This window comes from Amphiura filiformis, chromosome 10 (assembly GCF_039555335.1).
Source record: "Amphiura filiformis chromosome 10, Afil_fr2py, whole genome shotgun sequence".
NCBI classification, from domain to species: domain Eukaryota; kingdom Metazoa; phylum Echinodermata; class Ophiuroidea; order Amphilepidida; family Amphiuridae; genus Amphiura; species Amphiura filiformis.
In genome coordinates, this window is record NC_092637.1 from 56,484,289 (window position 1) to 56,556,377 (window position 72,089).

Genomic DNA, 72,089 nt, shown 5'->3' on the forward strand with positions numbered 1-72,089 from the left:
GGATAGAATGCTTTATAATCCCCAGATCCGGGTTCAATTCCCGAAGAAGGTAAGTGGTCATAAATCTGCTGTCATCATGATTACCTGGTAAGAGGATTTTTTCAAGTAAATATATTCAGTTTCATAACGCAAAAACTATGATAATAAATCCCGCCAGACAATGTAAACTGTCACATTTGTCTCTTTTTTCCAATTTTTTTAACGTGATTTGCAGCACACTAGTCATGCAAGCTAGTCAAAATACTGCCTGACTAGCTTAGAACTGCTTGACTAACGTTATGTTAGATCATGTTAGTCAAGCCTGCATGACTAGCTTAGAATTGCATTACTAATGTTACGTTAGTCAAAATAGGCACCATCCTGACTAACTTAATGTTAGTCGTTTACTAGTTATGCATGCATGACTACTTGTTTACGTTCGTCAAGCAAGTTAGTCCTGCGTGCACGACTAGGCAAACCTAGTCACACATGGTAGCAAGCCTGCATGACTAACATTGTGTTAGTCAAAATGGGCACCATCTGGACTAACGTAAAGTTAGCCATACTGCGGGCCATACTGACCAATTTATGTTTTCAGTGTATATCACTTGAAGAAAATCCTCTTGCCTGGTAGGCCTACCGGTAATCACGATAACAGCAGAAATATGACCACTTACCATGCGCGTATTTTGGGGGGGGGGGCTTTGGTTGCGCCAGCCCCCCGGGGTCAAAGTAGGGGGCGGCAAAAATGAAGGGGCGGCGGAAGAAGAAGGGGCGGCAAAAACAGGGGCGGCAAAAACGAATGGGGCGGCAAAACGAATTAGCAAAGAAAAAGGGCGCAAAAATTGAAAAAGCATAAAAAGTTTTAAAAAGGTTGCTTTTATGGCGCTAGCACCTAAAATCCTTTTTTTTTTTTTTTTTTTTTTGCTCTTCACTTTTCAAACGACCGTGAAAAAATTGGGTCAACCTTTTCGGGCTGTTAATGAAGGGGCGGCAAAATTGTTTCTTCTTCAGCCCCCCGGGGTTGGGGCGGCCACGGTACGCCACTGCTTACCTTCTTGGGGAATTGAACCCGGATCTGAAGATTATAATCGTTCTATCCTCGCCACTAGACCATGGAGGCACTTACAAAAGGTGAATCTTACTATCAGTACTTATCATGTTTACTATGCTTACCTTAGATTCTAAACTCTGCAATCGTATGTGTAAATCCAAAATATCCCAATATACATTAAAAATCACCAAAAAGTTCTTACAAATATAAACAGTAATGTTGCTAACAATGATGCTGGTGCCAGGTTGTCAACCATGAACTTTACATTCCGATCATTATCTAACTAACAGACAACTATGTATGGCAGTCATTTCAAAGCAATTTCCATTGTGATGCGTGTTTAAAGCGGTTGCGCAATTCAGTATTATGAGATGAAATTTACGAACGTCCTCGACTTGACTAACCTAAAGCAGGTCAAGCCGGCTTGGCTATCCTAAAACTAGTCAAGCCAAGCCCGCCTTGACTAACCTAAAGCTTGTCAAGCCGGCTTGACCAACCAGGTCCGGCTTGACTTACCTAGAGCTAGTCAAACCGTCTTGGCTAGTTTGCCCGTTCGATATCGCCAGCTAGTCGGGCACAACTTATTTTGTTGGTCAAGCATGCTTGACTAGCTTTAGGTTAGTCAGGCCGGATTTTAAGTTTTAATTACGGTTTTGACTAACCTCAAGCTAGTCAAGCCGACTTGACTAACAGCCTGAATAGTTCAAAACTGCCTGACTAGTTTATGTTTTAGTGCAATACTAGCACGTGCAAACATTATTAAAACCTTTACCTTAATACATATTTTAAATAATTGGCTGGCAATATACTACAGAACCTGAAACGGATGTTCTCAAGTTTTAATGAATAATGTCAAATACTACAGGTAGACAATCTACAATCCAGGGAAAAAGGGTTGGCACACTTTTCATATCTTTTGGTATATCTCTGCACCCGCTCGCCCAATTTCATGATGGACCAAGCCATATTGACAACTGGTCCGCGGTATCCTCCAACATTGAATGATGGGGATTGCGAAGGATGAGATACAGAGGGCGGTCTGCATGTGCTTCATACTATTACATGCGTGTTTCACTCACTTCTGCAATTCTGATACGGCATGCATTCCAATTAATTAGTACAGGGGTGCTAACTTTTTCCGGAATTGTAAATACTAGTGATTTCAAAATCATCCAGTGTTTGTAATCTTGCAAAAGTATACTTAGTCTACTATAGTTTTAACATTGTGTGCTGAGTTCCAGAAGACAGACGGGAAGACAGAACTTCTCCATTTCTAACATGATACTAACTAAAAATCAATCAATATTTTCGAGAGCTATTTCATGTTGATTGTCCTGAGGATGTTGCTCCTCTGGATCCTTAGACTCGTGCGCATTCGATGGAACTGTTGCTGAGTTGACGACACCTGCGTCCAAAGTCTTTTTCCTAAAGGTATAAACGAATTTAGAAGTATTATAAGTAAAGTCAAATTACGTGTTGAAGTTTTTAGGTACAAAACAATTAGGTATCTATAGTATGTAGTCCTTAATAGTAGTACGTCCTTAATAAGTGCACCAGTAGTATTGTTTGGGCAATATTCTACCCCATGTGTTAATAAAATATTAAAACTATGAGGAAAATTCCAGCCTAAAACTAAATCTAATACTAAAACTATATCAGAAGCTATAACAATTGATATGATACAAGGAAACGAATTTTTGTTCGTGAAACAGATGCAATTATAACAAACAGATGCTTGTACCTTTTATAGTATATCACTGCAGCAATTGTCAACAGTACCGCCACTGCAACTACCAACACTACAGGTATGGTTGTAGCAGTTACCATAGCGTCACCTACAAACAATGCATAAATATAACGAACGTAGGTCGACAGTTTCAACGTGTACACTCCTCCCGTAAAAAAAGTATATATTATTACTCCCTTAGAGGTGTGGAATGTGTGGATATGTTTGCTTGGTGGATTTATAAGTTTTAAAGAAGTGCATTGTAGATGATATACTTACGGTGGTAATCCACCGACCCCGGCCGACTATTCGCAGGCGGTACTACAAAAGACAGACATATACAAGTGGATTTTAATAAATTAAACATTTTTCTTATAATTTTTGTTATTTGTATACACACCATGCATGACGTCATGTCATACTCCAAGTCAGTAACATGTGTGGTGTGATCATGCAAAATCAGTCTTAAGATAATCAATTTGCAATTTATTTTAGGATTGTAAACAATATTTTTAAGGCTACGTTGTGCTGAATAACCCACTGAATTTTGACAACCAGTTTAAAAGATACAAGCAGTTAATGAGTTTCCAAAACAGTGGGAAACAAAAGGAAATACTTCCGTTCTTGGTCCATATCTCAAAATCAATATTCCGACTTCCGACTGATCATGATGCAGTCATGTCTACAGTAGAATTCATCTCGACCTTTGCAGGACTTAAACCCCATTAAAAGCTATTAAACCAAGATAACACTCATTGAAGCAGCTCAACTGATTAAATCAGATCTTCTCTGGTTGTGCACAAGTGTCTGTTTTACATGTGCGACATCGCAATAAAGCTGGTATTATAGCTTCAGTTGGGTAACCGATTATAAAGGAAACGAAAGGAACAATGGTATGTGTACCTTTGTTCACGAAATGAGACAATGACCTGCTTTTTGTTAACCAGCATTCTTCAAAATGAGCAACATAATGATTGTTGACTTAACACGGTTTGGAAATAATTTCTTCATATTTTTGGTGTTATCTGTCGTTTACATATCCTTCCTAAAACACAAAAGTGCGACCCTCTCCAAACATCTAAATTAGCTAAAAATTTAGGACATGTTACAAAACTATATTTTCTAGAACCTATTTAGAATAGTTTAAATGTAGCTTGTACCGTTTTTTTTTGGCATCCTTCAGAACGGAGCGGTCCGTTACCAATATAGCTCAATATTTTCTGTCAAATCTCCATTCAATTAACACGGGGAGTTGGCTAGCTATGAGCTAGCTATGCTTTGCCCTCACTCATATTTTACAAAAGTGCGACCATTTTTGAACATCTAACCTAGCTGTAATTTTAGGTCATGTTAGAGAAACATATTTGCTAGAAGTTTGGAGAATAAATTAAATATTGGCTGGTTATTTTTCACACAGTGATGTTAACTAGGCAAGTGTCTATTCTTCCAACATACATCATTTGTAGAGGTCACGCGTCAATGGTGAGAGCACTGTGTATTGTGTATAGGAAAACGGACAGTAACTGCAGTATGTTTTGCTTGATCACATCACATATCAGTTTACAAGAGATTCGTGGGTCATGTTGTTGGAATGTTAGCTATCCTAATCAACGAACGCAAGCTTTGCTTGTCCTATTGTTCCGATTTGAGAGCTGACATATTGGAATGTGTTGCTAATCAATGAAGGTACAAAATTAACGTCCAATTTGTGAAATGGGGTGATTCGGTACAACCAGGTGTCATGCTTATAACGCAAGAGAGTTCTTTCGTACAGGCCTGCGCTGTAATGCGTTTAGTGTTCCCAAAAATGTGAAACAATTATTTACAATTTTCATTTAGTTTCAAAACCTAAAATGGTCTCATTTCAATTTCAGACCATTTTAGCTCCAAATGAGGTTTGTTTTGCTATTTTGTGAGACAGTGCGCGCGGAGCTGAAACTCTAACCGTAAGGACCAACATTGCCAATACAACGTTTGACATTATATTCTGCTCTATGCTTCTCCTAAAGATCACGCTGCCCTTCTGACTCCACCACTGTACACAAAAATAGATTTAACTGCTCCAATCCTTTCATATAATAAGACTAATATCACAAACATGTTCTTCAATCTAGATTGACCTTTCTGGAACAATTGGAGGTAGCTAGAACAGCGTGGCTTACCTACACAACCAATTAGTTCAAAGCGCATGCTAATCCCACCATTCCAGACTGTAGGGAGTACTCGGATGTAAGACGCTATAACTGGTGTTGGGAAAAGATTGGTGATTACCGTATTTTGGTCAGCATTACCGTCAAATACCTATCATGATGATGACAAGGATAAATCGTTAATATGTGACCATCCACCACGAAGTGGTAGTAAAGTCGGCTCTAGATCATTTTCTGTTTATTGCAGAATGCACTTTCAGCTTTTAAATGACACCTCAACCAGCTTCATCGGATATCTGGACGTGAAAATATGGTTCATCAAAGGTCAAATTCCTTATATATTTTACATAGAAATCCATATACTGTTTTTGATTGTATCTGAAAATGAAAAATGCCGACTTTACGACCAGTTTGTGGTGGATGGGCACATATAATATATGGCAAATTGTGTTATGTAGCTGTCTGTGTAATAAAGATACTTGAATACAATCTCATTGCATCATGTTCCTCACAGTTTAATAACATATTCCTCGTAACTGTATAAAATGTTAGAATAAATACAAGGCACACACTTTTTAAATTACATATGAAGATTCAAAACTCACAACTTCGCCGTGATCGTTTAATTGCTGCACAAACTTCCAATTTTTTCCATCATTACTGTATTGAACTTTAAATTGGGTCACATATTGGGGATGATCATGCCGCCCTTGTATTAACACGCCAGTAACCCATGTTGGGACGTCTAGAGCTGCCTGGATCCATTGGTTGCCGTCACTAATCTTCGCGCTCCATGCTCCAGAAGTACCTTTCTTTTCAACGCGGTTCAGACGAGCATTGTTGGCCCCATAGTATATATCATCAGAATCATATTCAGTAGAAGCTGTGATTTGACTGTCAATTATCCGCCCATCCTCTACGCCCAGACGACTTTGACAAAAGTATGGAGCTATTATGGTGATTAAGAAATCAGAAAAAAAAATTATGTAACTTTTTTTTTTACATTTATCCAGTGCTCTATGTATGTTTTTTGTTTGAAGCAAATCGAACATACAGTATATAGCATACAGTAATATAAATTTAAAATGTCTGTGTATCTTATTATTTTCAGCAATAATCAATAAAGTTAATGTGCTAGAATGACTACAAAAAGGTAAAGGTAAAGGACAGGTCGGAGTGCCCATCTCTTTTTCGTTACACCTCCACAGCGAGTCTGTTACCCTCAAAGCATCTAAGAATGCCAGTACCCAAGTAAAGTGCCTTACTCAAGAGCACAACATGACTGCAAAAGCTCATAAATGTTCAGGGTACTTTTATTTTGCATACTTGGTCAAAGTGTTTCTAATATAATTATAATGCATTATGGTCTAGTTGCTCTCATAAATAATTAGCTTTTATGCAAATTAGATCTTTTGCTCGACCACCGGTTACAGGTGGTTCCGTCCGGTTGGAGCCGGTTTCTATTGTTCTAAACAATGAAATGCGGTTTAACCGCTGCTAATCGCCGCTCAACCGGCGGTCGAGATTTGATTTCTACCCTCACCTACACAACCAATAAGTTCAAAACGCATGCCGATCCAACGATTCCATGTTGTAGGGACAATTCTGATACGAGACGTTTTAACTGATGTTGGGAAAATATTGGTGACAACCGTATGGGTGTCAGTGTTTCCTTTAAATATCTGAAATAAAGAAGAAAATAATATCAAAGTCTTGTCAGATGGATGCTTAGCTACATCATTAGTATGGCGGCATTGTTATTCACCTTAAAATATATATAAAAGAAAGTATTAATAAATAGCTCATTATCTTCCTTCGGCTGTGGCGCAGGCAACCACAAGATATCCAGCGATCTTTGGTAAAATCGGCTATACCGTTCTGCGTGAATGCCTTCACTATACACGCTGAATGTAGGTTATAAGATTGGTAATTGCTGACTAGCAGGTGGTGGCAGTTCACAATGTAGAAGTCCATTGTTGTAGTATTATAGAAGAGAATTGAAATATTCCACCCATTCTACAAGGAGGTCTTTTCCACTTATTGGTGAAGTACCATTTATTTTCTTTACCTTGAAGCTGGGTTTTCTGTCTTTGCCAGAACGATCATGGATGAGATCCATGTTGTAGTATACATAGTCACCCACGATGTCCACCGATCTGAGATCTTCCATTTGCTTATCTAATATCGTTGATCAATTGTTTCAATCCGGTCTGCCGGGCCGGTCTGGCATGCTCTAGGGATGATTGGATTCAACATATATCGATTGAATCCAGCACTAAATTTAAATAAATTAGAATTCTAGTAGATGGGTAAAAATAAATTAGTAGCTAGCCTGGTGTGAGATATAAGACATGCAGTTCTTAAAATAAAAAGGAAGATAAGCACTCACAATATCGTCCTGATTGTTGGAATACTGCACAAACTCCCAACTGTTACCATCACTACTGCTTTGAACTTTGAATTGAGTCACCCAATATTTTATATTGGTGACTGAATTCAGCCCTTGAGTTAACACACCGGTAACACGTCTTGTGCCGCCTAGATCTACTTCAATCCATTGGTTATTGTCACTGGTCGCTGCCACCCATCCTGATTTGTGGTTCAGACGAGCAGAGCCAGCAGCATGTGATTCTCTGGCGGAAGAAGTTCTAAGTTGGATGTCACTTATCCGACCATCTTCTACACCAAGACGGTCGTGGCAAATTGTTTCTTTAATAGTTAATAATAGCATTATTTCAATTAAACTTGGTATTACACTTTCCCATACATATGTGTCAGAAAACGTTTATATGTCGGGTTATATAAAGGACATTATGAGTATAAAACGTTTTTATGACATTAAAATCATTTTTGGAAACATCGCCACAAAATATTCTAAAATAATGTTTATTCAAGTGGTTGACAAAATATATTGCAAATATTTTGAAATATTTTTGGAAAAGTTTGCAACAAAACATGGCATTTTAAAAGTGTTTTCTAATGTGTTTTCATATACTAGCTTTTTAAAACTTTTCATGACCTTTTTAAACCCCGACATTTAATGTTGAATAAACTGTTTTTCCCTAATCTAACCAAAACCCAACAATATAACCCGTTTAAAACGTTTTAAAAATGTTTTTTTAGGGAGGTGTTTGTTTGCCGAGTTACTTATTTGATTTAACATTTCTTTATACTAAATGATTCTATCAATACACGTGTACTGGTCTTCCTCTAGAGGTCCATTTACACAGATATTTATATAGACATTCATCATAATCACATAATTTTTTTTTTCAATTTTTGCCCGGCACGTGAACGTTGATGTGTCACGCTATAATGAGCTAATAGCCGATAGGAATCACCCTGAAGGGGGCATAGCTCAGATGTGTAACTTTTGAAATGCCATATTTTCCATTCAATTTGTTATAACTTGGGGAAATAAATTTGTAGTATATATTGCAAGCCAATTATCAAAACACGCAGAAGAAAATTATCCATTTATTGATTACTTTATTTGGTAATTTACGTTGAGTGTCTCAAGATATTGTTTTTTGCTCTGAAAATTGCTCCTTTGTTCGTTCTATAATTTAAAATATACCAGTGTCAACACATTAAACCTAGAAGATATGTCCAAAAAGAATTTGAAAAAAAAAAGACAAAAAACTGACATTTCGTTTCTCAATAATGTTAAAAACATTCTTGTCTTTACCAAATAGTTTTTGAATGTGCCCAATGTATTGGTATGTTAACGTTTAAACTAGCACTTGTAAAATGAAACAAAAATAAAATCATCTCAAAACTATAAAGCATCAAAAGAATAAGAATATCTCCATGGCACCTGTGTAGAGTACTGGATCATAGCATATTATAAAATCTCCAACAAGCCACACGATCTGTTAGTGTCTTACAAAATAAATTTTGCAACCCATCAGTATACCAATTTTTAACAAAAAGCACCCAGATTTGCCCTAATTTTTGCTGAATGCGCACATTATTTATTATTTGGAGCATTGTTTTCCACTGAACAAAACCCATCGGTGATGCAAAATCGCTGTGAAGGTACCCCAAAGTATTGGTCATAAACAGGCTACACGTTGTGTATTTATCTCTCAATGAATCTCTCATTGGGCCTCTTTTAGGTGCTCCATTTTATTTCAATGCTATGACAATGGCAGTTGTTCCAAATCTACCTTACACAGAGTGGCTTGACATTTTAGATGTCTCTTGGTCAAACAATAAAATCGGGTACACGGGTATCGTTATAAAATGTGCCATAAAAACAAAACGGTAAATGCTAATTCCTTGATTCTTTCACACAAGGTCACGGATGAATATGTCATAATTAATGTTTTATAACCTAAAAGGTTCACCTCAGTTCTTAAAAAAATGGATTCTTTTCTCAATTGCACTTTTTTGACTCACCCTGTATTTATGAATACAGATCGGTCCCAATTTTAGGATAGGGTGGGTAACTCTAATACAGCAATCGTTTTTGACCTAAGGCAACAAGACCAACAAGCATGACAAGTGCGATGTTAAGATCACATTCCTAATTCATACTCACCTCGGCAATCCATCCGAAGATTGCGACTGCCTATCAACACTTCTTGAGAAAGCGTATCTGTTAGTATTAATGAAAAATATTTTCTATTAGTGGCTCTCTAAAAACAATGAGCTAGTACAAGTTGATGGAATATTAACGGATCATATGTCTTTTAGAGTTTGTAATCTGGTTGAGGTAAAGAGCAAATGTCGCTCTTTAACCCCATCACCCACCCCCTGCTGCTTTCCTTAGCAAACCCGAACGGTTATACGGCTTCGATTCTGAAAACTAACCCATAAAATTAGACTTGCTCCGAGTCCTCAGGCTATCTATAGACTGATGCATTTTTTCTATCAATTGTTCATTTATATCCATTGGTATAAAGACCTATATTCCGGCCATGCACACAACATACATAGAACATCATCCAGCCATGCCTCTGCCAACTGCTTAAGTATCTGTCTCTTGTATACAGTGTGCTTGATGCTATTGTAAGCAGCCAGCAGGGATTCCCAGGTCAGATCAGCGAAGTGAAACCCTGGTCAGAAACATGAACCCTCAGGCCCCTCTGTGGCCATCAAGGAATGACATGGAAATACTTCAGACAAAACGTTGATCTACGAGCAATATAGGCCTATATAAACCATAGTATTTCTAGTCAAATGGGTTTTGTGTTCAATTTCAAGCAAAAAGTCTACTCGCAATTCCCTGGGTGAAAGTGATTTTTAAAAAAAGAAGAAAGAAGAAGAAGGTAAAGGCAGAAGCATTGAATCAAGGCTACATAAAATGAGTTAAAGGAAAAGAGACCAACAATATACCTATTCTCTTTTGTGGAAATTGAATTAGAGCCAAGCGTCGTTTATTTAAAGCTCAGGGAATCTGATGATAAAGGAACAAATACAAATGATACACTTCGAAATACTGAAATAACGATACAATCCGCACCATTCCCACCTTTCCACAAACATGACAAAGAACCGCCTTGAGCATACACTCAAATTATATATTATTTGATGAGTACCAATAATCTAGATACAACTTGTATCATGAATCAACACAGGCATTATTAGCACACTTTACATACTTTTTCGGGGTCGCGTACTGTGTGTGCAAATATGAGAGCAACTCCCAACACCCGGAAAACGTCGACAATGCTTTATTTAAGATAAAGTCCAATAAACATGTCAAAAGAAAAAAATTGAAGCTAAAGATGTATTTTTGAAAGACAAAATCACTAATCAATAATGAGTAATCATGCTATGTTGTATACAATCTTAAAACTGATTAGCTGGGCATTTTAAATATGGACATATCTCTAGCTCTGTATCATTTTTCCCGACTTTATCAACATGTCGTATAAGCAGGTCTCCACGGTTGTTTGATGGGATCATTTATTAGTTTTTCAAACAAAACATCATGTATAACCAAATTTTAGGCTTTAATTCCCCCTCTTTTACAAAATTATTCACTTTTTATAGTATTTTTTAAAGCTTTTTTGGATATAAAATGTATGTATTAATGCCCAAATTGATGGCGCTATTTAGTTACTGGAAATGACCCTTTCAAGCTTTTAATACAAATAATTCATTTTATTGTTTGATAAAATATGTTTATAAAATGTCCTTGTTGCTTGTTTCACCTATTCCAGCTGTTTTAATGGCGGTATTAATCACCTAACCCTTACAAATAAAGAAATATGGTTTAGGATAATGGTTTAGGATAAATTGCGCCATCTATACTTTGCATTTACTTAATAATGAGGCCAATTATATATACATCAAACAGCCGTGTCTCATTGACATCAGATAATGTCCAAACTGTGTTCAAAGATTTGTGGTCAAAGCTCATAGCGAACATTGGGCGTAAAGCATCCAATTTTATCATTATTATGTTTTGTATCCAATATTTTCACACACTTTGATCCATCAAAACATAATAATGATCAAACATGCAAAAGCTTCACCACCGCAGCCTTTTGACATGACTCATTTTTTTAAACCAAAATGCTATTTCTCCTACAGATTACATGGTGCAGTAATGAGAATTGGACAAAGAAATTGACCTACAATCCAGAAAAAATAGTTGACACACTTGCACTAAACAATTGAAATTCGTGACCTGTAAAAAAATGGAGAGGCGAGTGAAACATACATGCATTATTATGTGAAGTACAGACTACCCCCTATATCTCACCCTTCCCCACTCCCCATCTTTCACTCACGGGCCTGTTGACAACATGGCTTGGTCCAACATTGAATGGGGGGGGCAGAGATATACCAAAATACCAAAGTGTGTCAACCTTTTTTCCTGGATTGTAGATTCCTACCGTAATCATTGCAAAAACCACAAATTTTCTGACAGTTCTTGTGCATAAATCCAGGATTATTGCCGCATTCCCCAGTTCCAGCCCAGTTATAACAGTTATCGTTGTCATTAACACAAGCTGAAATCATTATATAAAACCCAAACAGAATGTAAGTCATGATAATGTAGGAAAAAGATGATGACCGACTTACGTTTCAGAAATTAAATTAATTCAAATTTCCAATACTTCTTTTAAAAAACAGTATTTATAGGCTCTTGAAACAGATTCATCAGGATCGTTCATAGTTCAATTAAAGTAGAAAAGGTTCTTTTTCAGATCCAATTATTCTGGTACTTACTCAGAAATCAAACATCTAGAAACACCACAACAGAGTGATCAAGATTCCTGATAGGAATTGAAATATTTCTGAGTAAGTACCAGAATAATTGGATCTGAAAAAGAACCTTTTCTACTTTAAGTATTTATAGGCATTTTCGGTGATTTTCTCATCCGCATGATCGTAAAAATCGTAAAAAAGTAAGATTTTGACGCGTTTGCTAGTGTCATCGATGTGCTAACATAGCTGAAAGCCGTATGACAAACCGAAACATTTGACTTGGAATTTCTACTTAAGTAGCGAATTTGTAATACTGCTGTTTGCTGTTTATTTTTTACACTTTCGCTGGGAGTACTGAACGGGCCTTCAAGGACTCATCACAACGTACATGTACAACCTATCAATGACATCTATATCTTATTATAATATTGGTTATCCATGTAGATCATTCTCTACCACATTTCAGATGCATTCAGCCGCAATGAAGCTTTAAAATAATTTTCTTTGACTTTGATATAAGCAGAATATCAACAAAAAAGTTTCCAAACTTACCCTGGCCTTGGCACCGTTTTACAACATCATTTGAACAGGGGAACACTCCCGAAACCAATTGAAACAATTCCTGATCGTATTTATACAAAGAATCCCGGGTGCTGATGTTGTGATGAATATCATCTGCTTTATCACGATGAGTGTTAACATTAAAGAATGTCTGGACTCCCTCAGCAAAATACTCTTCATCCTTGGTTATGGCATACGTTCCTTTCCAAAGTCCTTTTTTCTTAGCATTAGCATAAGCCCGTTGGAGACTTGTTTGAAATTCCCCATCAATTTCCTTCATGGCAATGAGATGAATGGCATGCGCAAACTCATGAATAAGGATGTCTTCCTCATAATAACCGTCGTTTTTTAAGCAAAGGAGGTTCTTTTCGGATATAGATGTTACAGGGATTGATAAAGTACCCCCAAAACCTCCCGCAGCTCTATCACTTGCTTCATCCGACACAGAACTATGCTCAGGAATGTCTTTTGGTCTTTGATTGACACCAAAGACAGCTACTCGTCCTTTTCCATCGTAAATTGCTTTTCGGATATCTTTCCTATCTGCTAGCATAAACTGTACGACATAGCAAGCTCTTTGAAGGGCATTATCCGATACTTCAGAGGAGGACAGAATAGGAATGCCGTAGGCAGAGGTGTACTTCGTGTAGAATTTGTCCAGACTGTAATATGACCTGACGTCATCGGGAACAGTGGCTATAACGTTACAGTAGGCTTGACCAAGCCATTGTGGGTTTAAAATGGGATGACGATACGGCAACCAATGAAGATGTGCGTGTGGGTAAAATGAAATAAACGTTAATATTGATAATTCACTTGTATATTTTCAATGTAATGTAGCTCAAAGATTTATAGTACGTTACGCATAAACTTACAGACCTTGGCACACTTTGCAGACATCCTATTGGAGTCTCAAAATGTCACTATTATTTAGCAATGGGTGATTGGTGAAAGTATTTTGAAAACGTTTGATTGATTGATTTGATAAAGAAGAACAAAATCATAATTAACAAAAAATCAACACAATTTAATGGTTTATCATACAGAACTTTTCTTGTAAAGTTTTCAAATTCAGAAGAAAAGATTGATATTGTTTTATCAATTGTTGAGGCTAATGATACACCATGTCCAATAGAATGCTAATACTACTTCAGACAATCTAGTAATTTATTGATTAAAAAAATCATTTGTAATGCATGATACAAAACAACAGCAATGTATACTCGTATTCAAAACAGGTTAACATGGAAAGAACGATGATTTAATTACGCACACTTTAACCCATGCGTCAAAAATTGTCAGTGACAAAGTAGTGTTTCAAGGAGAAATCCCAAATTTAAAATTAGCAGTAAATTGTATTGATTAAAATACAGTGCGCATGCGTAATAAATACTAATTGCTGGAAAATGCAACTCTTAGATGTCGCTAATATTGAACGACATTGGGAAATGTGATATCCGAATACCCGTAAATAAAACCATCGTTCTTTCTATGTTAAATTGATGTTAATACAGTGAATAATTACGAAGCTATAGGCGTTACTTTCAACATTCATCCATTGCTAAATACCAGTGACATTCTGAGCGTTTACCATTAGAATGTCTGTGACATGTGCTATGTGTCACAAGTTATGTGACTGTGTACATGTGAAGACCTGAGCGCAAGAAGACCGTAAGTACACTTGGCCCCTGAACATGTATACACTAAAGTTGCGTATAGTTTTGTATAGTTTGGTAATGTTCAGGGGCCAAAACAAATCTTTCACAACATTTCATGATGTTTTTACCTTGGAACATGTATTAAACATTATAAAACCCTAAGAAACTATACGTAACTTTAGTGTATACATGTTGAGGGGGCAAGTGGACTTACGGTTTTCTTGCGCTCATGTATAGCCCACGATAAATCATTATTTTAAATATAAAGATTTATCTTTCTCTAACTATTGAACTCTTTTTAACAACATGCCTTACCTACACAACCCAAAAGTTCAAAGCGCATGCTGATACGCTGATTCCAGGCTGTAGGGACTATTCTAATGTAAGACGCTATAACTGGTTTAGGGAAAAGATTGGTGACAACCGTATTTTGATCGGTATTTCCATCAAATATCTGTGTTAAGGAAAAGAAAGATTTATAAAAATGTATTCATAGCGATTGTTCTTAAAATCTTAGAAGAAGATGTAACGACAGGCTGTTCTTTTTTAAGTACAACATATTAATGAAGATTAAATCTTACCATATCGCCCTGATTGTTTTCTTGCTGCACAAACATCCAATTGTTACCATCATTACTGTAGCTGTATTGAACTTTGAATTGGGTCACCCACTGGGCCCGATCATGCCGACCTTGAATTAATACCCCGGAAACCCATGTCGGGACGTCAAGAGCTGACTGGATCCATTGGTTGGCGTCATTGGTCTGGGGACACCATGCTCCAGCAGTATGTCGCTGTTTAATGCGGTTCAGACGAGCATTGTTGGTCCCGTAGTATACATTGAAATCTTGAATATGCCATTCGGTGGAGGCTGTAATCTGGCTATTAGTTATACGCCCATCCTCTACACCCAGACGATTTTGACAAATGAGTTGAGCTATTAACAGTGAATAATGCACAAAATATCATCAATATCTTTTAATATCTTTAAAATATAAAAAAGTGCCATTAACTATAGACAAAACATCCCGGGTGATGGGGGTTAGGGGATGCATAATCCAACGATTTGACAAGAGGGGTGGCTCGTTTACCACACATCCCAACCACCACCGCCACCACTGTAATTAGACCAGAAAACGTAATGTCTCCTCTTCGATGTCGATGTCGAAAATCAAATTTTGGACTCAAAATCGCATTACAATTTTATAGTATCCTCCAAAAAGTTTGTTATCATCACACTGGGGAACATATTTCCCTTTACATACACTATCCAGACTACAATGAAGGGTTGCTAGAATGAGATGGTGATCAAAATATATTTTCATATCAAAACGGCGGCCATTTTGGATTAGGAATTTTAGGTTGTCGCTGCAATGTTTTTCAAATTATTAAAGCTGATAATTAAAATATGAAAATTAACACCAAAAACATCATGTCGCATGTGGTTAGAAATCAATCGTTACATTCAAAATAGCTGACTTCCACGCCACGTGTATTTGAACAACACATTTTTAAAATATATACACACTATATTGCTACTTTGGCCAAACAACTATAATAAGTGTAGCATTTCACCAATAGTATGGTCGTTGAAGATGAAAAACAGGTGCTACCTGGAAAAAATTGGTAAAAAGCTGATTTTTGCAGCAGAGAAGCAGAATGCATCACAGAACATCATATCCAAAATCCCCCTTGGGGAAATCTTTTTATCCAAGATGGCCGCCAAAATGGCCGCCACAACATATAATTAGCTGTATCTTAGCTTCTGAAGTAGATATGATGATGATTTTAGTGTCTTTAAATAGCTTTAAGAGGTCAGAGAATTCAAATTTGTACATATCTAAAACACTGATGTCTTAATTTACACTGGAATCCAAGATGGCCGCCAAAATGACCGCCACCGCATATGATTAGATATCTCCGCTTGTGAAGCAGATATGATGATGATTTTAGTGTCTTTGAATATATTTCAGAGGTCAAAGAATTCAAATTTGTGCTGATCTAAAACACTGATGTCTTCATTTACACAGAAATCCAAGTTGGCCACCAAAATGGCCACCACCACATCATATAATTAGGTATATGTTGGCTTCTGAAGCAGATATGACAATGATTTTAGTTTCCTTGAATTGGTTTTAGGTGCCACAGAATCCAATTTCGTATCTAAATTTTATCTAAACTTTCTAAAGCACTAAGTCTTTACTCAAATTGTAATCCAAATGGCCCTCCTCAATATGGCTAAAATCAAACATGATATATCTCCTTCTGAAGCCAATATAATGATGATTTTAATCTTTGAACGTAGGTTTTAGGGTCACATAATTCAATGTTACAATTACAAATTTAGAATCCAAAATAGCTGCCACCCCATGTAATTATCTAAAGCAAAGTAGCTGTCTTCGTCCTCATCTGCAAGTATAATCGCCTCAGTATTTTGGCAAAATGTGAAAATGTAAAAATACACTGCTCTTTCAGCTGGTGAAGGTTTTGTGGATCAAGTGATGTTTTATTTGCCATGAATTTAGCAAACCGTAGACTGTTTAAAGAATCTTTTTCTCTGCCACCATCATGACCATAGAAGACAACAAATAACCCGATGCCAGCGGCACCAATCTGTTCTGCTGTCACCTCAGGATCGCTCATCAAGGATTATAGCTGCTGTAACATTTCGGATTGCTTTTTCTTCTTCAAGAAACTTGTCTTTCTATGTCCAAATGTTTCAGAAGAGGAGTCACAACTACAAAGTTTGCTTAAGTTTGTACAATTCAAATGTAAACTATCCTTCAGGAATCCTTGTTGAAATAACGGATGTCCTGCCGCAAAAAAAAATGACTTAAAGGAGACAATTGTCAAAACGCTGAAGTGATTATACTTGCAGACAGGGTTGTCTATTCTTCCAAAAAAATATATTTCCTCACGCTATCGGACTGTGGCCACATCCTTCCCCCAAGCTTGAAATGCACCCAAAAGGGAAAAATTTATGGTGTGATGCTATCTAGGCATGTTCCATACTTTTCCCTCTTGTTTCTTGTTCCTTCCCTTCTGCGACTAAGTATAGGTAATTGTCAGACCCATAAACTTTTTGTATACAACTGTTACCATATTTTAGCTAATTGTGAGTTGTTCTATTCTGTCTTCCCTATAAACATAAAATTCCTGGCACAGCCTGAACACGAAAATATTGCATCTAAGGACTAAAGGTTCAAAGGGAACAAACTTGGATAGTCAAACACATCGAGGTTCTGTATTATTTAACAGGGGTAAATGAAGATATCAGCTCTTTTTTTGTACACTTGCTCTGTACAAGAGTGTAGAATATTCCCAAATTTGAGCTTTGTGCTAGCTGTTTTCATGATTTTTCATCTCTCTTTATGTGTGTTGACTCAAACCCCTGGTTGAAAACTGATAAGTCATCCTAATTAAAATTCTTCTGTAGATATTAGTATCATGGCACAGTTTGGACATTGCCACTGAACTATTGCATAGAGGATAATCAAGGATTTTGATCTGAAGCTTAGGTTTAAAAGGAAGAAAAACTTTGACATGTTTATTTCATGGAGCTAATTGGTGGTTCTGTCTTCCCTTAGAGCCATAATGCTGCCCTGGATAGTCAGGTGTCCTTACTGAAAAGAAAATGTTCGTATTATGCAAAGCATAAACCAGCTCCCTAGATCTTTGTGTGCATGACCTAGAAGAGTATCAACACTTTTGCCCAGGCAGTGAAGAATTACTGATCCCAACTCTTCTCTGTTTTATGCCAAGGCGTGTCATGGTTTCTTCAAATCAATGTTTTTGAAAGGAGATAAGTGAAAGCCAAAGAACTGACTACAGGTATGCTGATGATATGGATTATAATTCTTCCCCTAATGACACTTAAGAGTAGACACTGTCGGGCTATTAATACATAAATGACCATTTATTTTATTCCCAAAATATCCCCATCTTCATATTTATAATACATGCTCAGTTTTTGTTCTGCAAATTCATTTTATTTTAATCTTCCTTGAATCCCCTTTAAGGTAGTATATTTGTTTTCTTTTTCAAAATACAAAATTCTTCCCCAAATTATGCAAGTGGTAAAATTATTCCCTCCTTCTTTGGTAAGTTTGGTAAAGAATAATGGAAGAATAGACACCCCTGCTTGCAAATGAAGATAAAGACAGCTACTTTGAAGCTGAGATATAGATAATCACATGTGGTGGCAGCTATTTTAGATTATATTGCGACTGGACACTTCAGTGTTTTAAGTAATTGCAATATTGAGTTCTGCGACATCTAAAACCTACATTCAGTGATTGAAATCATCAGAAGCTGAGATATCCAGCAAATCATGTTTAATTTTAGCCATATTGAGGGCCATCTTTGATTACAGTGTGATTGTGTCATCTAAAGCCCGTGTGTATTTTTGTTGTATGTATTTTCAATAAACCAGAGGCAGTAACACCATGGCTGTCGAAAAGAGAAAAAAATCGTTGTTCAGAAGCCAAACTATACTAATTATATTATGTGGCGGTGGCCATTTTGGCAGCCATCTTGGATTCATGAGTAAATGAAGACATCAGTGTTTTAGATAAGTACAAATTTGAATTCTTTGACCTCTGCAATATATTCAAGGACACTAAAATCATCAACATATCTGCTTCAGAAGCGGATATATGTCTAATCATATGCGGTGGCGGCCATTTTGGCGGCCATATTATATTCCAATGTAAATGGAGACATCAGTGTGTTAGATTTTTACAAATTTGAATTCTCTGACCTCTTAAAGCTATTTAAAGACACTAAAATCATCACCATATCTACTTCAGAAGCTAAGATACAGCTAATTATATGTTGTGGCGGCCAATTTGGCGGCCATCTTGGATAAAAAGATTTCCCCATGGGGGATTTTCTGGGATTTTGGATATGATGTTCTATGATGCATTCTGCTGCTCTGGTGCAAAACCAGAGCTTTTTACCATTTTTTTCCGGGTCAAAATGTCCAACGGCCATACTACAACGGATCAGTTAATTGTCTGCAAACTGAGAATTTGATTGCTCAACACAGTTCTTGAAATAATTATGAATGTGTGGCCCAAAATATCATTGTGAAGTTTCCTGTACCCTGGACGTTATTCTTGATATCAGCATGTTTATTATATTTATAACATTCGGCCGAAGCCAGGCTAATCCCAATAGTGCTCAGAGGCTACTAAATTTAAGGGACGCCATCCGGATATGATGGGACAGGGATATGGGAAGAGGTCCGATTTTAGATGCAGGAGGAAAACCGGAGCACCCGGAGAAAAACCTGCGAGGACGAGCCAAATCATTCGGAACTCAGAAATATTAAATTTTCAGTTTCCTATAGGATAGTAAACATCATTTGCAAAGCTGCATTTTGCAGAAAACCCCATTGAATTTGAACAACCAGATATGAGCAATTAAAGAGTTTCCAAAACAAAAGAAAACAAAAGGAAAAATTCGCTTTCTTTGGCGTTATCTCAAAATCAATATTTCCGAGTTCCGACTGATGTTGCTTGATCGCATCACAACTATGACCAAGGTCAAACAACGACATTCATGATAATGTGGTAATCATTCAGCTGTTACGTAGTGGCCCAGTTAGCAGAGCATCAGACGAGGATAGAGGGAACTTTAGATGGTGTCTCCCATGCAGAAATTTCTGACAAATTTGCTTTAGAATGTCTCTCAATGTTTTTTTTTCTGATTTGGGGAAATAGTATCTCTTTTTGTTTAAAATCTGTTTATGTTTATTTGTTTAGGTATTTTTTTTCTCTATTCTCTTGATTTTATCTTTATCGTTTTTTATTTTATTTGTTTGTGTCTGTTTTCACGATTCTTTGTTTCTCTGTTAGTTTTATCTCTTTTCATTTCATTTTGCTTTGTTGCTCTTGTATTTAACAATTAATATGAAGAGTAACTACTATGGTATAATGGGTTCTTCCCTGAAATTATATAAAAGCAATATTAATTATTATTATTATTGTTAAGTTCGTCGGTTTTTATTAAATAGTATAAAACCCATAAAACCCTCACATATCAAATTCGTACCGACTTCTCTATACATGTTTGCACCCAGATTCATTTGTCGCGAGCGACAAGTCTTTCAATTCGCTCGAGTGTCTTTGACTATGCTTCAGTGGTTATGAAAGGATTCAAAAGATAACATCTGCCCTAATAATCCCAAGCTTTTGTCTGAAACTGCTCCACGGGGATGTTTCATTATAGCTCAGTCTTCGGTTACGTGTAAAGCGATTATCATTATATGGACTATATCAAGACTTAACTATTAAGTTTTGAACCTGGATCATAATGATCGCTATACAAAAATTGCTTGACTGTGATACCACGGAGTAACGCAACCACTTCTTGGTCTGATCTTACCTACCATGGTCTGATGGATATTCTTGAGTGTCTGGTCTTCTTGGGTTCGATCCTACTAATAAAATGAAAAAAAAAGCAAAAACAGCTGAGCTATTATAATGAATAAATCAATAAAGTAAATAATATACTTTGTATAGTTACACAATTTGAAACATTGAGGACGTATAGGATTTATCATATCCGCGCATTGATAGGTACCAGGTGTAGCAAATTTGGTTCCACCGCGGTTTTCGTTGTTGTTTGGAATTATGTTTCGTAGTTACTATTTATCGAAAAAATGATAAAAAAAATAAAAACAACAACAATAAAAACGAATCATAATATTCATTCCAAAAATGGGGACATAAACATTTATTGACGCTTCTTCACATAAAATTGGGTCAAGGATCAAGATTTGAACCAGTACCCTGAATCAATCAAGGCGCACGCTCTACCGAATGAGCTAACGGGTCAGACAATGATTGAATAGAAGAATATTCACACACTATGAAAAAAATACAATGGCAGATTTACCAAAATGAGCTAGGAATGAATCGATCTGCAAATTAAGGACAATGACAGCTGTTGGATCATCACAACAACACCAAGCTTTGATAAAGTCAGTGGCTCACTGACGAAACTGTCAGCAAGAAAAACTAGTAAGTTTTCTTCAAACTGGTTTTGACAAAAGAAAAACTCTCTTAATTCGTTCATTACCAAACCTGATGAATTTGTTTCAATATCATCGCGGTACTCGTCGTCCAGTAGAAATATGAAATATGCGGCGTCGCTTCAGTAATTAATTAATTAACAGTATTCAAGATCATTTTGATCTTACCTATTTCACAGTTGACACCTTCATATCCATCCACACAGGCACACGCGTATCCACTGACTTCAGCTGTACATATCCCTCCGTGTTGACAAGGGGCAGAAGCACAGCCATTGGCTACATGATGAAAATAAATTAGTCATTAATTTGAATACGTGCTGTATTGTTTGTGTACATGACATATATGTAAGTGGGGGTGAGTGTGTGGTGGAGTGTGCTTCGTGGTGTGTATATCGGGTGGGTAGGGGTGGGGTTGTATGTGTGTGTTCAACACGACGCATTTGCTTTTCTCTAAGACATATTCCCCGTGTTCTATCTTAAGAAACGTTTAATTTAATAAATAAAAAATTATTGTGTAAGTGCACCTTTCTTTACATACTATATACTATGTAAGAACTTGTTAACATTAATGTTCAGAAATATTTCAACCAACAAATTGACAAGTCCTGTTCTTGTTTTGCTTTATATTTTAATTAGCACTAAAATCACAAGCTCCATAAAGTTCCAGATGAGTCTCTGATGTAATATCCAGTCGCAATTTTCTATCCATAATAATATTATGCACTCATTACGTTATGATATCTGAAGCATTCTTCGAAACTAATATAATCTTATTTAAAAAAGAGGATTATCATAATGATACCACGGGTTATTCCCTCATGCATGTTTTTTAGGAGTTTCCCGAATTTGATAATACAGTAGTCAATCACAGCCTCAAACTTGCTTGAGGCAAATTGGAGCCAATTTAAAATACATTACCTGCAAACATTAAGAAAACAAAATTGTTTACTGATCACATCAATTGTAGAAAAGACATATGTGACGTGTCATGTCAAAATGAGACACTTTTGGGCAGAATCGTAAATGGAGAAATAGCCAAAAATCCGGGGTGATTTTTTCACCATTTCAGTTTGTTGCGAATTTGTGATGTTATTAATATTAAAAATATTGTCTGATAGTTTCAGACCGGAATATAACTGGCATCTTGTATTTTTTGAGACATTTTCAAACTCGATATCTTCGTTTGGGAATGTCCGATTTAATTGGGGAAAACGACCTGGTAGAGCACAATATATCTTTATTTAAGATATATATGTAAAAACCTCAAAATTGATAACCTGCCCAAAAGTGTCTCCATTTGACATGACACGTCACATATTTCTTGTTATAAGGACACATTTTCTTGTTGGGTATTTTCCCTGGTAAAAGTGAATCTCATCTATGCCATACAATATTGTGTTAATCATATACATACCCCACTACCGATAACTCACCTGCTGTTTCAAATCCTATGGCTGCAAATGCGTACGATTTTGCGTTAAAGTGATGCATACCATACACAGTAACATAGAATTTTGCCATGGGATTGGTATGAGATACGGTATGAGGTCCAGCAGACACATTGGTGCGCAAACAACACATTGCTTGGTCGGGAGTTTTAAGGACATTTATGGAGTTGATTTCCATCATAGGTGACTCATCTAGGAAAACTTTGTCAACGTAGACGCATGCTATTATAACACTCGTGTAATGATTGTCATTGCATGATTTGCATGACGCAAATTGAAAAGATAGGAATGTGACAATGTTGGTGAACGAGACAGTTGGTGGTACGATTAGCATAGATGGATTACCGCGACAACATCTAAGGCCAGTCTCCACGTGTGCAGAATAACCTTTCATGTACTGTACCACCATAATGGGTTGGTCTGATGTAAATGTCACAATGGTGTCTCCTTTGACATCTTCTTCGTGAAAAGACTCGGATGCAATTCGTGTAATATTACCGTCAGCCATTTGTAATGTAGCTGAATGGATCGAAGTGTATACTCTGTACACATATCCAGAATTTACACTTAGAAATGGAGTCAAAATAAAACTGTACCCCCAATTATGTACCGGTGGTAATTGCTCCAGTAAACCATCTTCATGATTTACATCGGTAGGTACTTTTCCAAAAGTCCCTGATAACACAGCAATTGGTTTATCACTTTGCACACGGGTTCCTGAAAGATCCTCATAGTCGCCCCCATTGAACCGAAAGCTTTCAAATTGTTTTAGCATGATTTGACGAAGTTCCCCTCCAGGTGTTGTAATGTTAATAGACGTATCGGAAGAGATCGATGAGATACTGATGAACGCTGGGTAGTTTGTATCTGTGGCTGTGTATGATGCGATATAGTATCGCGTACCTAAGTGTGTCGTTGGTAGCACAGTAAATGCGTCTCCTTGCGCATACCAGTTATTCATTACGTACACTGATACGTCATCTGAGGCCCTCACAATTAAGGTTTTATATAACGGACGCATTTGCTCCTGAGGGTAAATAACCACGTAATTGTTGCTTACTGTTGAAGGAAGGCGAATGGAGGCAGGATTGTCTCTGGTGATATTGTTGTAACGAATTTCATACCCAGGGATGCCACGGTAGTCAATTATTGACAAAGCCGTAAAGATTGGTGCGCGTGATGACGTGGTGATAAACACGTGTGCAGGGTAAGAACAGTATTTCAAGCAAGATATGCTGAAGACATAGTTTTTGTATAACGGTGTGACTACTTTCCCTTCACCTGCAAAACACGAGAATTTATAATTAGTGGTAATAATAATAACCATATCGTTAACGCTATGACATATAATATATAGGAGGTCCCATGCAAACACAAAACGTTTTCGACATCATTCGTGAAAGGCTAGAAAAGGTTGCCATATAACGTTTAAATGTCGGGTTATATAAAGGACATGTAAAGGGTATAAAACGTTTTTATAACATTCAAATACATTTGTTGATAACCTACTGTAAATATTCCAACATAATGTTATTTATGTGTTAACAAAATATTTGGCAAAACATGTTTGCAAAAAAAAAAAAAAATACTAAAACATTTTGAAAACATTAAAAAAATATTGTTGTAGGGTGTTTTCATACAAAACGTTTTAAACCGTTTCCATGATCTTTATATAACCCGACATTTAAAATGTTATTAAAACGTTTATATCTAAAGCAAAACCAAATGTATATTTTAAAAACATTTTTGTGTTTGCTGGGTTACGGCTCGTGTATCATTTTAGGCTGGGAACCAAGGGAGAACCAAGGGAACCTGGGAACCAAGGGAGAACAGTGCCAGTGCATTGATTGGTCACCCCAGGTTAAATAAGAAATAAATAAATAAATAAATAAATAGGCTCAGCGTCTAATTTGGTCCTATAGCGCCCTCAATTCAGATATCGACGGCTCTTTTCATCTTACCTTAATATGCACATAGTGTTATCTTTTTTGAATAATAAACAATAACACTATGAAAATGCTCATTATTACGCTCAATACAATCAATTGCATCCCCATGAAATAGTAGAAAATCCACCCGTACTTATCGGAGCACGGATGGCGCTACAGTGTCAAACTAGGAGTGGTGCCTTAATAATAGCTGCAATCACCAAAGAGGGTTACAACGAAGGAGGATGGTACATCAGACTATTCTGTTGATTGAAACGCGATAAATTTAGTGCAATACTATTTTTCCACTGTTAGAGTCAGTTCGAACTGTCGGTAATTTGCTTCGTTAAATGACAAAGACCCCGGGGACAAAGCGTCTTGTCATTTATTCGGTGTTCAACAAAAGTGCTCGCTGATCAAACAAATATGAGTTCACTATATGGACCTTTACCTTACTCTAAAAATTTGCATTTCTTAACAATGTGACACTACCCATATATAATCTAATTTATAGTACATAGTACATACCATCGTTGCAAATGACCCCCGCATCTTGACCATTGCAGTTGCTATTTCCCCATCCATTATAACTGCATTCATCTAATCTGCTTTCTGATCCTGAACAGCTTACATCATCCAGCCATACTGGTCCAGTACCCTGACCAAACTCAGCACTGGTGTAAAGAAACTGACTCAGGGTACTGATAACACCTCTTGCACCATCAGATGGAAATCCAAGTTGACGACAAACTACCATTGCATCATCATCATCCCACGAGTCACCACACACTGTACCCCATCTGCTATTATGAAATACTTCCACTCTGCCTTCATTCGTATTGTTGCCACCAACAAGACGGACTTGACCATCATAATCTAAATAAGGCGAGAGAAGCCAGAAAGGTTTGATAAGCAGTGCCGTAGCAAAGAGGGGATGTGGGGTGGGGAGAGAGCTCTCCCTGTGGAACATTTTCCCTCACTCTTACCTCATTGTGGGATGCTGGCCGCCGGATTTATTTTTAGATTTTTAGGCCGTTTTGACCATATTTGAAAATATCATTTTCGTCAAATTTTGCCCCACCCCCTAATACAGTCATGGACAAAAGTTTGGAATATTTTTATTTTTTTGCATAGGCCTGTTTTTAAAGGCAGATTTCTTACCATCAATGACCCGGCAGTCATGCAAAATGGATCACGGGTGTCTGCCAAGGTCTTAGGTACCATTCCATATCACACAATACCTAATGTAGGACAATGGCTTCTTATGCCTGACCAATGAACCATCGGTCATACTTTTCGCAGTTATTTTAGCAATATGATTCATAAGGTTACATTGGCTTTTGCATTACGATGTGAAGAAACCAGCTTTACTTTGTTGCATCTTTCTATTGTATACGATATATGTGATTATGAGGTACGGGTTGAGCGCAGATTTATACGCCCGCGTCATGAACTTACGTAATCGCGGCTATAAACAGAAGGATATTGGTGCCGCTTTCAGAATTTTGAAGAGACGTCGAGAGACCGGAACTTCTACACCTAGACCAAGGTCGGGTCGGCCACGAAAGACAACCGCCAGGGAAGCACGATCTATCCTCAGACTTTGCCGCAATGGCTGCACGAAGTCTGCATCGCGACTACGAACAGAATGGCTGAGGTCCATAAACTCGCCTGTTACCAGGAAACTTGTGAACAATAGACTGGTTAGTGCAGGTTTTCGCGCAAGACGACCAATAAGAAAGCCGATACTTCTGCAAAGACATCGGCATGCGCGCTTGCTTTTGCCACAGAGACATAGGGATTTGACAGCAGGCCATAGGCATAATGCGATCTTCAGTGAAGAGGCCCGGCTCCTTCTCTACAGACAAGATGCCCGATTCAAGGTCCGAAGACAGGTTGGTCAAGCCCTACTTGAGGATTGTATCCTTACTAGAGTCCAGGGAGATGGTGGTGGAATCACAGTATGGGGAGCATTCCACAGTAGTTCGAAATCACACCACTAAATGCTAGAAGGACACATGAACCAGGACCAATCCCTGCATGTTCTTGATACAGTTATGCTTCCGTTCACAAGAAGAGACTTCGGTAACAATTTCATAATCAAAGATGACAACACCACGGCACACAGAGCCTTACGCGGGAGGGAATTCCTTGAAAATGAGAATGTAGAATACCTGGACTGGTCGGCTTTGAGCCTGTATTGGAACTCTATAGAGACCTTATGGGCAGAAGTATCCTACAGGATAGGTAACATGGACAACCAACCAATCACCCTTCAGGAACTTAGACACGCCCTCATTGCTTGCTGGCGAGATATTCCCCAAGGGACCTTGACAAACCTGGTCCAGGGAATGTCACGTCGTGTAAATGACCTTGAGCTGGCAAGGGGTGGACACACCAAATATTTTCTCAAGCAAGAGACTTATCTGAACATATCACAGTGAGAGGTCAAGTTTTTGTTTAAACAATAAAGTTTGCTAGTGTCTTTAATCTCATTTTGTGATACAAAGAGACCGCCAAAAAGTGTTGCGGTTGTGTGATCCTTCCATTGTAATGCGCTTCATCAGGTAATTCTTTGTTTAATTGACAAACTGTGTGATGTAAACATCAAAGGACATTCATATCTTTCAATTAAATTCAACTGAGCACTTCTCCAGAACAATAAATATGTTTCTAATATGATTGAAAACTGCATTTGATACACAAATAAAAATATTCCAAACTTTTGTCCATGACTGTAGTCACCTTGCTCTCCTCTGAAAAACATCTTAGCTACGCTACTGTTGATAAGCATTGTGAATTTGTCAAACATGTATTATTTTTGATATATCACGAAATCTGAATGTGATTTTGCATTATCTATACCCAATGGCGCATTTGAAAACTTTTTGAAGTTTGGGAGCTAAAATTAGAGTTGACAGAGTTCATGTTTGGTTTGTTTAAGAGTGTGTGTTCCCATTAATTGATTATCTGTGGGATTTACATCAAACTTAGTGGATGTAAGCGCCGAAATGTTCATGGTCAGGTCAAGTTCAACTCAGTGTAGATTGTCATGTTGTCGTAAAACTAATAAGTAGATGTGATTACCATTGAGACTCGAATATGTTCAAGGTCAGTCTAGGTCATTTGAGGTCAGCTAAAGATAGATCGTAGGACTTTCACCAAACTTGGTGGATGTGATCACAACAAACACCTTCCCTCTTGAATCCATAATTTACCAGCAGAACCAAAATAATAAAACGCCATACTTCCAAAAGTATGAAGGTACTTCCAGAAGTATGAATGTTTATCTGACGTTTGCTAGCAACAACTCTTTTAGATATTTTACGTGTTGCTTTGCTACTAATTCCTCCTAATACCGCACGCTGCTTCCTAACGAATTTTTCGATGTAGTAAGTTATCGAAGTTTCATGTGATCAGAAAGTTTATTGTAATTCGCTATCATAGTCATGACGTCATATTGGTGACCTTGGAGCGTTACCATAGCGACTAGGTCACGCTTCCATGCAGAACCACTATGGCGGTATCAATGTTTTGATCATGCAGTATTTCGTCGAATACTACACAAAAACTGTTAGACGAGAGGAAATTGACGTGAATTTTATCACGTTTTTTTCCTCCATTAAGATCATTAATCGGGTCCTGATTGTGGCAAAATAATAAGCAAAGTAAAAGAAAGCCAAAAGAAAGATAAGATGAGTTTCTATATCAGTTTAGCCATGTTTATCGACAAATTACGGTCGCATTCGTTTGGTTTCTGTCGTGTGTACTATTATTTTACTTGGCAGCATGGGATTTCTGATCAAGCGAACGTCTTTGCTCACAAAAGTAATAAACATAAATGTAAACAAGTTCCCGTACCTACATAGAAATGGGACATTATCTATTGAAATTCAGTTTTGGCGTAGATGCAGAGGTGTAATTTGGTGTTTCTATCACCGATCCACGGCATTTTTTTGTTTGCATTCACAAATCACATGTACAAGGCGGGGAGTACCACGTTTTAATTACACAGCTGATTCATCAGCATGTACCAATCAAAGGCCAGTCTTTGATTGAAAAGTCAGCTGGCTGCTTGGCTATTACATTTCGATATTATACACCATATGTGACCGTCCACGGCGAATGAGCCGTAAATTCCTCCCCGGTCAATTTTGTTTTATTTCGTGTTTAAAAATAAACATCATAAACTTAAAAATGGTATATCATTTGACTTCAAACGATATCCAGAAGCGGGGTTATGGTTTGTTAAACTTTGCTCCTTCAACAAAATTATAGCTTTTTACGTTTTTACATGTGTCCCTTTTTCCACATTGTTGGCAATAAAAATCAAACAGTCATAATTGGCGGTCATTACAAATCATCCCCAAGTCAACGAGGTTTAAGAAAGTTCTCCCATTGTTAATTGTTGGTTATGCATACCTGTACAAAATACAATGCCTGGTAACCCACCACTTGAACAGGATTTAGCAATATAAGCAAACAAAGACCAGAGCTATTAAAAGTTCTATAGCCATCTAAGGTAGAAGCTTATTATCCACTTCAACAATAGGATTATTGATTAGTTTTTGACTATCGAAATGAGACGGATGTCGGCCCAGCTTAAGTTACCGATGAATATGACCTTCGTACACATTTTACACCGTATCTCAGAATACAATTTAGGGAATTTACGGCTCATTTATGCTGCCGGGTCACATATGTACAAGTTTCTCACGTAAGCTGTTCCCCCCTTTCCTTCCTTTATTTTTTCTCCTCGTTGTCTAAAAAACTATAGTTAGTATAATACAAAAATAAATAAATAAATAAATAAATAAATAAAAACAAATAAATAAATAAATAAATAAATAATAAATAATTATATAAATAAATAGATAGTGAATAAATAAATGGATGAATTAATCAATCAATCAGCCAATTAATAAATATCTAAATAAATAAATAAACAAATAAAGAAAGAAAGAAAGAAAGAAAGAAAGAAAGAAAGAAAGAAAGAAAGAAAGAAATAAAGAAATAAATAAATAACAAATAAATAAATAAATAACAAATAAATAAATAAATAAATAACAAATAAATAAATAAATAAATAACAAAAATAAATAAGTAAATACTGGTAACAGAAAACAATAAATAAATAAATTAAATAATTAATTAATATTAATCAAATGATAAATACATATCAAAATAAATAAATAAATGATGCTAGTTTATCACAAAAAGGTTACCGGTAACAGAAAACAAATAAAATTAATGTGAAGGGAATCTTTGGATTGATTTATTATTTATTTATTCTATCATTAATTTCTTTATTTTTTTTTTAAAAAGTAAGATGATTTTCATGGATTTTTTCATTAATTAATATAATATAATAGTATTTAACACATATTTTCATGAAATTCGTTGCACCTGTTCAAAACAGCCAACAAGTCAAACTACATTTTTAACGATCTTTGCATGACTAAACAACCGTCGCGATTGGCCAGACCGACGATATGCATTGCAACTGGACAAATCATACGCATGGTTACACAAGCCAGTCGGCATACGTTAACAATCACCCCTCCCGGGAATTTCCCGTATTGCTTCTCACTGTGGGCGATATGGCGTCTTTGACCGTATTTTTTACTCATCAAAAGATCAAAATTATTAATTACCAGTCATATTTAAGACCCGCAACCTCATGATTGCAAAGGAAAAAACATCTTGCAAAAGCTGGTAAGGCAGTGAAACCCATAAGAAATGACTAAAACTTTTAAAAGGATGAACATCAACGGTGTTTTGGTGAGTCGATATTACAAATTTTACATACAAACCAATGGCGATGCTCTGATCTCCTCATCAACACCAACGTTTATTTACTCTGGTTTACCGTGACTTGGGAAGCGAAAAAAATTGCAATCATGACTTTCACTAGTGTGGAAACATTATATGCATAACATCAGCCAATGTTGGGCTTTCAATCGGGAATCTAAAATGTTGAATTCAGAGGTGATTTATTGACTGTTTCGTGTCGCTTCGTTCAGTACAGTGTATATAGCGTTGTCATGCAAACCGCGTGATCCATCACTAAGGAAGTAGCTGTGACCTCGGCAGGAAGTGACGTCGGACTACGATAGCGAATACAAACAAGGGACGAGGCTTACGCACCATACACTGGAACAAGGGAACATTCAAACATTACACACTACTAACGCACGAGATCCAACTAGCGCATGTGATCACAACCACTGATATGTCCGGAGTTTTTACTCTGGTATATCTGCCTGTGCATGTCATGTTTCCATTTGTATATTCATGTTTAGTTGCGCTAGTGTGTGATGCGTAATTCTTATTTCCCTGTTTATTGTACTCCAAGAGTATGTAGCCAATTGACTTCACTTGACAACCCTCTGGCTCAATGACCAAAATTCACTTTAATTGTTGTTAAGGGTGGGGTATGAACGTTTGGACAGTATTTATTTTGGGACATTAGAGCACATCAGACAATATCGAATTGCATTCTGAATACGAAGAATGTCATTCTGATATCAAATAATTTTGATTTTTGAAATTCGCAATTTATTACACATTTTATGGCAAATCATTAAAATTGATATTTTTGATATTTAACAGTACTTGAAGTAAACTTTATAAATCTGATGATTTATACTTAAAGTGTATGTAGGTGGGATGAAAAGCCGACGATCAATTGAACATTTTGACCTTTCATATTGAAGATATGGATTTTTTTTCCCAAAACACTAAAAAAAATTAGGTCTTTTGGGAAAAAATCCATATCTTCAATATGAAAGGTCAAAATGTTCAATTGACCGTCGGCTTTTCCTCCCTGCTACATACACTTTATTAATATATCATTAGATTTAAATAATTTACTTCGAGGACTGTTATATATCAAAAATTTGAAAAATATCAAATTTTTAAAATTTGTCATAAAATTTGTATTATATTGTGATTTTCAAAAATGAAAATTATTTGATATCAGAAAGACATGCTTCGTATTCAGAATGCAATTCGATAGGTCTGAGGTGCTCTCATGTCCCACAAAAAATACTGTCGAAACGCAATAAACGCTCATTTTAGATCCCTTAAGGGGTACTACACCCCTTTGTGCCCAATTTTGTGCCAATTTTTGCATTTTCTCAAAATTATAGCGCATTGGTGACAAGTAAGATATGTATATTATAGGGGCAAGGACTACAACTACTGCACTGAAAATTCAGCAACTCAAGGCAAGTAGTTATTGATTTATTGATCAAATAGTGGTTTTCCTCATTTTTGACTGTAACTCCACAACTGTTGTCTGTACTGAAATAAAATTTCCTGTGCAGTAGTTGTAGTCCTTGCCCCTATAATATACATATCTTACTTGTCATCAATGCGCTATAATTTTTGAGAAAAATACAAAAATAGGCACAAAATTGGGCAGGGGTGTAGTACCCCCTTAAAAGTCTTATAAATAATAAAAGGCAGCTATTTTCCTCAAAGCTCAAAGAAACACATTTTGACACAATAATCCCAATGATCAGTGGAAAACTGGTCATTTACCTTAGATTATTGACATGATATTTGTAGTTGGAACTCCGCGCGCACTTTGTTTTCAGAAGTTTCATGAAAGCGTATCATTTGGGTGGCTTTGCCAGAGGACTTGTGCGCATTTTTTTTGTCTGTGGTATGAGCCCTTCCCCCCACATAATGGTTCATGTAAATCGACCTCTCCTGACAACCTCCAACACCCACGGTCTAAAATTAATCTCCGCAACTACTTGAGGTAAAACGTGTCCCCAAAGTGAGTGATTTTTAAAACTCTCAGCAACTCGAGGGAAAGACACCCTGTCGTCCCCCAGATTACCCTCCCACCCATAAATCCCCCTCCTTTATTATTTGCGACGGCGAACTTGGTGAAAAATCATTTTCATTTGTATAATTCCCGTCGATCATGCCACTTTTTTTCCATGTTACATTATTCTTTGACCACGTAAACTTGCGGATGTCGTTAATAATGCTCAGAGTACAAGGACATACTTGGGTGTGTAAAGAGTTTTTTAATTGGCATTGCACAGCATCACCATCAGGTCAATAATTACATTTGTACAGACGGGATCACGTGAAAAATGTAAACGCACCATCAAGCGCTAAAATTCACCTCTAGAGATATCTTTTCAGATATTTGAGGCACAACTATTACGTATTTGCTTCTCACAATAAAACAGCAAGCATACCAAGCCACACATTGTGCATGCGTTTTCATACAAGAGTGGGTTTGTCATCATACTACCCCCACCCTCCCACCCGGCCCGTCCGAACAAAGGCTAGACATGACTGTGTGTCATGACCGTTTCAGTGACCGAGTATCAAGGAGACACAGGACAGTATCAATGTATAGGCCTATATCACTGTTGTTTGATGTGATCATTTATTTTGTAACAAAATATTATTTTTATTATTTATTTATTTATTTATTTATTTATTTGTTTTATTCATTTGGCAACAAACATCAACAGCAGAAAAAAAAAACATAGAGGAGGCCTCCTGAGCTACCAGGGAGCACTGAAAAGCACAGGAAAGCACTGTCGCCAAAAGGCGCAGTGCCCCCTACTCACCAAACCTCAAAATAAGTTTATACATAAGTTATATACAATTTAACACAAGAGACAAGACAAAAATGGCTACAGTGATGAAAAATATTTTTGTGAGAGAAGTTGAAGCTATGAGATGTTGTTTAAAAAAAGCCTGAGTTGTTTTTTAAATGTGATAAATGTGCACGTGACAAGTGAATTCCTAATATCATTATTTATATTTGACCATATTGCTGGAAAGGAAACAAGCATTGAGTTTTTAAATGCATCTGTTTTGGTTGTGATTTCCTGTTTAAAAATGAGACTTCCATGCCGTTCATTTACATTCCACCTACAAAAATAAAAGACATGAGTACTAACTGGACATGAACATGCAAAACATATAGATATATAAGTCCTTCTGTGATTGAGTTTGATGAGTTCTAAAGCACAGAGTATTTTCCTCGTATGACTGTTCCCCCCTCCGTTGACATAAAATGAGTCTTATAATGTTAAATTCTAGACCTGGAGAATACCAACAACTATCACACTAATATTTACATATATCCATCTCTTTTTAACATAGATTTTTCTGTGGTATTATTTATTCTATAAACTGTATTTTTGTGTGCAAAATGAGAACGCTATTTATATCTAGTTGTTAAATTTGATTTAGCCAAATAATATAAGTGCGTCCTAACATTTCATGATAGAACGTTTTTTTGAAAATATTTAAAAAACACAGCGAAAAACAGCAGGATGTGAAATCTGTGATTGTATTTAACATTGCAGAATGTGAAATATGTGGCTATATTTCAAAAAACAGATCGAAAAATAGAGCAGAATTTAAAATCTGTGGCTATATTTCAAAAACAGAGCGAAAAACAGAGCAGAATGTGAAACATGTGGCTATATTTCAAAAACAGCGTAAACAGAGTGGAATTGCAGAATGTGAAATATTTGGCTATATTTCAAAAACAGAGCAGAATGTGAAATATGCTCTATATTTCAAAAACAGAGCGGAATGTGAAATATGAAATCTGTGGCTATATTTCAAAAAGGAAGCGAAAAACATAGCAGAATATGAAATATGTGGTTATATTTCAAAAACAGAGCGAAAAACAGAGCGGCATTGCAAAATATGAAATCTGTGGCTATATTTAAAAAACGAAGCGAAAAAACAGAGCAGAATATGAAATTTGTGGTTAAATTTCAAAAACAGAGCGGCATTTTAAATTTGAAATCTGTGGCTATATTTCAAAATCGGAGCAAAAAACAGAGTGAAATATGAAATATGGTGCTATATTTCAATAACAGAGCGAAAACAGAGCAGAAAGTGAAATACTTAAAAAAAACAGAGCGAAAAACAGAGTGGAATATGAAATCCGGTGCTATATTTCAAAAACAGAGCGAAAAACAGAGCAGAATGTGAAATATGAAGCCCCACCGTTAGAGTGCAGCGTCCTCTCTGTTTACCGCTCTGTATACGAAATGTGTGGTTATATTTTTTTTAAAGCAAAGCGAAAAACAGAGCGGAATGTGAAATATGAATCTGTGGCTATATTTCAAAAATGTGACCCGGCAGCACAAATGAGCCATAAATTCCCTAAATTGTATTATGAGCTACGGTGTAAAATGTGTACGACGGTCGTATCCATCGGTAACTTAAGCTGGCCCGACATCGATCTCATTTTAATAGTCAAATACTAATCAATAATCATATTGTTGAAGTGGATAATAAGCTTCTACCTTAGATGGCTATAGAACCTTTAATAGCTCTGGTCTTCGTTTGCTTTGGCTAAATCCTGTTCAAGTGGTGGGTTACTAGGCATTGTATTATGTACAGGTATGCATAACCAACAGTTAACAATGAGAGAACTTTCTTAAACCTCGTTGACTTGGGGGATGATTTGAAATGACCGCCAATTATGACTGTTTGATATTTATTGCCAGCAATGTGGAAAAACAGACACATGTAGAAACGAAGAAAGCTATAATTTTGTTGAAGGAGCAAAGTTTAATAAACCATAACCCCGCTTCTGGATATCGTTTGAAGTCAAATGATATACCATTTTTAAGTTTATGATGTTTATTTTCTAAACACGAAATAAAACAAAATTGACCGGGGGAGGAATTTACGGCTCATTCGCCGTGAACGGTCACAAATAGAGCGAAAAACAGAGCAGAACGTGAAATATGTAGCTCCGGCGTGAGAGGGCAGCATCCTCTCTGTTTACCGCTCTGTATATGAAATCTGTGGTTATATTTCAAAAACAGAGCGGAATGTGAAATATGAAATCTGTGGCTATATTTCAAATTCAGAGCAAGTGGAATATGAAATATGGTGCTATATATTTCAAAAATATTGCAGAATATAAAATATATGGCTGTATTTCAAAAATAGAGCGAAAAACAGAGCAGAATGTGAAATATGAAATCTGTGGCTATGTTTTCAAAATCAGAGCGAAAAACAGAGTGGAATTTGAAATCTGGTGCTATATTTAAAAAATAGAGCGAAAAACAGAGCAGAATGTGAAATATGTAGCTCCGCCGTGAGAGGGCGGCATCCTCTCTGTTTACCGCTCTGTATATGAAATCTGTGGTTATATTTCAAAAACAGAGCGGAATGTGAAATATGAAATCTGTGGCTATATTTCAAATTCAGAGCAAGTGGAATATGAAATATGGTGCTATATATTTAAAAAATATTGCAGAATATAAAATATATGGCTGTATTTCAAAAATAGAGCGAAAAACAGAGCAGAATGTGATATATGTAGCTCCACCGTTAGAGGGCAGCATCCTATCTGTTTACCGCTCTGTATTTGAAATATGTGGTTATAATATTTCAAAAACAGAGCGAAAAAAACAGAGCGGAATGTGAAATATGAAATCTGTGGCTACGTTTTCAAAATCAGAGCGAAAAACAGAGTGGAATATGAAATCTGGTGCTATATTTCAAAAACAGAGCAAAAAACAGAGCAGAAAGTGAAATACTTATTATAGTATGTGGCTCTATTTCAAAAACAGAGCAAACATCTGAGTGGAATTGCAGAATGTGAAATACATGTATGTGGCTAAAAAATAGAGCGAAAAACAGAGCGGAATGTGAAATATGAAATCTGTGGCTATGTTTTCAAAATCAGAGCGAAAATCAGAGTGGAATATGAAATCTGGTGCTATTTCAAAAACAGAGCAGAATGTGAAATATGAAGCCCCACCGTTAGAGTGCAGCGTCCTCTCTGTTTACCGCTCTGTATTTGAAATATGTGGTTATATTTCAAAAACAGAGCGAAAAACAGAGCAGAAAGTCAAATATGTCGCTCTATTTAAAAAAAAACAGAGCGAAAGTCTGAGTGGAATTGCAGAATGTGAAATATGTGGCTATATTTCAAAAACAGAGCAGAATGTGAAATATGTAGCTCCACCGTTAGAGGGCAGCATCCTCTCTGTTTACCGCTCTGTATATGAAATCTGTGGTTATATTTCAAAAACAGAGCGAAAAACAGAGCGGAATATGAAATATGAAATCTGTGGCTATATTTCAAAATCAGAGCGAAAAAACAGAGCAGAATGTGAAATATGTAGCTCCACAGTTAGAGGGCAGCATCCTCTCTGTTTGCCGCTCTGTATTTGAAATATGTGGTTATATTTCAAAAACAGAGCGGAACGTGAAATATGAAATCTGTGGCTACGTTTTCAAAAGCAGAGTGGAATATGAAATCTGGTGCTATATTTCAAAAACAGGGCGAAAAACAGAGCAGAAAGTGAAATATGTAGCTCCACCGTTAAAGGGCAGCATCCTCTCTGTTTACCTCTCTGTTTAAAAACAGAGCAGATTTTTCTTATCCTAAATCGTGCCATAGATGTAGACAACTGATGCGACCGACGATATGTCACGTGAACAATAAATTTGACAATGTGTCTGTAATCACGTGCTACCCATGATGTAATTAGTACATACCATCGTTGCAAATGACCCCCGCATCTTGACCACTGCAGTTGTTATTTCCCCATCCATTATGACTACATTCATCTAATCTGCTTTCTGATCCTGAACAGCTTGCACCATCCAGCCATACTGGTCCATTACCCTGGCCGAACTCAGCACTGATATTAACACCTCTTGCATCACTAGATCGAAAAGAAAGTTGACGGCAGACTACCATTGCGTCATCATCGTCCCACGAGTCAGCACACACTGTACCCCATCTGCCATCATAAAATACTTCCACTCTGCCCTCATTTGTATCCTGGCCACCAACAAGACGGACTTCACCATCGCTAGGCTCTAAATAAGACAAGAAAAGACAGAAAGGTTTGTAAACAGTTACTTAGCGAAGAGGAAGTGAAGGGGGAAGCTGTCCCCTGTGCAGCCGATCACCGGGTTCATTAGAATTTTGGAAGGTTTTGAAAAAACAAACCATTATACACTAAGCCAAAATGAAACTTATAATTTTTTACAAGGTCATATCTTTTGGGGCCTCTGGGACCTTCAATGGGACAAACTCCAATTGTGTGCATAGACATTAATGTTATCAACAGATGTGAGGAAAATGGTCATCTAGGGGTCATTGGAGGTAAAACTGGTTAATGATTATAACTATTATTATTATTATTATTATTATTATTATTATTATTATCATTATTATCATCATTATTATTATTATTATTATTATTATTATTATTTTCATTATTATTATTATTATTATTATTATTATTATTATTATTATTATTATTATTATTATTATTATTATCATTATTATTATCATTATTATTATTATTATTAACCATAACCGTAATCCTAAACCCTACACCCTAACCCTTAAACCCTAACCCTAACCCTAACCCCAACCCTAACCCTAACCCTAACCCTAACCCTACTTTATTAACTTTTTACCCCTTGATTTCCCTCATTCTTCAAGCCCTGCCCTCTATCGTGGTCTAATTTATTGTTTAAGCTTGTTGGATATCCATATTTGTACTTTTTACTCCATAATTTCCCTCATTCTCCAAGCCCTGCCCTCTATCGGGGGCTAATTTATAGTTTAAGCTTGTTGGATATCCACATTTCGCGGTTTTGTTGTTGTTGTTGTTTTTGTTTTTTGTTGATTTGTATGGCGCTTTCAACTACTGGCCCATTCATGTCAACTCCAGGGATGTGCACCACAGCACCTCTTCAATTTTTTTTTTTCTGTGTGGTGGTAGATATTGATGAGAAAGTAAAATCCTGAAAATTTGAGCTTCATACTCCATTTTGTTTTCCCATAGTGTATCATTTTTGATTTGTAAACTTATGGAGAAGGCAAACCTAAAAATGTGTTGAACGCGAATCAAGACCCCGTTTGGAGGTCCAATATCTCTAGAAATGTTGTCCAAGAACATATTATAAACATAGCTGAAGTTGATGGTGGGGCAAATTGTCTGACATTGGTTTTCAGGGGGGTTAAATCTAAAAAAACTGGTTTTCCTTGGGTAATATCTCAGATAAATGTGCCCTCAAATATGCTCAATATTGATAAGAGTAATGTCCAACTTTGGGGGGGCTCTGACTGGCAAAAAAAAATACATTAAAATTATTTTTTTTTGGAGTTCTGACCCCTTTGGTTGGTCCTGGTTGGACGAAGTTGAGCATTTAGAGGGCCCTATATCTTTTAAAGTAAAGGAGTTACAAGTTTTCTGATAGCAGATTTGAATTCTACACCAAAAAGTACTCCATGTTTCATACTTTTCAAAGTTTTAAAGGGTTCCCTTTATACATTTATGGACCTCCAAACATCGTCTTTCGCGTTGCGACACATTTTTTACGCTGACCCCCCTAAATTTCAAATTGATGCCACGGGAAAACGAAATGGAGTATGCAGCTCAAATTTTCAGGATTTTACTTTCTCATCAATATCTACCACCACACAGAAAAGAAAAAATTGAAGAGGTGCTGCGGTGCACATCCCTGGAGTTGACATGGAATGGGCCTACTGAGGTTATTTGCGTCAGAACTCACTTGCGCCAGTACCAGTTGTCAAGTTGCACCTGTATCTCTCCATTCAGTCACAATACGTAATTATCTGCTTCACTGCATCTTAGTTATTTCTATCTTCTTCATGCCTAGCTCGTTGTATACCTCATGCTCTACATGCTCGTACGATGAATCCAAATTTATTTCTTTGTCGACGTGGTAAAAACCAAACGGTGTCTCGTCAGAGCCACACCAGGCTGGGTCAGCCGAGGAAGGGCTAAAACGTGGTCAAAATACTTTGCATGATCCTCCGCTAGCTTGACTTCCTCGCATCCAAGCCTGTTCCCCAGAGCCCAAGTTTGCGTTATCCATCCGACACCACGTGGAGGTTTGGGTTGAGTTGCCCGCGAGCAAATGCATTTCGCGGTTAGTGGTTCTTTTTAACTAATAGTTTCCATATTCTATGGTTTCAAATATTTATATTTTATAGCCAAACCCCATGGTTCAGCTATTTTTTCGCAAACCGCTCAACTTGCAAGCAACAGAGGGCGCTGCTGAATATATAAAATGCAGCATGTGCGAATATTATTAAAATGCTAAGTGTACACATTTGTATATAAGAATCATGTTTGCGTATAAATATACGCATGTTAACACCAACATTACACATTTTAGGCTATGAATATGTATTATTATTATTATTATCATTATTATTTTCTTTCTTTCTTTTGAGAGTCACGTACGACAGCCCGAGAACCGTGGACATATTTTCTTCACCGCGTAATTTACTAATGTATTGTTTATATTCAGTAAATCCTCGAGAAATAATCTTCAGATTTCTTGGTTTATACCATTACACTTTTTAAGGGCTCTGGTATGAACGTTTCGACAATAATTTTTGTGGGACATGAGAGCACATGAGACAAAGTGAATTAAATTCTGAATACGTGTGTTGTTGTTGTTGAAAATTTGATATTTTAAATTTTTTTGATATTTAACAGTCCTCGAAGTAAACTTTCTAACTCTAATGATATTATAGTGTATGTAGCTGTGATGAAAAACCGACGATCAATTTTGACCTTTTGTATTGAGGAAATGGATTTTCCCCCCAAAACACCAAAAAATTAGGTCTTTTGGTGAAAAAAATCCATATCTTTTAATATACGAAAGGTCAGACTTTTCAATTAATCGTCGACTTTTCATCCCAGCTATATACACTTTAAGTACACATCATTATGCCACCGTGTTGTGCTCTTGGGCAAGGCACTTTACCTCACTTGCCTCTTTCTACCCAGGGGGGTAATGGGGAGCTGTTATGAATATTGTCCATAGACCGCCGCCCAAGGGTATGAACATGCTTTGGGCATTGTATGGCAGCTGACATATTATAACGTCAGCGGAATAAATGTAAAGCGCCTTGGTACATTTGCCCTTGCATGTGAAAGCCGCTGCATAAATACCAACATTTTTAATTTTTTTTAGTTAATATCACAAATATCATTTTTTTACCATTTGCCATAATTGTGTATAATATCGCGAATTTCAAAAAATCAGAATTATTTGACAAGGACATTCTTCGTATTCAGAATGGAATTCGACATGTGCTCTCATGTCCCACAAAAGAACACTGTCCAAACGTTAGTAACCCAGCCCTTAAAATGTCGGGATTTCCGCAAACAACCTGTATGGATGTGTATTAAATACATTACAAATTGTCAGATTAAAGGGCTCATAAATTGAGGATGATACTTTAATCATCCTCTAAAATGGCTTTCATTCTGACCTTAATTGCTAAATCTGCGATGTGTACTTGAAGGGAAAATTGTCCCTTATTGTATTCTATCCTTAAAGGTCGTGCACGAGCCAAATATAGCACTATGATTATGTTATTGTTTAGATCATATACAATAGAGCACAGGCAAGGAATGAATAATTATTTTACCGAATACACCAAATCGGGTAACCACTTGCCAAAAAAAAAAAATATATATATTTGACTTCCGTTATTTAAAGCAGTTGTTCTCGATGGCCGCCCAGCAAACACAGAGATGTTTGAAAAAATGTTATAAACGTGTTATAAGCGCTTTTTGGTTTCAGTCAAAACGTTTTATTACATTGTACAGGTCTTGTAAATTTTGATATGAAAAAACAAAATACAGCAACTTAAAAAAAATGCTGTTAAAATGTTATTATATGTTATAACCCGACATTTCAACGTTTTCTGTCCAAAGTTTGTGTTTGCCAGTTCCGATATGCGGCTTGTGTAGATTTACTGAGAGGATCGCTAGCATCTAACAAGCAAATATAACCATGAACAAATATTATGAAATATTTTTTCATCAAAAACACAATAGCGGTTTAAGTTTAATTTATATACGGGCTTAGTTTACCTGTTCATGACCCCGAGGAAAAAAAGGGGGGGTACTCAGTAGAAAAAGATTGGTAGTTCATGAGTTGTGGCCTTACAGCCAAAGTAAGGGTCGTCATCAAGGTAATCATGACGAGCACGAGGATGTTTTCATTAATTTGAGATATCAGCGACGACAGATGATACAGAAAACACCAAAATTCAAACGTTGCAATTTTCGCTTACGGGAACGTTAACCGTAGCAAGCCCTGATATGTGTACGCATAATGAACACAGGCAGTGGTTGTACATGTAAATAACCTGATTCAATCAACTGGATAGAGAATTTTTACTATATAATTCCGTCATTGTTTGACTTTCTGATAACCCATGCTACCTGACCCTACTGGACTGTTTCAAAGCATGTCTTCATCATTTTTCCGCGAAATATCCCTGCAGGGCTTCACAAACAACAACATAAAAGCCATTACACATTGAAACCTCACATGTTGCTTACCATCGACGTAAACTTTAAAATACAACATTCATTTTGTTGGTCTTGGTTGCACTTGATGTTTCATCCCAGTTTTCAACCACTTGCAATGAACGAAAACATCCTTCGGTCAGTATGGTTACCTTGATTTTCGAAATCGACACTCACTTTGTTTGGAAGGTCAGCTACCTTCACTTTTTCACTTTCACTTTTTGGCCGTTCTGATATTTAAGATGTTTAGTCCTCTTTTATAGTTTTTGACAGTTTTAGTCAAATTTGTCCACCTTGAAAGTTGTCTTAGCTCATTAACCCATCACCTCCATAAAAAAAAACATGGCTTCACCACATTCATTTGTGCTTTATACATTGTAGATGTTAAGGTCCAAGTTGAAATAAAAGATTAACAGTGTATTTGGGTGTATTTGGGTGGGAAACTAAAAAGCAAAATGGGCTCCTTCTGGGAGACATGTGATATTTTGGGACCAAAATACCAGTACCAAAATACATGATTGGCACATATTGGATACCAACACGTTTAAAGGCTAGTAGTAAACACTGTAAAGTTAGTACAAGCATTGCATTTAAACAAGCATTCGAAATTGTTTTCACTTTGAGAAAACCAACAGGAACATTCGTTTGTTAAGAGTAATTTTAAGGCGTTCATTAGGTGATAACAGGATGATTTCGTGAGATGGAGCTGTATGAAAGATAACTTACCTGCTTGAGGAAAGGCTGCAGGAATACATGATAGTATCACTAAGAAGAAACGTGTTGCTGTAATTACACCCATTACGCCATAATCAGATCAACAACTGAAAACTAAAACAGAAAGCAGCAAACGTAAACTTAGTATTTTAGTGGAATAAAATGATGAAATTGTAATTTTACTTTCTAGTAAAGAAAATACAAGATATCATGATAACAATATTATATGCAGTAGAATTGTTAACATCTTTGCTAACAGAAAAAAACTTCATTTCTTTTTGGGTGGGTGCGGCGTGCCGCACCCACCCTGTATTCTCTGACCATTGACCTACTTTTTCACATGCCGTAGTGTTGAGAAAATATTCGTGCCGGTTATATCCCAAACACCCACAGAGGTGATAGTTTACGGCGAGTTTTGTAATTATTACTTGATTTTGATATGTAAGTAATACGATAAAGTCGTCATAGGCAGTAATGTGTTTGTATTAAAAGAAATAACAAAAATAATTTCTTAAGTAATAGAAATACTATTTGGAAATTGCAGCAAGATTTGCAGATGTTTTTATTTGAACAGTACCAGTTCACCAGTTTTGCTAGTTTTCCTAATCTTTGGGCTAAATTAATAGCATCGTGAAGGTCATATATATCATTTTATACTGACAGCTTCAGCATGTACTTAAATACAGCTTGTATGTGCATTGTGTTCAGTGTGTACATAGGCTATTTACTTTTCAAATTGCTGATGCTTGTATAAGGTATTATAGACAAATTATTAGCATGCATGTGCACCAGTAGAAATGGCCCAGGTTGAATAAAATAAATAAACATGTGAATGAATATTTTATTCCCGGGAATATTTTTGTTGGGACAAAATAATGATATAGTTTGACGCTTTGAGATACAGTTATGTTAATCATAATAAAGTTACAAAGTTAAAAAATAATATCGAAATATTGTAAAATCAAACATTTCCCCTCATAAGTTGCAATACAACATATTGAGGAAATTGATATGACAGATTTTTAAACTTTGATATGGAAAGATACCCCAGCCCTGTTGTCTCACCAGAGAAGATGAGCAGAAGTCTTTCTATCTGATGATAAAAAAAAACTCTAGGTATGATTACGAAAATGTTTTAAATAACTATTATCTACAAAAGTTTTATAACCATGTTTTATATAAAATGTTAACATAAAACGTCTTGTGTTATGATGTGAAGGATTAATATAAAAACAGGGAAAATCTGTTCCAACTGACCAGCAGAGAACAAAGGATAAGCAATACCGGTAACAAACGTATAAACGTATAAAGTTAAAAACTCTTTTAACTTTGTTTATACGTTTTGTGTTATTCCCCTATTGGAAATCGATGTTGTGTCATATTTTCCCTGTTTTTAATTGTGAACTTGACTTACTCATTCTTTCATTTCTCTTGACAATTTTTCATTTGCCCACCCTATTCCTTTTATATTTTATAGGTGCTCTGGTTCAAAACTTAAATTTTCAAAATGGTGGCGGCGGCCATTTTGGATTTTGGCCTCTAGCGAAAAATGCCGGGATTTTCGCGAGGGACATGGTGGCTATTTTTTTTTCTAAATGGTCCATAGAAGTCGAATCAATCGTCAAACCTTACTAGCCAGAGAGTGGTCACCAAATAGAACTTTTTCGCCTAACTATGGTGTACCAGAACGTAATTCAAATTTCACGATATTTTTGCTAAACGAATTTAATCTGGAAGAAAATTTGTGTGCATAAACATTATGTAGCCAGATGTTTCCAGTGGAATGAGAATCTCAACTTTTTTTAGAAAAGTGAGGGTATGATGTTGTGCATATCTAACTGCCCTTTTAATTAACATTAGTAAAATAATATGTAACGTGATATTTATTTTAAATTCATATATTAAAATATCACTTCAAATGGCCCATTGTTTCAAATTACCTATCTTAAGAGCACCGACCAGATGCTTCATGATTCAACTCAATTCGGGCACTTATGTTTCAACACCACTAATGATCTATTACACGATTTTGAATAGGAAAATGGCTAATTTCGGACGGAATTATCTCATATTAGAACTCTCACAGTTAAACGTCAGCAATACCAGATTAAACTAAGATGATTTACATGCTAAATGATCAAAAACTCAACATAGGTTGACACTTTTCTTGTTTTAACGCACTGAACCGTAAACACGTACCATAAAATGGCAAATCAGAAAGTTACAATATGGTAAGGCGAATTTTTACTAAAAACGATGCCGTTCGGATGAATTTAGGTAATATTACAACAAGAATGTCATATAATGAGAGAAACCATTTCGAAGCATCAAAACCCAAAATGTGCTTTTTTACTATATAACGTGGTCAGTTTCAGTGATTTTATAGCAGTCTTTACAGATGCCACACAAACAACTCGTCGTATGTCCATGCATCGTCCAGGCCTATTAGTGGTATATAACATTATGCTACACAAAGACACGAAAGTGACCCAAGCTGTTTTAGGACTACGTTACATACGTATCTTCGTTATCTACGTTACATACGTATCTTCGCTTGTAGACCACCAAGTGGTTTGAAGCTTATGAGAGAATAAGTTCAATCTATTCAACCAGATTCACGTACCTTGGAGCCAGCGGCCAGTACCACTGACCTTCAGGGTCAGTGGTACTGGCCGCAACGTTGGTTGCTCCAAGGTACGTGAATCTGGTTGAATAGATTGAACTTATTCCCTCATTGTATGATTCCCAGATGATTGAGAGTATTCACAATTTTGAAGCGTATGTTTAAGAAATTTTCTTGACGACCAAGTAAACTTCAATACAATCAATAAATGACATGTTTGCCTAATACTATTTAAAACATATTTGTTAGAACCTGTATAATTGGCTGCCCTATGACACTCACACTGCAAAAACAAGTGTTAATACATTAACACTATTTGAGCAACACTTTTTAAACATGATAAACCGTTAATGTGTTAAAATATTAACATTTTGTTAAAATATTAACATTTGTGTTTAAATATCAACACTTTTACACTTTTATTAACACATTAACACTATGATTAAATGAGGATGTTCATTTTTAAATGCTTTAACATGTTAACACCACTTTCCAAAAACAAGTGTTAATATATTAAGTGTTACTTTTTAAACACGTTAAACCGTTAATGTGTTCAAATATTAACATTTGTGTTTATAGTTTAACACACAATTGTTAATATGTTAACATAAATGCTAACATATTAACGGTTTAACATGTTTAAAAAGTGTTGCTCAAATAGTCTTAATCTATTAACACTTGTTTTTGCAGTGCACATGTGTATATTATTTTCCTCTTCACACTTATTAGTATTAAGCCTCTTAATCTACCTAATCCTAAGTTTCTGGAAAATCACTTTTCAGTGGTTTGCCAAAATTAGAAAAAAAAAAATCCGTTTGACTTTATACGAAAGAGCCCGCTAGCACCCTCAAAACGTATTTAAAAGTGATACATCTTTTGCATCTTTCACTAAAATGATCAGAATAAGAGGATGCACGGCTAAGAAGTCAAAAATGTAATATTCTTAGAATCAGTCTGATGTTTCTCAGCTCTTATGTTGAGTGTTGCAGATGCAGAGCTTCTTTTTAGTTAACATGTATAATATCATTTCCATGTGTACAAATAATGAAACATTGGTCTATGTACTAATTTTGTCTATCTTTATAGGCATACACATTTTTACCAGCAAAAAAAATAACAATGCAAACACACAACCACTCCCCCACCCCCACACCCCTGAACTTTTGATATACAGGGTTTCCCCAAAACAGAACTCTCATTGCGCGCTCTCTTTCTGCTATTTCTGACAAATGTTGATGAAATATATGTTGGTATGTAAAGAAACCTTTAATCGTTAGCATTTAATAAACCAAAACAATTATTTCAATTTACAACTTTTGAAGATATGCAATTTATAAATTAGAAATGTACCAGTTTTTCACTCAGTCCACGGAGAGCAAACAGAGTGATTGGGATGGGTCATGCTTTGGAGTGGCTTGCAAGATCATCAGACCTCACACCACTTGATTCTTCCCTTTGAGGCTAAATCCAAAGAGACGTCTACGAGCGAGGACCACCAGCTTTTAAAGTATTACTACTAAGTATCCGGCGCACAAAATGGTACGAAACGTAATGGATGCAATGAAGACCAGGGCTGAAACCTGCATTCGCCAAAGAGGCAACTAGGTAGAAGGCAGAGCAAACACAAACAAAACAGCCCTATCAGGGCTATAGGAACCAATTTATTTTTTGTTTATTCAGGTGTGCAGAGCACGAATATTTTGTCTGCGAAATACGAACACCCAAAATATCCCTTTAGGATCAAAAATGAGGCAAAAATTAAACACTAAAAAACATACCAAATTATTAAACAAAAATGTGCGCTTATTACCTGTAGTTACCAGGTTATGAAGCTCAATATGTCTAATGGCAATTTGTATGTTATACATGGGTTGAAAATTAAAGTATCTCTGATGTTCGTACAAATGTATTCAAATTGTTCCTAAATAATATGGGTTTTAGGAAAATAGTAGATTTCATTATCTGCGATGTGAAGTTGAGAAGATTAATTAAGCTATATTGAATCCAACTGACTTTGTAATACTTTGCTGTGTGACATGCAAAGCAGTCGTTGCAGATAGTGCAAACTATTCTTCTTCTGAAATATCTAAACTACGTGTCTCGTTTTTGTACGATAATTGGGGCAACTTTGTTTTTTGACCACGTACACCAAGCAAATCAAGCTTTGATTCAGTGCGTCTCATAACTTCTTAACTATATGTCGTACGCGCACAAACCGTACGTTTCTGGGATCCATGGGACCAGACACATAATTTGACATGTTTGAAATTTTAGTGGAATAAAATTATTTTGAAGTTCATGGTATCACCATATTACTTGGCAGATAAAAGATTTGAATTCAGCATACTCCATTTAACAAAATTGTACTCAAACTTGAAGATTGGAATGCGACTTTTCCACAATAGAAGCAGTTTATTAAATAAATTCCGAGAAAAGACTTGGTCCACTTTCCACCAATCGTGAATCGAAACAAGCACAGCGTTATAGATGCATCGATCTTTGATCCGAGTATACGTGCCGAACTTAACACCTTTCAGTTTTTGTTTGTTTGTTTGTTTGTTTGTTTGTTTGTGTGGTGTTTTTTTTGTCACTTTTACTTCCTCCTTGCTGTTTAAAAAATGGTTATGCTATTGAAATGCGATTTTCCTGTAAAATGCAGTCGCGTGAAAAGTGCTGATCTTAATTTCCGAAATCGTGGAACAAAAACCTCAATGGCTAAACCTGCTGGTCGTGAACATTTAAAGACTCTTGAAAATGTTTGGTTGATATCACATAATAATAATATATTGTATAACAAAATGACAATAATGTATTTACAGGGTTGTTGCATACTCCAACAATTTCCCCTGAAACTTAAATAGCTCCAACATACATGTTTGTCAATAATTATTAACTGTATAAAATATATTTTTATTTCTTGTGAGGTATTATTCATTTATAATGACTTACCTGACCAGACACGCTGCCAATATACATGTGAAGTACTTACTGTGTGATCCGGTATTAACAAGTGCGAAATCGTAACAACTAAAGGGAACAAACCAAAAGTTCGATGTCTTCCTATAATCGAAATTCCTTCCGCAACTGATACGTAAGTGTCAAATATTAATCAATGCAACCGGAAATTCAACTTTAACTATCGTTTATTATCGAAAGTGTGGTTTGTTCCCTAACATAGCAGGCTATGTGATGGTTGAATTCACAATATTATGGTGAATTCTTGACTTCACGCCTCATGTATTTCTTTTGCAAAATATTGTTAAACTTATAGGTGTACGGAAAAAAGTAAGTAAATAAATAAATAAATAAATAAATAAATAAATAAATAAATAAATAAATAAATAAATAAATAAATAAATATATAATACATAAATAAATTGAAATATAAATATTGGATAAATAATTAAATAAATAGTAAACAAATAAACAAATAAATAAAAACATAGACATTAATAGCATTATTCTTTCAAAGGGAAATACTTAAAATGAATATAATAAAAGGAATAAGTAACATGCATGTGCTAAATGTGTATGCATAATACATCAATCACATAATACTTTCAAAGAAAACTGTTGCAAATTATTTGAATATAAGAACCCTGACAATACTAATGACTATCATCTTTGTGCTGATCTTGTGTTATTGAGTTAACAAGACCCGAAACAAACATTGTTGATGCCCATCAGAGGAAGCTTGACAAATATGCCAGTCTTGTTAATGATCTTACCGAAAAAGGGCTCAAAGTTGATATTCATGCTTTTGAAATTGGTAGTAGAGGTTACATATCTCCTGAAAATATCTCTACTCTTAAAGGAGGATTTCGTGATCCTAGCATCCTCTTTTTATGACATGTTTCAGTACATATCCACGAAAAAAGCATATTCCCAAAATTTCAGTTGATTCCGATTTTGCGTTTGCGAGTTATGCATGATTATGTGTATTACACTGCTCCATAGACAATGCGTTGTAATTTCGTTCTGGTGCACCAGAACGAAATTCAAATTTCACGATATCTTAGCTAAACGAATTAATCTACAAGAGATATTTTGTACATAAACAGTATGTAGCCAGAGGTTTCCAGTGATATAAAAATCTCAACTTTTTTTGAGAAAAGTGGGGGGATGAGGCTGTGGATCACGAAATGCCCTTTAAGTCCCTCATATATCTCTGGTACAACTCAAACTTTTAAGAACATTCGGAATAATCGCATAAAATTGCCCTGTGCAGGTCATAAGCAAGATTAGACCTACCAATTGCATTGTGTACCAACCACTGAGCTTTTAATTGGTAGAATTCAGTCTTAACTATTATTCACACCAATCTAATTGTTGCTTTTTATGAATAAGATATCAAGGTATATATTTCAGACAAAAAAAACCAAAAAATACAATTCTTAATTAACTGCTTATTTAGCACTTAATTTCTTAACGAGGCACTCATATTGAGCTCATGTAGCCTCACTTATTTTTTATTTTCTAAGAGAATTTGAGGATAATTCCTAACAAATAGGGTATCATAGAAAAGCTAAGACTCTAAGCAATATCCCTGAGGCAAAGATTAAGTTGTGTAAGGATCTATTTTTTTGTGAATGAAGTTTTTGATGTTGAGTAATGTTATGAAATGGTTTCCTAAGAAAGTGAATGAAAGTTTGTTAAACTCACCCCTGGATGTGAAAAGTGTAAAAAATTCGGCCAAAACTTTATCGTATGAAATGAACAAATGATATAGTTCAAAATAAACATCTTTAGGATGACAAAAAATGCACCAGGAGCTCAGAGGATATGATTTCCATGATCAGTCCACTTCTCAAGATTGACTTTAACAGTGATTACAAGCTTTGTTTTTGCTTAAATTAACCACTGTAGTAGCAGTATTTTTCTACTGTTGTTCTTACAACTTTTACATACTAATGAACATGTGATTGGCAGTAAGTACTGAAAAAACAAAGTAGATAGCTCTTTCCAATAATATTTGACACCATTTTTACAAAGATCAGTCCATTTTAGAAGATGCTTGTTCAGAGATATAGGGTGCACAACTTATAAGTTCCCCCCTACATATTTTTTTTAAATAAATCGAAAACTATTTGACGAAATGCAAACCTGTAAAATGATATGGGTAGCCTTATTTGTGTTACACATGTGGACCAAATTTTAGCGTGACACGTCATTGCGTTCAGTCACAATGGTTCATTATGTAAAAAAGGAGACCGTTTTAAACAGTGTTAAAAGTTGCATCTGAGTCCATAGGACTCAATTCTCAAACAATACAGTAGGCCAGGGATATTCATGTGTTTGTAAAAGAAAACTTAATCTTTGGTATTCTTCTTCTTCTTGAAAAGCAAAGCAGGTGTTTTATTCTTTTCTTTTTAATGATACATGTCTGAGATGGAGGGGATATGTACTGCAGTGAGAATAGACCACATCGCCAGTAGTTCATCACATGTGAAAAGTCACATTTTAATAATGCCGCGTTTCCCCGAATTTCTTCGCGGTAGAGCAATAGGTTTGCTGGATGAAAATGTACCGGTGAAAGAAATTGCTCGTCGTATGGGAGTTGCGCCTAATGCAATTCGAAAATTGAGAACAAAATTTCAGTTGACAGGAGAGGTGAAAAATCAGCCGAGAGCACCTCGTCGTCGTGTCACGACTGTTCATCAGGACATGTCTATAGTGAATCTGGCTGAAACCAGTCGAAAAATGTCTGGTAAGTTATTGCGTTTCAATAAATTATGTCGTGCTCGTTTCCCAAACAAATTTGACTTACACATTACGATTTTCATAAGTTGTATCTGAAATTGTCTTTCACCACGTTATCTCTTTACAAACACATGGACAGGCCTAACATACTGTATTGTTTGACAATTGACTCAGGACTCAGGTGCAACTTTTAAAACTCCCTCTTTTTTTACTTATTGAACCATTGTGGCCAAACGCAATGATGTGTGGCACTACAAATTGGCTCAGATTTGTAAAACAAATAAGGTTACTCATAACTTTTTACAATTTTACATTTCGTTAAATAATTTTCGATTTATTTCAAAAAGCATTAGGGGGAACTTATAAGTTGAGCATTGTATATTTAACAATGGACCAATAAACAAAGCATGTAATGCCCTTTGATTTCTACAGTTTCTACAGTATAGTATTATAGGCCTACATTATATTTCATTAAATGTCTTATGTTAAATGCTGTCATTATGATTTTTTTAAATGATATTTAAGCTTCAATATCAATTCTAGGGTTTCATGATGTTAGCAAAAACATAGATTTCTTAATTTAGATATAGGTGGAAAAGCTGAAATTACAGTGTGCATCTTAGTGTATCTGCACACAAGGTCCCACTTGCACAATCACAATAGGCATACACAAAAGAATTTGACCATTTCTTGTGTGCTTACCTACACACAAGCAGTGTGTGCTATTTCTTGTTACTTCTGGTTGTTACACATTTGGTAGGTCTGATCTTGCTTATGACCTGCACATTTTTCTGCCTCCGCAGGAGGTAGTATGCTTTGAAATTGACACCTAAAATGCCGCACATTGCGCGGCATGTAGGCCGATTGTACAAATTTATATTCCGACAAGTACTCTAATTTCCGCCCAATATCGAGAGCCCAATATATATCCCCCACCTCTCTGCGCCATACATAAATTCGCCTATCGCCATTTCCGAATGTTCAAAAAGGTAATCACGCTTCATCAGCATGTGCAATAAATTAGCATTAAAATTAATCTTATTCTATAGGGATTCTAGAAACACCTAGCACGTGGCGACAATGGTGTGGGTATATCAAGCTCATGAATTATGCATTAGAATTTTTTCAAACTCATATGTTGTATAATTGAAGACCGAATTAAAAAGACTAGCTTGCATATGCCGTCCTGTAAACCAGACCAAAAATGCCATACTGCGCAGGTCAGCAACCAATCACGGCGCGCCTTTGTCATGACGTCAGACGCAAACTAGTCTTTTTTAATTCGGTCTTTAATTATTAGGTTGTAGCCTCAGCGCTCATTAGCAGCTTTATCGTTGAAGACAAGTTGGAAAACCGTTATGCTGTGACAATGGGAATACACATCAAACAAGGTTTCATTTCATGATTACATGAAATCTGATTATCAATGGAAAAACTTTGGCTGGAGAAGTTGAAGCTGACGTTCATGGCGACACTTTGGATGTGATAATTTGACATCATGGATTGTTTTGTGCAAAATTTGAGGTATTTTTGTGCCATTTAATACGCGGTGAGTCAGCAGGCCGACTGGCATGCAGGCTAGGCTCGACTAGGCCGCAATCATCGTGCATGCGTGTCTACATCATAATAATAGGTTGAAATGATGGGATTGAACAGACCGGCTAGCTATTTGATTTCTCTGCATACGAGATGTATGTGCTGTGCCGTGTTCAACGTACAAACGGCATGTCATGATCATGATGATGTTTCATTTGAACTGCAATGTATGGTATGATACGCCTAGCCGCGCCTATGCCGGCTTCATTGCTGTTCAAATACATGTACTAAAGTAGGCCTATTGCAATTTTATTGCGTTGATATAATTCGGAATAATTCGTTTTAAAGTATTTGCTTCCCCAATTCCCATGCGTGGTTGGTCATGTTGGTGGTATGTAGGCCTATGTCAGTTTTTTACATTCTACTGAGTACTGTTGCAATATTTTTGCATGCATACCCATGACCGTTTCAAGACTATGACTGAGAAATTTGCTTTTTGTTTGTTAAGATAAAAATAAAAATAAAATGCAAGAATCATCTTTCCCCACACAATACCTCTTACAAATACCTCTTATAATGTTTTTGATTTTTTATTCAATTACACATACAAAAAAGTAATGGCCTATGAAAAGACCCCCCTAAATATAATATTAATATTATTTTAGTCCTGAATACAAAATATAATAAACAAGCATAAAAGAATCTGATACGAAAATTTGTTACTCTGAAACGTTACAATCGTAATTTTCAGTCACAAAATCCACAAGAAATGACTCTTGATACAACTTAGGCCTAGGCCTATATTTAAAAAACAGAAACGGCTGCCTGCATCTGGAACTCTTCATATCTGAAAGTTTGAAGTACTTTGAAGGTCTTATTTCATACATCAGAATTATTTCCAAGATTGCAAGATGGCTTTAGGTGACCGTGGCCCTATTGGCTAATGCACAAATTTAGATTTTCTTTCTATTTAAATAATACTATAGTATGTTAAAGCTTATGCCCTGTAGATTACATTCGGTTCTTGAGATATGGCCTGTCAAAATGGCGCGAAACCAAAACAAAAAATTGGCAACAACTTTCTTTTTATTTTCTATATTTCCAGTTGCCAGATGATTTTCTAATTACATGCACGAATTATGCAAAGTAAAGATTTCAGATAACCACATAGGCCTACAATTAAAAGAGCTATGGCACTGAGGCATGGTACATGGGTAGAACACACACTATACTACAAAATTACGGTTGCGTTTTGGCAAATTTCAATTTGCATAATTAATTAGGACCACTTATTAGAAAAGTTGATTAGGGCCCTAATTAATTATGCAAATGGAAATTTGCCAAAGGCATCCATGGGTTTTATATCTTTTTGTAGCCGATCTGAACATTTTACTTTGTATAATTCTTGCATATATAATTAGAAAATAAGGCCTACCTGACCATGCTGACAACATTGCATAACAAAAATAAAAGAAAGTTGTTGCCAACTTCTTGGTTACGTGCCATTTTGACAGGCCATATTTTGGTAACCGAATATCTGATTAAAATAAAATTTTCAGTCTTGTAATCAGGAGAGAATGGGCTCACATATTTCAATCCAATAGCGTTACCTTAAAGCTAGCATTATAAGTGTCTCCTTAACTAATAACAAAAGGTGCCCACTGGTATCTTGGAGGCATTGTCTTTTTTAAAGACATTTCTTGTTTAGTATATATTGTTCAAAATCCGAACCATCATAGATTGATCCACCACTGTTTAAAACTATAATGTATTTTAACAATTGTTTTTAATATTTTATCTTGCCGGAGACTCGCTGGTCGGGTATCTCCGTGTTATAGATTATACACTGCCAGTTTGTTTTACTTTATATGTATTTTATTGTTGCTATACTTATTTTATCCATGTATCATTATTTGTCTTTCTACTATTAATGAGAATAAACTGGTTGATTTGATAAAAAAAAGAGTAAGTAACATGCATAAGTATGCTAAATGTGTATGCATACTACTAACTGTGGAATAGTAGGCCAAATAAAAAATAGTTTCGGGTCCGCCTTACTTTCTTGCATTAGTCCATATTTTAGATTTAGTTTTAGTTTTCATATTATATTTAAATTTTTAGTACTTTAGCAAAATATAATGCTGATAAACATGTTTATGCATGAATCATTTGCAAGTGTTATTGTGCAACTCAATGGAGTCTAAGCTATCATCATTTTAAATTGAAAATGGCCTCATCGTTTTCCTGGCCGATACTGAAAACTGCCAGCAATGTCAAATTAGCTACAGCAAAAATACAAACAAACAAACAAACAAAAAAAAATGTTTAAAAAAATCCCTCCCTCCTCACTTTTCCTTTATAGGTGCTGGGCCATATGGAAGAACAGGGGAATACTTAAATTTTCTCCTGAATATGGACCCAGTATAAAGAAGAAATAAACAAACTAAATTTACTAGCAATGTCACTCAACAGAGCTTCCCAAGCTTCCAAGAGCTTGTCTTGATCACCAACATTACAAGATGGAATGGTTGATCTACTTGACCAGCTGCAAAATATGCTGGATGCAATATATAGGGACAACAAATACGTCTCTATACACTCCTTTTACTAATCACAAAATGGATATTAAATACTATAACACCCCTCAGGACACGAAACTTCCTATCGGGAAGCATTTAAACATGACTGATCATACATTAAATGACATTTCCATAATGGCTATTGAACTCATCACAATGAGGGAAGAGCACATATCATCAGAAAAAGAGAATCCTTTTGGATAAAAAACAAACACACTCTGTACTCTTTCTCCCAAAGGATTCAATGCCGATGAGTAATTTGTTTCACATCCCTTATACGCTTTCTTGTTTAGACTCTACCCGTCGTCTTATGTTACTGTCTGTTAACCCCGGGTTTATTTTAGACATCCTTATCTTCTCTATAGTCGGGGTAGGGAACAATATATTGGTGGGGAACATGGAATTGGAGTATAGTTGCAATTTTTTGGATACGTCCTGACACAGAATTCGGCTGATGCCACTTTGGCATCCGAAAAATCTAGCATTTTGAAATATAACCAAAAAAGAATTGTCTTTAAAAAAGACAAAGTTCACGGATCAGGTGTATTTGTTCAACTTTCAATTTTCATATCATAACCTACTCTGCACTGATTTGACAATAGTGATTTGAGGCATAATGATACCTACATCCTGACTCTGGAAACAAACTTTTTTTAAACGCCATTTTGCATTTAGGTTTTTAAGCCACCTACAGGGAACAAATGTGGCATTTTTATCACTTTAATTTATTATTCATGGTGTGCTACCGGTCCAGATTGACACATTCTGTGTCTATATCACACCCATGATGCCCATAAAGCTTATATAACTCACCAGCCAGAAACTCTAGAAAAATGCAGTAGCCAAAGTATGCAGAATGAACCAGTTGTTTGTATCCTTCAAACAAGATAAGCTTTAAATCAAATACCACTACCATGTTCAATTATAACTTACAGTCTTGATAAGGTAATCAATAAATTCATCATGAACACAGTGCGAAATACCCAGTGTATTTTTACTATGCTCAGCGACCTCATCACTAAATAAACAATTGTAATAGCCTTGCTCACCAATCAGTAAAGCATATTATAATCATGTGATGGCTTGTACCCAACTGCATACATGCTTTAGAAAAAATGCTAAAAAGGTCCCGGCAGCCACTATCTCATTACAAGATAAGATGTGATATAGACCTTGTCATGTGAGGCAGGGTTAGGAAAAGGCATACAAACGAGGGTATGAGAGATCAGGAATTATTCCCTAGCCTCTTAACCACAGGGTTGGTGGACTACAATAGCTATAAAAGACACAGGGTATGGAAGGGATAAACTGTGCATATTTGATATGAGTGCAAGTGGCATTAACGCTCACTTGCGTGAACAAAAAAGGTGAAAATGACCTTAAAATGTATTTTTGTTCAAAATTATGTGTACATTGTAAATGTTCGAAATAAATGGTTCCGTGATGTAAGTAATGGGGCTAGGCGTCCTGCACAAGAACAAATAAACACGATGGGGTACGATTGCTCGCCATAAGAGGAAACTGGATATAAAAAGAACAGTTTACCAACCCAGAGTGTTACAATTGAACAAGACAACAAATAAATACAAATCGTGACCGGCACACATCCTAACTTAAAAAGCAAGGGAATGTACTGGCATAGTATTCTAACCCACGACCTTCCGATCTCTAGACGGACGCTCTATTCATAAAGCTACCAGTGATGATTTTCGTGATGATTCTGGGACCAGCGAATGGATTTAAAATACCATATCACCCAACTTTATAACCATAAATAAAATAATTTTACCAAAAATTTAGCAACAAGACAACACACATTATCAAAACTAATTACCTGTTGCATGTTAAGATATAGAATAATATAGCATAACATAACATAACATAACATAGCATAACATAACATAACATAACATAAAATAACATAACATAACATAACATAACATAACATAACATAACATAACATATACATAACATAACATAACATAACATAACATAACATAGCATAGCATAACATAACATAACATAACATAACATAACATATCACAACATAACATATCACAACATAACATAACATAACATAACATAGCATAGCATAACATAACATAACATAACATAACATAGCATAGCATAGCATAGCATAACATAACATAACATAACATAGCATAGCATAGCATAGCATAGCATATCATAACATGACATGACATGACATAACATAACATAACATAACATAACATAACATAACGTAACATAACATAACATAACATAAATTACGTTATTTTATAAAGTACATCATATAAAAGGCACACTGGAAATATACAATGTTCTAGCAATATTGTTTTAAATACATCGAGACAAACATGATAGAAAGTACAATAAAATAACATCGTAGGAATGATCGAAAACCAAAAAGATACATTATAAAGTACAATACCATAAACCACATTTTGCCACATTGGTGGAAAAACACTAGCTCCTACAAGCAATAAAGAGAAGATGCATGGTTAATGAAAAGCAACGTAAATGTTACTTCATCTTAAATAGATGAGTTTTGAGTTTGTTTTTGAACTCCGTACGGTAGTGGCATTGCAAACAGAGTCTAATCAGTTACAGAGACGTGGTGTTTGTGCGCGGACCGAGTGTGAGAAGAGTCTGTTTTGAAGATCTGTGAGAGATTATTGTGGCAGGAACATAGTTTGATATGCGTTCAATGATGTATTTGGGAGCGAGACCGTGTTTAGCTTTGAATGTCAGCAGCAAGATCTTGAACAGTGCACGATGTTAAATTGATAACCAATGTAATTTCCGGAGCTGATGCATTTTGGAAACGTTGGAGATGGTAAACCATACAGGAGATTATTGTTGCAGTCTAAGCGAGAGGATATGAAGGTACAAGGCAATCGGTGGAGCTGTGATTATGTCTTTTATTCGCGAATTAGATACACAGAGTTCGCGATATACTTTTGAGACGTCCAATTTTACTCGCCATTTTCCTAACCTTACAAAGCGTATGTACTTCTACCATCCCCCTCCAAGTTACGATACACAACAATTTTTCACCTCTTGCTGTGGTGTTTATCTCCCAACCGTTTTATTGATAATAAAATTCCCTTTAAAAGGAAAGCCAGCCTCAATGTAGAAGAGGTCTTGTAATTAGTTTTGGTCAATGTGAAAGGCATTTTAGGATCTTTTTTAGGCTTGCATCCATGTTACATGACAGTCCACCAAACCATCAACGATGAGAACATGTACACTGAAACAGCAGCAAACATTAACTCCTAATCTCCTGTCAACTCTTTCATGTTCATTATTGTTAATTCATTATTGTTCTCCAAATTGTTCTGTTCTGCTCTTTTTTGTCTTGTTTTTTTTTTTTTTTTTTTTTTGTCTTTTCAGCTTTTTACCCACGATATCTCAATTTCCAATTTTTTAATACCATAACTTACGAACTCAATATCTTCGCTTAGGAATGTCCGATTTTATTGGGAAAACTGCGTTGTGGAGCAAAATAGCTCTTTATGTAAAAGCCTCAAAATTTATAAGCTGCCCAAAAGATGTCTGTTTTTGACATGATACGCCACATTTCTTAAAGACCCATTCAGTGATTCCAGCGCAAGAGTAAAACAATTAGAATTGTTTATAAATTGCTTAAAAGAAAAGGATAAGTCATTCAAATTGTCATTTGGTATTTTTGAAATGCCAACTTTGGCAAAAAACGGAGAAAACAGCAGTAGCTAATTTAGATATAGATTCGTGTAAAATGTCTTATTTTGTCTTAAATAGGCCTACACGGCTTTCGGCTGAACCATTCGCAGGTTATTTAGCACATCTATGTAATAACAAAGGTACCAAAATTTTGATGATTTTTACGATCGTCCGGATGAGCAAATCAATGAATGGGCCTTTAATATTAATAATAGATAAGCTGCCTTTAAAAATATTATTGACAATGTTGAGAGTAGGAATTACCTTGAAAAATGTCTCAAAAATACAAGATGCCATGCAGTTAATATTGCGGTCTGAAACGATCAGACAATATTATAAACATTAATAACATCATAAACCCAAATCGTGAAAAAAATTACTCCCCCCCCCCCTGCAGATTTTTGGCTATTTCTCCATTTACGATCCTGCCCAAAAGTGTCTGCTTTCTATATACCACGTCACAAATACACTGCACTGACTGCAGGTTTTAGTTAATTCGCCATATAACATGATATAAACTCACCTTACATGTACATTTTATTTTAAAATAATTTGATATTAATTCGCAATGTATAGTTTACTATATGATATATGGTGGCAAGCACATTTATAAAGGACTGATTACTCACTGCAATCTTCACTCTTGTGTGTTTTCTCTTCAATAATTTTGTTGAATGTAAATTATGAATCAAATAAAAAGATAGAAAGTAGCTTCACTTACGTTATGTGTCATTTTATTTATAATAAAGAAGTTATTAAATTAATAAAATAAGACAATTTATTTATCTATCAGTGCATGTCAAATGGGGTACATTGTTCAATACTATAGGCCTACATGCATGTCATTTTATTTATAATAAAGAAGTTATTAAATTAATAAAGCAAGACAATTTATTTATCTATAAGTGCATGTCAAATGGGTACATTCAGGGATGCAAATTATGATTTCGTCCTCAGGAGCAAGGTTTTAGGCTCAAGATTTCCTCACCCATACCAGACATAAAATAGCTTTATTCTGCACTTCGAAAGATGAGGATGGTAACATAACGTGTTTTTTTAGAGAGACTCTATATGTAAAGTCTTTGAACTTCCAGAAAAGGGGCTTTATTGGGGAAAATATGCGCGCGTAGCCCGCACAATTTGGTATTTTACACTAGTTTGGCCTCATGATTGGGGTGAATCTTGGTCCAGGTCGTCCTCTCCTCACTAGCAAAAGGGATACAAACGAGCTTATTAGATATTATATAGAAATTATTTATATCAGGCTTTTGAGCGATAAAACAAAACTATATATTGTATAGTTATTATTATTTTTAATATTGTACGCGTAGCGAGTACGCCACGCGAGTCACCATGGTCACGAACCTGCCAGCACCAACACGCATCACAATACAACCACGCAAGAACACGGCCACCGTACCGGCTCACAGGATATTTGATATACAAGTAAAATTACAATCTTAATTTGCGGCAATTCTGGATGATGAATATCATAGGAAATATAATAAACATAATGCAAATAAACCTGTATATTTTCCAAATTTGTCTTTGGGCAAGGAAAGAGTAGAAAACAAGAAGGTCAAAAGGTAAGCTTACATTACGCATTGGCCCGGTAGGTAGGCCTACGCTTAAATTTTCATTTTACCGCATAGCAAAAGCCTGATATAAATAATAATAATAATATTGAATGGCTTATTTTCGTGTGATACAAGGATATATTGCACTCGACAGAAACATATTTTTTATCTCGCGCAATATGTTCTTGTATCACACTCAAGGTCATTCAATATTATACAATTATTTCCTAGCCTCTTAGCCACAGGGTTGTGGGCTACAATACCTATTCAAGACACGGGGTATATAAGGGATAAACTGTACATAATGAGATATGGATTCAAATATAATTGTAATGCACTCCGTGAACGGAAACAATGAACGAATACCATTTTAATCAGCCTTCAATATATCGTAGCTATGTCCACAATTACATGTTACTCATTTCGGCAACAAATGGACGGTTAATTCTGAGCCCTATAATATAAATGTAAGTGACTTTGGGGTATGTACATGGTCACTTGCGTCTTACTAACCCATGTTAATTGTTTAAGTGACCATGCACTCCAAAGTCACTTGCATTTATCATGTTTATTATGGAGGGCAGAATTGTTGACGAAATGAGTAATATGTAATTGTGGACATACCTACATCTGGCTCTATAAGCCCTCGATATACACCTGTCTTATCTGTGTGACATACTACGGGTTTCCAAAATATACTTTATCTCCACAAAGTAATACCATCTCACATATTAATCAACACTAGCTTTCTATCTGGCCAGCAGGCTGTCTCACGCGTCACAGTAACCGGGCAGCAGGTAACAGTAAACACAAGTTGCCGTACGACCACTGAATAACACGCTACACAACGGCAACAGTCTAAAATAGTCCACGCCAGAATCTAAAATGGTCCCCGCCAGAATGGAATAAGAAAAATGTGTTAATATAATTATATAACATGTAAGGCCTACAAAAATCTAAGTTATTTAGTACAAAATGAAAATTTGGGCATAGTGGTCCCGCGCGGCGCCATGCCAATATCAACGACACTTGCGCACGACATGCAAGCATGTATTGGCAAGGTATCATCACAAAGTTTGACAAATATGATATAAAACACAACTACCTATTGGCATATGAAAAATTGGGCAGCATGTCCCCACGCGGCGCATGCCAATAGGTATAATACATGCAAATGACATACTAGTATGCATTGGCACATATTAATATTTTGAAAAATACATCTAAGTTTTTGAACGCAATTGAAAGTTTGCGCATAGAGGCCCCCCCCTCTAGGTGCCGACCAGATTTTCAACAATACATAAAAAATGACATACCCGGGTATGTATCTTTATGTATCATCACTATCTTAAAATTACAACATAATAAAACAATATAGATTTCAACAGACTATGTGTTATAAATAATAGCACTATACAAACCATTAGGCCCTACTACCATTAGGCCTTGTCACTACCTCCATCACTCAGAATTTGGATTGGTCAACTACTTCCGTCACTCAAAGCTCAAGCCCTCCATCACTCAAAATTGGATTGGTCAACTCCTCTGTCACCCTAAACTCGGATTGGTCAACTCCCCTATCACCCAACTCAGATTGGTCAAACTCCTCTATCACTCAACTCGGATTGGTCTAACTCGGATTGGTCTAACTCGGATTGGTCTAACTCGGCTTGGTCTAACTCGGATTGGTCTAACTCGGCTTGGTCTAACTCTCCTCAGAATACCCGCAGTACCAGGGCACCAACCCACGACGTGTTCCTCCTCTCTACTACCATTAACTCGCCAAATATTACTCTCCGCAGCAATTAGGCCCCCAGACCTCTCTCTCTCTCTCTCTCTCTCTCTCTACATTCCCTGATGATCATTCCTTTTATATCTCCAAAGAAGATCTTCTGAACACCTTCTTACTAATGGTTCCCCCCCCCCCCGGGGAACATCTTTTTATACCTCTTGACGCACTGAAAAGCAAACATACACGTGCACGGAACCACAACACAATGTCTGTTGAAATCACATATAATAATGATAAAAATATACCATATCATCTTACCAATAACTTTACGTGAGCACTTAATATTCACATTCTATGAAAATAAAAATACATAAATATTTGAATAATACTTCACACAATGTATAGGCCTAAATAAGATCATAGGCCCTGTACATGACATGTTTTGTAATAAACCCTAATTAATTTAAAATATTATCTGGGTGTGACTTGCGTGAGTTTCACATAAATACTCTGATCCAAATGTTAAAACCTCCATGATTTGACAAAATGTAATTTCGTTATTAAACAAATGATTTTAGCTGAGGCTACAATGCTTGCATACTAATAATAATCATAATGTCAAAAGTCAGACAATATTGTAAACACATAATAAATTGTGGAAAGTGAGAAAGAGAGTGACAGTATTATTTTCCAAACGAAAATAATACAACGCGAAAATATAATAATCTCTATTCATATTATACGCAACTCGCCATCTCAAATAATTAATTAAATCTAAGATCCAAAATAATATTCGGGGAAAACCTGAGTAACGCAATTTGCGCATGCACATGTGTATGTGCTACTTAGCAATGCGATGTGCGGTACGCGTACCTTTGACCTCGCTGATGAGGCTATACATCAATCTGCATGTCCGCCACTGCCACGTCACCAATAATGGAACCCGAATAAATTCCATTGCAAAAATAACCTTAGATAGACGAACTAAATCAGTCATTTCTCTCTTTCCGCTTTACATAGAAAATTCTGTTATATACCAACATGAGCAGCAAGGAATACCATATTGTTTAGAAACTATGATTTTGAAATACGAACACGATAAAGCATGATTTTGGGGTGAATTTGAGGCCAAAAACAACAAGAAATGTGCAGGGATGCGCTATGCTCCGTATACACGCACACGGAAAATAAGACAACAAAGGATCACTCGAATAGCTCGCACAAAAATCGCTCAAAACACATCCTAAAATTAATTTCATGACTCCCAAATCACCTCTGCGTGTTCTATACATAATAATCTAATGTAATTTGGAATGATTTAATTCCTAGAACCATTTATAATACTAAAAATAATAAAATAATAACGGAAGAACAAGAGAGATATAATTACCTAAAATGGTCCCCGCCAGAATGGGAAAATTTCCATCCTGGCGTGACCGCGTGGTTAGTGGCCAATCAGCGCGGCTCATTACCAGTTAATTGATTGATTGATAATGACGTAATGCAGAAACGAATTTAAAGGCGCACTACGTGATTTGGATAGTAAAATTAAAGGATACTAAATAATAGTATTTAACATTTCGAATCCCGTCACACAGCCCCCTCCCAACATTATTGACGCTCCGTCAAAATGTGATCTTTGAAACACTAACGGGGTTCGAAATTGTCTTACACTACACATATATATACACATTTTTAAATATATAGCGTCCTATGCTCCTTCCGGCTCAGTCACGGAATGGCAATGGTAGATCTGCTTGACATCTGGCATGCCCGAGGCCAAAAGTATCCCGGCAATGGTAGTCAGCTTAATCATCTGGCATGCCCGAGGCCAAAAATATCCTTTGTCCAACATGGAGTCGGCCTTCTGATGACAGCAGATCCCTAGTCTTCTTCAGCCCCTAGCTGCGACCACTCTTCTAGACTCTGTCGATACTCTCCTTCCTCATTTTCTCTTCTTTCCTGGTCCATAATTCGCCGCTCGAGCTCTTCTAGCCTCTGTATCTCTTCCTCTGCCTCCTCGATCTTCCTGTCCAATTGTCGCTTCTCGTGTTCCTTCCTTTCTACCCGCTCTTGCTGTTTCTTTAACTTCCTTTCCGCTTTTTCTAATTTCCGCCCCAGCATGCCTAATTCGGTTTCCTGCGCACTGACCCTCCTTTCTCTCTCCATTAACTCCATCTCCCACTGCCAACGTTCCCGTCTCCTCATTTCCATCCAGTGCTGATAGTACCCTCCCTCTCTCTTAATTCTCTCTCCCATACTTGGTACTCACGGCAGAATTCTTCTCGCCATCGTTCCTTTTCCTTCTCCCAGCCTTCATCCACTCTTGCTCTATTAGAAGCCATGTCGATTCCTGTAAAAAAATACAAGGGATTAATACTTTCAGCAATCTCTCCTGGTTTACTCTTAGGCTAACGGTACCTAATGGGTCTCTGTCTGACTCGGCTTGGATTCCGACGTCCCACCCACATTTGGGGTCCATATGTGTCTTTCACATTAGGTGTCCCTTTAGGTTCTCCTGTATCTCCAACCTGCTCCACCATACGTTCACTTCCCGGAACTTTATTGCCTTTTCACTATCTTGGGATGTGTCGCATTGCAACTTCCAGATTGAACTGGACTCTCTTTTTCTCTTCCGCCCTCATTGGACGTTTCCTCAAGATACTTGGCCTTTCAGTGCCTAGTTCCGCACTAGAGTTCTTCTTTCTTCCACTCTTCTCTCCAGTTTCTTGACTCTCTGCAGGTTTGTCCCCATTTGCTACAGGGTCATCTGTTTAGGTGCTTCCACTAATCCTTCCACCTCTGGCAACACATCAGTCTCCAACTCAGACGGTTTCTCTGCCGGGACTGGAGTTTCGAAGACCCATGGTTCCAGCTCTGGTCCTTCATAGGGTTTGAGGCGGTCCGCATGCACAACCTTTGGTTTACTTCTGGCCGTCTTCTGTATGCGGAAGGTGACATCTGATGATGTCACCACTAGGTAGGGCCCTTCCCATGGCAGGGTGAGTTTCTTTGACAAGCCAGGTCTTCTCTTGACATCAAACAGCCACAGAAACTGACCCTCTTTATAGATAGGATCTCGTGTTCGGCGGTCATAGTTTCGTTTCTGGCGCCTACTAATCGCTTCAAGAGCATACCTAGCCCTTTCGTGTACACCTCTCATTCTCTCTCTCAACTCCTCTGCATAGTCAGTTGCACACTCTCCTTCTCCAGGCACTGCACCAAACACTAGGTCAACTGGGGCAGATACATCGCGTCCTAACATCATCATATTAGGGCTTTCAGCGTTAGATGCTTGGACACTTGATCTATATGCAAAGCCCACATAGGGTAGACACTTGTCTCACTCCTTCTGGTCTTGTAGAGGCAACAACATCAGCGACACTGCATTGGTTATGGTACGATTGTACCTCTCCACTAAACCATCAGACTTCGGGTTACAAGGGGTAGTTCTTGTCTTGGTGATGCCCAGTATCTTGCACATTTCGCTGAAAACTTCTGACTCGAAGTTCCTCCCTTGGTCTGAGTGCAGTTCTAGGGGGACTCCAAACCGGCACACAAATTCATTCACCAATTTGTTTGCTACTGTCTCGGCACGCTGATCAGGTATGGCGTATGCCTCCATCCATTTAGTCCAGTAGTCCCCTACCACAAGGACATATGAATTTCCTTGGTGAGTTTCTGTAAGGGGCCTAGGACATCGATTGCTACCCGCTCTAGGGGGCTCCAACACGGGTTTGCTGCAAGGGGGCTCTACGTTTGCACGGAGGGTTCTTCTTACGGGCACAGTCTACACACTGCCGCACATAAACTCTGACATCAGCGCTCATACCAACCCAGTAGTACCGTTTTCGCAGCCTTGGCAAGGTTTTCTCTCTACCCAAATGGCCTGCAGTCTTCGATGCATGCAGTGCATCAATTGCCTTCCTCCTTAATGACTTTGGAAGCACTAGTAGCCATTTGAATTCTTTGCCATCGTCACTTTCCCATCACTTCAGAAGGACGCCCTCTTTCACCGTCAACATGTCCCACTGGCCCCAGTATGTCTTTAGTGCAGCCGACTGATGTGCAACGTCTTCCCATTTGGGTCGTTCACCCCCAGATTCCTTCCATACTATGATGGGTGACATAGTCTCATCAGCCATCTGAGCTTCTCGGATAGAATCAGCGAAACTTCAGGCATGGTAGTGATACGCCTAAGCCATACTTCAATGTCACTGTTCTCTGCTGCTTGGGTCACTGGTGTGTCCCGCATAACACCAACTCCTTCAACCTCAAGAGTGTGCTCTCCACCGCTACTATACTCGTTTTCAGTGATGACTTGGGTAATCTCAGCCCTCACCAGCTCATGTTCTGGGTCTGTCTGGGTCCCAATTTCACTTGTGGCCATAGGAACCTCATCTGTTTCTACTAACTCAGCCTCCTCAACTTCTGCCTCCTGTCTTTGGCTTTCTTCTGCCTCTTTGGCCATCTGCCCTTCCCATCGACCACACTGTTTACATGGGCGCCTGGACAACCCATCTGCATTCTGGTGACGTCTACCAGGGCGATACTCGAAGCAGAGATCGAAGCTTTGTACTACTTCTAACCACCTGGCGAGTTGGCCTTCCGGATTCTTGAAGTTCGACAACCACCTTAAGGAGCTGTGATTTGTCCTCACTTTCACTTGGCCCCCTCCCAAGTAATGCCTGTACTTCTTCAAGAACTCCACAATTGCTAGCAGCTCTCGCCTCGTCACACAATAGTTTCTCTCAGCTCTCTTCAGTGACTTGCTCCCATATGCAATCACTTTCTCTTCTCCATCTTGCTCTTGCGACAGGACACAACCGATTGCAAAATTACTTGGATCTGTGTCCAGGATGTACTGTCCTGCTGATTTAGGGTAAGCAAGAATTGGCGACGTTATCAATGCTTCCTTCAATGTGCCAAAGGCTTTCTCACAATCTTCATTCCACTGGAACTTTGCACTTTTCTCCGTAAACTTGTGCAAGGGTGCAGACGCGTCAGCAAAATCACGTATGAATCGCCGATCATACGACGCCAGTCCCAGGAAGCTACGGACTTGTGTCTGTGTAACTGGCGTCGGCCAGTCCTTCACGGCTTCTATCTTGTCCGGGTCGGTATGTATCCCCTTCTCGGACACAATATGTCTCAAATACCGGACCTCTTTCTGCAGTAGGGAGCATTTGCTTGGCTTGACCTTTAGCCCGGCACTCCCAAATCGGTCAAACACTGAGGACAATCTTTCCAGGGACTCGCCAATTGTACGTCCAAATACAATGACGTCATCCAGGTAGACCAGTAACGCTTCCCAACGCAGGCCTGCCAGCACATTGTCCATCAACCTCTCAAATGTGGCAGGTGCGTTACACAGCCCAAAGGGGAGTACATTCCAGTAATATAGGCCACTGGTTGTCCTGAATGCAGACTTGTCACGGGCATCTTCGTCCAGCTCTACTTGCCAGTAACCTGACGCAAGGTCCAAAGTAGAAAAGAACTTCGCCTCTCCTAGCGCATCGAGCGAGTCGTCAATCCGCGGAAGCGGATAAGCGCTTTTGACGGAAGCTTCGTTCAATTTCCTATAATCCAAACACAGCCTCTTTGACCCATCCTTCTTCTTCACAAGAACCACTGGACTTGCCCATGGACTATCAGAAGGTTGTATCAGACCCTTGTCCAATAACTCAGCCACCTGTCTCTCAACTTCTGTCCTCTGCTCTGGTGAAGAGCGTCTCAATGGCTGTCTAATAGGCTGGGCACCCTGTGTGTCAATGCTATGCTGGACCAACTTGGTACGCCCTATGTCATACTCGCCCCTCGAGAATATGTCCTGATACTTGACGTAAGTAACTCGAAAATCTGTCTTTTCCCCTCAGGCTCTAAGTCAGTGGCACATCGCTCATACAATTCCGTTAGGTGCTCTGGGAGTTCCACTTCCGCTCCTACTTCTTCACATCTGCGTACCGACTGTTCGCATTCAACTTCAACATCTTCTTCTTCAATCTGGAGCAAACGGGCAACTACCTATCCCGCCTTAAGCACCTTTTCTTCTGAGCCCAAATTCATAATTCTCACGGGTATGGTTTTCAAGCTAGCATCTACTACGGCTCAGGCTACCATCAAGTCATCATCTTCTATCCCCTGATCTATGGGTTCCACCAAGCACATCATGCTACCTCTCCTGTTACCAGCCAAGCATGCAGGGACCACCATTTCATGTTCTGCAGGTATACGGATTTCCGATGACGTAACCAGCTTTGAATACAATGGTTTGTCATATTTGTGCAACAATCCACTCTCTCGCCACGAAATATCAGCTGCAGACTATCAAAATCTATCTTAGCTCCGCACTTCCTCAGAAAATTCGTTCCCAGCAAGTTATCGCTGACTTGTGCAACGTAGACTGGCACACTTTCAACATGACTACCAGCTTGCACTTCCATGTAGGCTGATCCCATTATCTGCACTCTGGACCCATCAGCCTGTCGCAAGTATACCTTCTCTTCTTTCAATGGTGGTCGTCTCGCCTGCGGGATCTGACGGTACTGCTCTGGTGCTAATGTTACTTTGGAGGCCCCTGAATCAACACAAAGCATTACTCTCTCTCCCTGTATGACAGTTGAAACCCATAGATCCTTTATTTCCCAGGGCTCATTCTCCCCTATCCCCAAGGCGAATTCGGTCTCCCCGGTGTCTGACTCTGGTTGTTCCCCTGTCTCGCAAATTGGTTCGGTACGCCCGCCATCGGTCTCCAGCCTCGGTCCCTCCTCATAGGTGGCCTCCCCCATGACCATTGGTTTGGCCTCATTTCGTTTCCCTGCCATCTTGCAGGGCAATTCCGGTACATATGTCCTTCCTGATGATACTCAAAACATGCCAACGGGCGTTCACATTGCCACCAAACATGATCACGGCCTCCACAATTGCGACACTCACTCCACTGGTCTTATAGTGGTCTACCCTTCCACCAGCTTGCTGGGGACAGAACCTCTGCATATGCCCTGGCTCTCCACATTTGAAACATCTCCGTGGAAAGTCTTGACGAGCTGGAGAACGCGGACTCACTCTACCATTTGGCGGTGGTTGCTGTGACTTTGCCGCAGGGGGTGGCCGAGGACTCTTATTAACTGGACCTTGGGCCCCAGTACTCATCGTCTTCTCCATTCCTTCCACCTTCTCTAGCAAGACCCTCATCATCTCATCTTGGCTCTGGTATCCAAGACTATCACTTCTCTCTCCCCTACCAGAGGCGACTTCGGGTCTGGCTTGCTTAACTGACCTCAAGTCACGTCCATCTCGCTCAATCAACTCACTCACTTCAGAATCTCTGGGTGAGTAGTCTCTCTCTTCCGTCGCTATTCTACTATAGCAAACATGCTTTGCACGACCTCTGGTTTGTTCTGTCTTGCAGAATGACTCTACATTCTCAGCAAGCCCTATAGCATCCACCAGAGTTTTAGGGGTCGATCGGAAGAATTCCTTGCGCAACTCTGTATCAGCTATCGCCCTCTTAAAATGCTCTCTGGCGATGTAATCTTTCTCTGCTTTCTCAGACTTCGGGTGCGCCAACTCTACAACTCTTTTTACTTGCTTCCCCAGTTCACGGAGGCTCTCTCCTTGTTTCTGCTCACGCCGAGAAAGAGACAAGAAGTAATTATCAGGACACTCACGTGGGCCGAACGCCTGCTTGAGTACCTTCACCACTTTGGCATAACGAGCCTCACGTGGATTAATATCATTCACATTCAGCGTGGCCAGTGCCTCGTCTTGGCAACAAGAAAACATCTGGAATGCTGCTTCCCTATCTGACCAGCCATTGTAATCTCTACAGGCATCAAACTGGGCGGCAAAGTCCTTAAATGAGCCTTTCCCATTGAACTTGGGGGCCTTCATACTTCCTCGTTTCTTAACTGTGTCGTCTGCACTCGTGGACTCATCCGTGGATGTCAATGCAGGTTTATTTTTCTTCCTTCCCCGCGACTTCTTCTTTGAAGGCTTCTTTTTATTTGACTTTGCTCCTGAGGGTGCTTTAGTCTCATCTTCACTAGACCCCTTAGACTCCCTCAGAAGCTTTACCGCTGGCGTGCTCCTTTTTGCCTTTTTGCTGAATTTATCACGCTTGCCTTCACTTTCGGACACTGTGTCAGAGTCACTCTCACAGCTACTGCTACTCTCAGTTTCACTATCACTTTCTATCGCTTTCTTCTTCTTTTGTGACACCGATGCTCTCTTGGAAGATGATTTGTGCCTAAAGTCAAAATCTAATTCGCTTTCACTGCTGGTTTCAGTCTCGTTAGCCAATTGTGACTTCTTTGAACTTGTCCGCAACTTACTCTTCTTCTTCTTGGACTGTTTATCCCCAACTTGATCTGACTTAGCTCCCGGGTATGCAGAGTGTCCTTTTCATTTGCCTTTCCAGCAAGGGATCCAAACTTGGCCTCAAATTGGCTTTTTCCTTCAGCCTCTTATCACGCCTTAAGGGGAGTGGCTGGCTTTGCTCTGCAGTGTCACTATCTTTGTGTCCTTTGCGCAGTCCTTTTCTTCTACTCTGCCGACTTTGTTTCTTAGACTGCTGTCTCACTTCTTCTCCTGAATTTGAATCATCGGTCTGACAGCCTACTTCCACCCCGTCTCTGGATGGCCATATCATATTCCCAGACCCGTACTTTTGCTCATGCTGCATGCCTCTCAATTCCTCTTGTAGTTCTCTCTCTCGGTTCAGACTCCCAATATCTATTTGAAGTGCCTGCTGGTTGCTATTACTTCCTCGTTCTTGCCATTCTTTCCACTGCCGCTCTTCACGTTGTGCTTGTGCAGTCTCTTCGCGTTTTCTCGCCATTTCTCGTTCCACCCTCTCACACTCTTCCTGCTCTCTACGACTATCTTTGAACTAGTTTATTCTCTCTTGCTTCTCTCGTTCTTCCCGTTCCATCAAACGCATATCTTGATCTATCATCTGTAACTCCTGTTTTTTCGTTGCCTTTCCTGATCTTTCTTTTGTGCTTCAGCCTCTAATTTTTGCATTTCTCGTTCTGCTCGTGTGTTTTTCTCCAATTCTTTTCTTTCCCTTTTCCTGCGTGCCATCTCCAGGTTTTGCTCATCACGAACTGCTTCCTCAAAAGCCCTTTTTTCATCCTCAATACTTCTTCGCTTCACTTCCACCTCCCATCGCCAATCCGCGAGTTCCTTCTCTTGCTCGCGCTTGACCCTATCCATCTCTGCTTTTTTGACTGGTGACGTTGATATCTTTCCATAAACTCTTGGTCCAAATCTCTACTACTCACATCAAGCCTGTTGCTCGCTGTTCTCTTCAGAGCATCTTGCTCTCGAGAGTCAACATCCTCACTTGCCTCCAACCTTGACGCCATCTTCTCAGATCCCCTAGATCTAAGGTTGTACTGTCTCCCTCTACGCTCCGGTCTAGCGCCATCACCCTCAATCTCTACATCACTACCAGGCGCTCCTTCCTCAGACACATTTCGAGTCCTCTTGAACAAATTCATCAGGACTGTTCCATAAAACTGTATATTTTTTCATATACTAGTCCAAGTTAAACACACTTACGTGCAGACGTTTCGATAGCTATCAGCTATCTTTCTCAATGCTACTGTTGATGTGATGATCGCTGTACAGCTGTTGTTGATCGCTGCTTGGCAACAGAGTTGCCAGACGATTTCTCCATCAACAGGTCGTCATAGATGTGATGGAGAAATCGTCTGGCAACTCTGTTGCCAAGCAGCGATCAACAACAGCTGTACAGCGATCATCACATCAACAGTAGCATTGAGAAAGATAGCTGATAGCTATCGAAACGTCTGCACGTAAGTGTGTTTAACTTGGACTAGTATATGAAAAAATATACAATTTCGAGTCCTTC

The 72,089-nt window shown here is 37.4% G+C and overlaps 1 protein-coding gene across 1 annotated transcript; it reads right to left on the bottom strand.

Annotated features, from left to right (window-relative positions):
• Positions 1 to 936: 936 nt before the first annotated feature.
• On the bottom strand, positions 937 to 40,737 carry LOC140161994 (uncharacterized). The gene is made up of 18 exons (XM_072185285.1): positions 40,728 to 40,737; positions 37,227 to 37,553; positions 25,236 to 25,583; positions 22,765 to 24,060; positions 21,497 to 21,607; positions 20,684 to 20,734; positions 14,874 to 15,229; positions 14,608 to 14,746; positions 12,626 to 13,348; positions 11,758 to 11,874; positions 9,453 to 9,509; positions 7,299 to 7,618; positions 6,453 to 6,591; positions 5,515 to 5,858; positions 4,922 to 5,060; positions 3,039 to 3,080; positions 2,775 to 2,868; positions 937 to 2,458 (listed from the first exon to the last, which is right to left on the bottom strand). Exons 1-18 carry the CDS (start codon positions 40,735 to 40,737, stop codon positions 2,329 to 2,331), a joined length of 4,743 nt encoding a protein of 1,580 aa, XP_072041386.1. The 3' UTR covers positions 937 to 2,328.
• Between the last annotated feature and the right edge of the window lie 31,352 nt (positions 40,738 to 72,089).

Coding starts and splice junctions, on each gene's coding strand:
- LOC140161994 (XM_072185285.1), bottom strand. Junction 21,608..22,764: donor CATAGGATTTGAAACAGCAG/GTGAGTTATCGG, acceptor TTCATCATGTAG/CCAATGGCTGTGCTTCTGCC. Junction 15,230..20,683: donor AGAATATCCATCAGACCATG/GTAGGTAAGATC, acceptor CACTGTTAATAG/CTCAACTCATTTGTCAAAAT.